This window comes from Lycorma delicatula, chromosome 4, assembly GCF_047948215.1.
Source record: "Lycorma delicatula isolate Av1 chromosome 4, ASM4794821v1, whole genome shotgun sequence".
Lineage (NCBI taxonomy): Eukaryota > Metazoa > Arthropoda > Insecta > Hemiptera > Fulgoridae > Lycorma > Lycorma delicatula.
This window is the reverse complement of record NC_134458.1, coordinates 41,300,109-41,372,197: the sequence shown is the minus strand read 5'-3', so window position 1 is coordinate 41,372,197 and position 72,089 is coordinate 41,300,109.

Below are 72,089 nucleotides of genomic sequence, written 5' to 3'. Positions count from 1 at the left end.
TAGTCACAACGAACATCTCTTTGAAATATGATGAATTTAATTCTAAGGAAACATTTTTATATGTAACAGGTGTACCTGAAAACAAAAAAAAGATTATTTGTCAGAAAAAGGATCTTGTTGATATTATTGAAACAGTAGTTATATTATCTAATAATTATCATAAAAAAATTATTATTACTTTTAGAAAATATGGTAATGATGGTGAATAATTATCACAATAATTTTCTTGAATTTTAGGACCTGCAGTAGAATCAGGCTGTACATTTGAAGGGCTGATCGTATATTTGTATCCTAGCAACATTCTTTTTAACAACGTTCCCTTTACTAGGCCCTTCAACTAAACAAGCACACAATAGAACAAATGAATTATGTTAAAAAAATATTTGTTGTAATTTTTTTAATCGTTTAATAAAAACAACACATCTGCAGCACCATTCAAAACCTAATGGTATACTTAATCACTACAAATTATAAACATGATAAAAAATACAAAACCCTATTTATTAATCAAATAAAAAGAAAATTACTATTTGTCAAAAATAAATATTTCATATCTATTAAATATAAAAGCAACAATTACACAGTATTGTTCAAAATCTACAAATGCAGAATTCAATTAAAAATATACTATCTAATAGAACTGCAGATTTAAACCATGCACTGATAAAATGAGCTACTTATGACAGTATTTATACCGCCATAAGAGTAGTATTTACTTTTAGTGTTTTTTTGTTATTTAATAGGTTTTCCGCTATTGTACATTCCTTTGTGTGTTTTTAAGTTTTTTCAAATTAATTTAACATTGGGCTATTATGTAATAAAATCTATCTAGGAATCATACAACTATAAACTGTTAGAATACCAGACGATGCTAAAAAACCTGTACGTTACGACTCTGTAATTACTAATATACATGATACATTACCGAGAGTCCAGACGTTTTGAAAGTGAGATAATTATACAAAAGTAGATGGTATAAATGATAACTAATCCATCTGAAAAAAAAAATTTAATTGACTAAAACAAAAATTAATAAATTACATTAATTAAATTATATGGGTATCATCCAATAAAATGTAATAATCATACAATAAGTATAATGTGATAGAATATATGATGATGCTGAAAAAACTGTACGTTACCTCATTGTAATACCTACTGTAAATGATTCAACAAGTCCGTCAAAAATTGAGTTACACCTTACCGTCTTTTATACTGAAAGAAATAAATTAATGTGTTCTGATTCAGCAGTAGCTTTGTTGTTGTTTTCACCGTCCCCCAGCAGCAGTTCTGTACATCATTCAGTATATATGCATTATCGTGTTTAACACGCCGTGTCCTCTAGAGGTTTTGTCGATTACAGAACTGCGTTCGGTAGTCCGATTTTTGTAAGCAAATAATTACACTTGTGAAATTCCTCAGCAAATTGTTGAGATATACGATGAGAATAAATATCATATACCCCGCGATAATAAAAACCTGCCGAATGTTCGGAAACGGAAGAACAAATGTGAGTGACGAGCTGGTTGATAGGCGTACATAAATTTTTTTTTTAATGATGGCCTCCTCTCACCCCTTATAGCCATTCCCAAACCTCCAAGAATATGTTTAGCAGCTACAAGGAGAGTGTTCTTGGTGTTTTAGGATAACACTATCACCTTGAAGTCCTATGAATATAGTGCTTGCCCACCTTTTCTTCCTTCTATCTACGGAGCTTATTCGTCCGGATCCCTCCCGCTACATTGAAACACGCCTACCTACTTTTCCACAATTCCGCCGTGTTAATCTGTTGAAGCGTTATCATTCCCGGGGATAGCCTATCAGATCCAGACTCGCTTAGCACATGTCCTTCCCGCACTCCTCACAGGTTCATTATATGTCGGGGGTCACCATTGCTACCATCAGCAAGCCTGAATTCGCTACAGATGCGGGTGGGTGGAGAGATCAAAGTAGCCATAGTGTGAACCCCCCAAGACTTACACGGTGCCAACTTTCATCCCAAGCTCACTTTTTTTGGGATCACTTAACTGATACACGATGGGTAATCGGAAACCGTGAATGAAATGATAATGAGTAATCGGCGCATTAAAATTGGAGAAATTGCCAGTGAAGATAACGTCTGTGAAAGTATTGTGTATGCGATTTCATTCACGATCAGCTTGGTTACCTTAACGTGTGTGCACAAATTGTGCCACATCTGTTGACAGACAATTACTGACATCAACTTTTTGCATCAGCTTTTTTATTTTCATCAACATTATTCCAAGATTAGTCCACATGTATTGAAAGAAATCCGCATAAGGGATGAGAGCTGGGTGCTACATTACACTATCTAAACTGAATGAGCAACACATAAATTAAGACACAAAAATACAGGCAGTCAAAAAATATATATACATATGTAGGTTTGTCTTATAAATATATAATTGTTTCATAGATCGGGTGCAACTTACTTTATGATCGTCCCTCGTATTTTACTCACTGTCAAGCAGTCTTTACCGCATCTATTTTTTCAAAAGGAGTTGTTAAATGAGTGTTAAATGATAACAAATACATCTGCAAAAAAAAAAATAATTTTAAAAGTATTTTAATTGTCTTAAACAAAAATTTACGATTGTATTATTAATCTCTGTGGCAATTATCCAATAAAATCTAATAATCGTATAATAAGTAAAAACTGTTAGTTAATATGACGATGCTACCAAAACTCTACATTACCGCTATTTAAATTATATTGAACATGATATATTAATCAGCTCGGAAGTCCTGAAAGTTGCATCATTTTAAAATAAGTACAGTACTTAAATGAACACTCATCCACCTGAAAAACAAATAAACATATTTAATAAATCTCAAACAATAATCAATTAGAATATTAATTAACTACGTGGATGTTTTCCAATAAAATCTTATAATTGTAAATAAACATGTATAAACCAAACAAAGAATATAGAACTGACTTACTGAGAAAAGTGTTTACTACCGTTATGGAATTAAAACGTAACGTCATTTATTAGTCACAACGAACATCTCTTTGAAATATGATGAATTTAATTCTAAGGAAACATTTTTATATGTAACAGGTGTACCTGAAAACAAAAAAAAGATTATTTGTCAGAAAAAGGATCTTGTTGATATTATTGAAACAGTAGTTATATTATCTAATAATTATCATAAAAAAATTATTATTACTTTTAGAAAATATGGTAATGATGGTGAATAATTATCACAATAATTTTCTTGAATTTTAGGACCTGCAGTAGAATCAGGCTGTACATTTGAAGGGCTGATCGTATATTTGTATCCTAGCAACATTCTTTTTAACAACGTTCCCTTTACTAGGCCCTTCAACTAAACAAGCACACAATAGAACAAATGAATTATGTTAAAAAAATATTTGTTGTAATTTTTTTAATCGTTTAATAAAAACAACACATCTGCAGCACCATTCAAAACCTAATGGTATACTTAATCACTACAAATTATAAACATGATAAAAAATACAAAACCCTATTTATTAATCAAATAAAAAGAAAATTACTATTTGTCAAAAATAAATATTTCATATCTATTAAATATAAAAGCAACAATTACACAGTATTGTTCAAAATCTACAAATGCAGAATTCAATTAAAAATATACTATCTAATAGAACTGCAGATTTAAACCATGCACTGATAAAATGAGCTACTTATGACAGTATTTATACCGCCATAAGAGTAGTATTTACTTTTAGTGTTTTTTTGTTATTTAATAGGTTTTCCGCTATTGTACATTCCTTTGTGTGTTTTTAAGTTTTTTCAAATTAATTTAACATTGGGCTATTATGTAATAAAATCTATCTAGGAATCATACAACTATAAACTGTTAGAATACCAGACGATGCTAAAAACCTGTACGTTACGACTATGTAATTACTAATATACATGATACATTACCGAGAGTCCAGACGTTTTGAAAGTGAGATAATTATACAAAAGTAGATGGTATAAATGATAACTAATCCATCTGAAAAAAAAAATTTAATTGACTAAAACAAAAATTAATAAATTACATTAATTAAATTATATGGGTATCATCCAATAAAATGTAATAATCATACAATAAGTATAATGTGATAGAATATATGATGATGCTGAAAAAACTGTACGTTACCTCATTGTAATACCTACTGTAAATGATTCAACAAGTCCGTCAAAAATTGAGTTACACCTTACCGTCTTTTATACTGAAAGAAATAAATTAATGTGTTCTGATTCAGCAGTAGCTTTGTTGTTGTTTTCACCGTCCCCCAGCAGCAGTTCTGTACATCATTCAGTATATATGCATTATCGTGTTTAACACGCCGTGTCCTCTAGAGGTTTTGTCGATTACAGAACTGCGTTCGGTAGTCCGATTTTTGTAAGCAAATAATTACACTTGTGAAATTCCTCAGCAAATTGTTGAGATATACGATGAGAATAAATATCATATACCCCGCGATAATAAAAACCTGCCGAATGTTCGGAAACGGAAGAACAAATGTGAGTGACGAGCTGGTTGATAGGCGTACATAAATTTTTTTTTTAATGATGGCCTCCTCTCACCCCTTATAGCCATTCCCAAACCTCCAAGAATATGTTTAGCAGCTACAAGGAGAGTGTTCTTGGTGTTTTAGGATAACACTATCACCTTGAAGTCCTATGAATATAGTGCTTGCCCACCTTTTCTTCCTTCTATCTACGGAGCTTATTCGTCCGGATCCCTCCCGCTACATTGAAACACGCCTACCTACTTTTCCACAATTCCGCCGTGTTAATCTGTTGAAGCGTTATCATTCCCGGGGATAGCCTATCAGATCCAGACTCGCTTAGCACATGTCCTTCCCGCACTCCTCACAGGTTCATTATATGTCGGGGGTCACCATTGCTACCATCAGCAAGCCTGAATTCGCTACAGATGCGGGTGGGTGGAGAGATCAAAGTAGCCATAGTGTGAACCCCCCAAGACTTACACGGTGCCAACTTTCATCCCAAGCTCACTTTTTTTGGGATCACTTAACTGATACACGATGGGTAATCGGAAACCGTGAATGAAATGATAATGAGTAATCGGCGCATTAAAATTGGAGAAATTGCCAGTGAAGATAACGTCTGTGAAAGTATTGTGTATGCGATTTCATTCACGATCAGCTTGGTTACCTTAACGTGTGTGCACAAATTGTGCCACATCTGTTGACAGACAATTACTGACATCAACTTTTTGCATCAGCTTTTTTATTTTCATCAACATTATTCCAAGATTAGTCCACATGTATTGAAAGAAATCCGCATAAGGGATGAGAGCTGGGTGCTACATTACACTATCTAAACTGAATGAGCAACACATAAATTAAGACACAAAAATACAGGCAGTCAAAAAATATATATACATATGTAAGTTTGTCTTATAAATATATAATTGTTTCATAGATCGGGTGCAACTTACTTTATGATCGTCCCTCGTATTTTACTCACTGTCAAGCAGTCTTTACCGCATCTATTTTTTCAAAAGGAGTTGTTAAATGAGTGTTAAATGATAACAAATACATCTGAAACAAAAAAAAATAATATTAAAAGTATTTTAATTGTCTTAAACAAAAATTTACGATTGTATTATTAATCTCTGTGGCAATTATCCAATAAAATCTAATAATCGTATAAGTAAAAACTGTTAGTTAATATGACGATGCTACCAAAACTCTACATTACCGCTATTTAAATTATATTGAACATGATATATTAATCAGCTCGGAAGTCCTGAAAGTTGCATCATTTTAAAATAAGTACAGTACTTAAATGAACACTCATCCACCTGAAAAACAAATAAACATATTTAATAAATCTCAAACAATAATCAATTAGAATATTAATTAACTACGTGGATGTTTTCCAATAAAATCTTATAATTGTAAATAAACATGTATAAACCAAACAAAGAATATAGAACTGACTTACTGAGAAAAGTGTTTACTACCGTTATGGAATTAAAACGTAACGTCATTTATTAGTCACAACGAACATCTCTTTGAAATATGATGAATTTAATTCTAAGGAAACATTTTTATATATAACAGGTGTACCTGAAAACAAAAAAAAGATTATTTGTCAGAAAAAGGATCTTGTTGATATTATTGAAACAGTAGTTATATTATCTAATAATTATCATAAAAAAATTATTATTACCTTTTAGAAAATATGGTAATGATGGTGAATAATTATCACAATAATTTTCTTGAATTTTAGGACCTGCAGTAGAATCAGGCTGTACATTTGAAGGGCTGATCGTATATTTGTATCCTAGCAACATTCTTTTTAACAACGTTCCCTTTACTAGGCCCTTCAACTAAACAAGCACACAATAGAACAAATGAATTATGTTAAAAAAATATTTGTTGTAATTTTTTTAATCGTTTAATAAAAACAACACATCTGCAGCACCATTCAAAACCTAATGGTATACTTAATCACTACAAATTATAAACATGATAAAAAATACAAAACCCTATTTATTAATCAAATAAAAAGAAAATTACTATTTGTCAAAAATAAATATTTCATATCTATTAAATATAAAAGCAACAATTACACAGTATTGTTCAAAATCTACAAATGCAGAATTGAATTAAAAATATACTATCTAATAGAACTGCAGATTTAAATCATGCACTGATAAAATGAGCTACTTATGACAGTATTTATACCGCCATAAGAGTAGTATTTACTTTTAGTGTTTTTTTGTTATTTAATAGGTTTTCCGCTATTGTACATTCCTTTGTGTGTTTTTAAGTTTTTTCAAATTAATTTAACATTGGGCTATTATGTAATAAAATCTATCTAGGAATCATACAACTATAAACTGTTAGAATACCAGACGATGCTAAAAACCTGTACGTTACGACTATGTAATTACTAATATACATGATACATTACCGAGAGTCCAGTCGTTTTGAAAGTGAGATAATTATACAAAAGTAGATGGTATAAATGATAACTAATCCATCTGAAAAAAAAATTTAATTGACTAAAACAAAAGTTAATAAATTACATTAATTAAATTATATGGGTATCATCCAATAAAATGTAATAATCATACAATAAGTATAATGTGATAGAATATATGATGATGCTGAAAAAACTGTACGCTACCTCATTGTAATACCTACTGTAAATGATTCAACAAGTCCGTCAAAAATTGAGTTACACCTTACCGTCTTTTATACTGAAAGAAATAAATTAATGTGTTCTGATTCAGCAGTAGCTTTGTTGTTGTTTTCACCGTCCCCCAGCAGCAGTTCTGTACATCATTCAGTATATATGCATTATCGTGTTTAACACGCCGTGTCCTCTAGAGGTTTTGTCGATTACAGAACTGCGTTCGGTAGTCCGATTTTTGTAAGCAAATAATTACACTTGTGAAATTCCTCAGCAAATTGTTGAGATATACGATGAGAATAAATATCATATACCCCGCGATAATAAAAACCTGCCGAATGTTCGGAAACGGAAGAACAAATGTGAGTGACGAGCTGGTTGATAGGCGTACATAAATTTTTTTTTTAATGATGGCCTCCTCTCACCCCTTATAGCCATTCCCAAACCTCCAAGAATATGTTTAGCAGCTACAAGGAGAGTGTTCTTGGTGTTTTAGGATAACACTATCACCTTGAAGTGCTATGAATATAGTGCTTGCCCACCTTTTCTTGCTTCTATCTACGGAGCTTATTCGTCCGGATCCCTCCCGCTACATTGAAACACGCCGACCTACTTTTCCACAATTCCGCCGTGTTAATCTGTTGAAGCGTTATCATTCCCGGGGATAGCCTATCAGATCCAGACTCGCTTAGCACATGTCCTTCCCGCACTCCTCACAGGTTCATCATATGTCGGGGGTCACCATTGCTACCATCAGCAAGCCTGAATTCGCTACAGATGCGGGTGGGTGGAGAGATCAAAGTAGCCATAGTGTGAACCCCCCAAGACTTACACGGTGCCAACTTTCATCCCAAGCTCACTTTTTTTGGGATCACTTAACTGATACACGATGGGTAATCGGAAACCGTGAATGAAATGATAATGAGTAATCGGCGCATTAAAATTGGAGAAATTGCCAGTGAAGATAACGTCTGTGAAAGTATTGTGTATGCGATTTCATTCACGATCAGCTTGGTTACCTTAACGTGTGTGCACAAATTGTGCCACATCTGTTGACAGACAATTACTGACATCAACTTTTTGCATCAGCTTTTTTATTTTCATCAACATTATTCCAAGATTAGTCCACATGTATTGAAAGAAATCCGCATAAGGGATGAGAGCTGGGTGCTACATTACACTATCTAAACTGAATGAGCAACACATAAATTAAGACACAAAAATACAGGCAGTCAAAAAATATATATACATATGTAGGTTTGTCTTATAAATATATAATTGTTTCATAGATCGGGTGCAACTTACTTTATGATCGTCCCTCGTATTTTACTCACTGTCAAGAAGTCTTTACCGCATCTATTTTTTCAAAAGGAGTTGTTAAATGAGTGTTAAATGATAACAAATACATCTGAAACAAAAAAAAATAATATTAAAAGTATTTTAATTGTCTTAAACAAAAATTTACGATTGTATTATTAATCTCTGTGGCAATTATCCAATAAAATCTAATAATCGTATAAGTAAAAACTGTTAGTTAATATGACGATGCTACCAAAACTCTACATTACCGCTATTTAAATTATATTGAACATGATATATTAATCAGCTCGGAAGTCCTGAAAGTTGCATCATTTTAAAATAAGTACAGTACTTAAATGAACACTCATCCACCTGAAAAACAAATAAACATATTTAATAAATCTCAAACAATAATCAATTAGAATATTAATTAACTACGTGGATGTTTTCCAATAAAATCTTATAATTGTAAATAAACATGTATAAACCAAACAAAGAATATAGAACTGACTTACTGAGAAAAGTGTTTACTACCGTTATGGAATTAAAACGTAACGTCATTTATTAGTCACAACGAACATCTCTTTGAAATATGATGAATTTAATTCTAAGGAAACATTTTTATATATAACAGGTGTACCTGAAAACAAAAAAAAGATTATTTGTCAGAAAAAGGATCTTGTTGATATTATTGAAACAGTAGTTATATTATCTAATAATTATCATAAAAAAATTATTATTACCTTTTAGAAAATATGGTAATGATGGTGAATAATTATCACAATAATTTTCTTGAATTTTAGGACCTGCAGTAGAATCAGGCTGTACATTTGAAGGGCTGATCGTATATTTGTATCCTAGCAACATTCTTTTTAACAACGTTCCCTTTACTAGGCCCTTCAACTAAACAAGCACACAATAGAACAAATGAATTATGTTAAAAAAATATTTGTTGTAATTTTTTTAATCGTTTAATAAAAACAACACATCTGCAGCACCATTCAAAACCTAATGGTATACTTAATCACTACAAATTATAAACATGATAAAAAATACAAAACCCTATTTATTAATCAAATAAAAAGAAAATTACTATTTGTCAAAAATAAATATTTCATATCTATTAAATATAAAAGCAACAATTACACAGTATTGTTCAAAATCTACAAATGCAGAATTCAATTAAAAATATACTATCTAATAGAACTGCAGATTTAAATCATGCACTGATAAAATGAGCTACTTATGACAGTATTTATACCGCCATAAGAGTAGTATTTACTTTTAGTGTTTTTTTGTTATTTAATAGGTTTTCCGCTATTGTACATTCCTTTGTGTGTTTTTAAGTTTTTTCAAATTAATTTAACATTGGGCTATTATGTAATAAAATCTATCTAGGAATCATACAACTATAAACTGTTAGAATACCAGACGATGCTAAAAACCTGTACGTTACGACTATGTAATTACTAATATACATGATACATTACCGAGAGTCCAGACGTTTTGAAAGTGAGATAATTATACAAAAGTAGATGGTATAAATGATAACTAATCCATCTGAAAAAAAAATTTAATTGACTAAAACAAAAATTAATAAATTACATTAATTAAATTATATGGGTATCATCCAATAAAATGTAATAATCATACAATAAGTATAATGTGATAGAATATATGATGATGCTGAAAAAACTGTACGCTACCTCATTGTAATACCTACTGTAAATGATTCAACAAGTCCGTCAAAAATTGAGTTACACCTTACCGTCTTTTATACTGAAAGAAATAAATTAATGTGTTCTGATTCAGCAGTAGCTTTGTTGTTGTTTTCACCGTCCCCCAGCAGCAGTTCTGTACATCATTCAGTATATATGCATTATCGTGTTTAACACGCCGTGTCCTCTAGAGGTTTTGTCGATTACAGAACTGCGTTCGGTAGTCCGATTTTGTAAGCAAATAATTACACTTGTGAAATTCCTCAGCAAATTGTTGAGATATACGATGAGAATAAATATCATATACCCCGCGATAATAAAAACCTGCCGAATGTTCGGAAACGGAAGAACAAATGTGAGTGACGAGCTGGTTGATAGGCGTACATAAATTTTTTTTTTAATGATGGCCTCCTCTCACCCCTTATAGCCATTCCCAAACCTCCAAGAATATGTTTAGCAGCTACAAGGAGAGTGTTCTTGGTGTTTTAGGATAACACTATCACCTTGAAGTCCTATGAATATAGTGCTTGCCCACCTTTTCTTGCTTCTATCTACGGAGCTTATTCGTCCGGATCCCTCCCGCTACATTGAAACACGCCTACCTACTTTTCCACAATTCCGCCGTGTTAATCTGTTGAAGCGTTATCATTCCCGGGGATAGCCTATCAGATCCAGACTCGCTTAGCACATGTCCTTCCCGCACTCCTCACAGGTTCATTATATGTCGGGGGTCACCATTGCTACCATCAGCAAGCCTGAATTCGCTACAGATGCGGGTGGGTGGAGAGATCAAAGTAGCCATAGTGTGAACCCCCCAAGACTTACACGGTGCCAACTTTCATCCCAAGCTCACTTTTTTTGGGATCACTTAACTGATACACGATGGGTAATCGGAAACCGTGAATGAAATGATAATGAGTAATCGGCGCATTAAAATTGGAGAAATTGCCAGTGAAGATAACGTCTGTGAAAGTATTGTGTATGCGATTTCATTCACGATCAGCTTGGTTACCTTAACGTGTGTGCACAAATTGTGCCACATCTGTTGACAGACAATTACTGACATCAACTTTTTGCATCAGCTTTTTTATTTTCATCAACATTATTCCAAGATTAGTCCACATGTATTGAAAGAAATCCGCATAAGGGATGAGAGCTGGGTGCTACATTACATTATCTAAACTGAATGAGCAACACATAAATTAAGACACAAAAATACAGGCAGTCAAAAAATATATATACATATGTAGGTTTGTCTTATAAATATATAATTGTTTCATAGATCGGGTGCAACTTACTTTATGATCGTCCCTCGTATTTTACTCACTGTCAAGCAGTCTTTACCGCATCTATTTTTTCAAAAGGAGTTGTTAAATCAGTGTTAAATGATAACAAATACATCTGAAACAAAAAAAAATAATTTTAAAAGTATTTTAATTGTCTTAAACAAAAATTTACGATTGTATTATTAATCTCTGTGGCAATTATCCAATAAAATCTAATAATCGTATAATAAGTAAAAACTATTAGTTAATATGACGATGCTACCAAAACTCTACATTACCGCTATTTAAATTATATTGAACATGATATATTAATCAGCTCGGAAGTCCTGAAAGTTGCATCATTTTAAAATAAGTACAGTACTTAAATGAACACTCATCCACCTGAAAAACAAATAAACATATTTTATAAATCTCAAACAATAATCAATTAGAATATTAATTAACTACGTGGATGTTTTCCAATAAAATCTTATAATTGTAAATAAACATGTATAAACCAAACGAAGAATATAGAACTGACTTACTGAGAAAAGTGTTTACTACCGTTATGGAATTAAAACGTAACGTCATTTATTAGTCACAACGAACATCTCTTTGAAATATGATGAATTTAATTCTAAGGAAACATTTTTATATGTAACAGGTGTACCTGAAAACAAAAAAAAGATTATTTGTCAGAAAAAGGATCTTGTTGATATTATTGAAACAGTAGTTATATTATCTAATAATTATTATAAAAAAATTATTATTACATTTTAGAAAATATGGTAATGATGGTGAATAATTATCACAATAATTTTCTTGAATTTTAGGACCTGCAGTAGAATCAGGCTGTACGTTTGAAGGGCTGATCGTATATTTGTATCCTAGCAACATTCTTTTTAACAACGTTCCCTTTACTAGGCCCTTCAACTAAACAAGCACACAATAGAACAAATGAATTATGTTAAAAAAATATTTGTTGTAATTTATTTAATCGTTTAATAAAAACAACACATCTGCAGCACCATTCAAAACCTAATGGTATACTTAATCACTACAAATTATAAACATGATAAAAAATACAAAACCCTATTTATTAATCAAATAAAAAGAAAATTACTATTTGTCAAAAATAAATATTTCATATCTATTAAATATAAAAGCAACAATTACACAGTATTGTTCAAAATCTACAAATGCAGAATTCAATTAAAAATATACTATCTAATAGAACTGCAGATTTAAATCATGCACTGATAAAATGAGCTACTTATGACAGTATTTATACCGCCATAAGAGTAGTATTTACTTTTAGTGTTTATTTGTTATTTAATAGGTTTTCCGCTATTGTACATTCCTTTGTGTGTTTTTAAGTTTTTTCAAATTAATTTAACATTGGGCTATTATGTAATAAAATCTATCTAGGAATCATACAACTATAAACTGTTAGAATACCAGACGATGCTAAAAACCTGTACGTTACGACTATGTAATTACTAATATACATGATACATTACCGAGAGTCCAGACGTTTTGAAAGTGAGATAATTATACAAAAGTAGATGGTATAAATGATAACTAATCCATCTGAAAAAAAAATTTAATTGACTAAAACAAAAATTAATAAATTACATTAATTAAATTATATGGGTATCATCCAATAAAATGTAATAATCATACAATAAGTATAATGTGATAGAATATATGATGATGCTGAAAAAACTGTACGTTACCTCATTGTAATACCTACTGTAAATGATTCAACAAGTCCGTCAAAAATTGAGTTACACCTTACCGTCTTTTATACTGAAAGAAATAAATTAATGTGTTCTGATTCAGCAGTAGTTTTGTTGTTGTTTTCACCGTCCCCCAGCAGCAGTTCTGTACATCATTCAGTATATATGCATTATCGTGTTTAACACGCCGTGTCCTCTAGAGGTTTTGCCGATTACAGAACTGCGTTCGGTAGTCCGATTTTTGTAAGCAAATAATTACACTTGTGAAATTCCTCAGCAAATTGTTGAGATATACGATGAGAATAAATATCATATACCCCGCGATAATAAAAACCTGCCGAATGTTCGGAAACGGAAGAACAAATGTGAGTGACGAGCTGGTTGATAGGCGTACATAAATTTTTTTTTTAATGATGGCCTCCTCTCACCCCTTATAACCTTCCCAAACCTCCAAGAATATGTTTAGCAGCTACAAGGAGAGTGTTCTTGGTGTTTTAGGATAACACTATCACCTTGAAGTGCTATGAATATAGTGTTTGCCCACCTTTTCTTGCTTCTATCTACGGAGCTTATTCGTCCGGATCCCTCCCGCTACATTGAAACACGCCGACCTACTTTTCCACAATTCCGCCGTGTTAATCTGTTCAAGCGTTATCATTCCCGGGGATAGCCTATCAGATCCAGACTCGCTTAGCACATGTCCTTCCCGCACTCCTCACAGGTTCATCATATGTCGGGGGTCACCATTGCTACCATCAGCAAGCCTGAATTCGCTACAGATAAGGGTGGGTGGAGAGATCAAAGTAGCCATAGTGTGAACCCCCCAAGACTTACACGGTGCCAACTTTCATCCCAAGCTCACTTTTTTTGGGATCACTTAACTGATACACGATGGGTTAATCGGAAACCGTGAATGAAATGATAATGAGTAATCGGCGCATTAAAATTGGAGAAATTGCCAGTGAAGATAACGTCTGTGAAAGTATTGTGTATGCGATTTCATTCACGATCAGCTTGGTTACCTTAACGTGTGTGCACAAATTGTGCCACATCTGTTGACCGACAATTACTAACGTCAACTTTTTGCATCAGCTTTTTTATTTTCATCAACATTATTCCAAGATTAGTCCACATGTATTGAAAGAAATCCGCATAGGGGATGAGAGCTGGGAGCTACATTACACTATCTAAACTGAATGAGCAACACATACATTGAGACACAAAAATACAGGCAGTCAAAAAATATATATACATATGTAGGTTTGTCTTATAAATATATAATTGTTTCATAGATCGGGTGCAACTTACTTTATGATCGTCCCTCGTATTTTACTCACTGTCAAGCAGTCTTTACCGCATCTATTTTTTCAAAAGGAGTTGTTAAATGAGTGTTAAATGATAACAAATACATCTGAAACAAAAAAAAATAATATTAAAAGTATTTTAATTGTCTTAAACAAAAATTTACGATTGTATTATTAATCTCTGTGGCAATTATCCAATAAAATCTAATAATCGTATAAGTAAAAACTGTTAGTTAATATGACGATGCTACCAAAACTCTACATTACCGCTATTTAAATTATATTGAACATGATATATTAATCGGCTCGGAAGTCCTGAAAGTTGCATCATTTTAAAATAAGTACAGTACTTAAATGAACACTCATCCACCTGAAAAACAAATAAACATATTTAATAAATCTCAAACAATAATCAATTAGAATATTAATTAACTACGTGGATGTTTTCCAATAAAATCTTATAATTGTAAATAAACATGTATAAACCAAACAAAGAATATAGAACTGACTTACTGAGAAAAGTGTTTACTACCGTTATGGAATTAAAACGTAACGTCATTTATTAGTGACAACGAACATCTCTTTGAAATATGATGAATTTAATTCGAAGGAAACATTTTTATATGTAACAGGTGTACCTGAAAACAAAAAAAAGATTACTTGTCAGAAAAAGGATCTTGTTGATATTATTGAAACAGTAGTTATATTATCTAATAATTATCATAAAAAAATTATTATTACCTTTTAGAAAATATGGTAATGATGGTGAATAATTATCACAATAATTTTCTTGAATTTTAGGACCTGCAGTAGAATCAGGCTGTACATTTGAAGGGCTGATCGTATATTTGTATCCTAGCAACATTCTTTTTAACAACGTTCCCTTTACTAGGCCCTTCAACTAAACAAGCACACAATAGAACAAATGAATTATGTTAAAAAAATATTTGTTGTAATTTTTTTAATCGTTTAATAAAAACAACACATCTGCAGCACCATTCAAAACCTAATAGTATACTTAATCACTACAAATTATAAACATGATAAAAAATACAAAACCCTATTTATTAATCAAATAAAAAGAAAATTACTATTTGTCAAAAATAAATATTTCATATCTATTAAATATAAAAGCAACAATTACACAGTATTGTTCAAAATCTACAAATGCAGAATTCAATTAAAAATATACTATCTAATAGAACTGCAGATTTAAATCATGCACTGATAAAATGAGCTACTTATGACAGTATTTATACCGCCATAAGAGTAGTATTTACTTTTAGTGTTTTTTTGTTATTTAATAGGTTTTCCGCTATTGTACATTCCTTTGTGTGTTTTTAAGTTTTTTCAAATTAATTTAACATTATGCTATTATGTAATAAAATCTATCTAGGAATCATACAACTATAAACTGTTAGAATACCAGACGATGCTAAAAACCTGTACGTTACGACTATGTAATTACTAATATACATGATACATTACCGAGAGTCCAGACGTTTTGAAAGTGAGATAATTATACAAAAGTAGATGGTATAAATGATAACTAATCCATCTGAAAAAAAAATTTAATTGACTAAAACAAAAATTAATAAATTACATTAATTAAATTATATGGGTATCATCCAATAAAATGTAATAATCATACAATAAGTATAATGTGATAGAATATATGATGATGCTGAAAAAACTGTACGTTACCTCATTGTAATACCTACTGTAAATGATTCAACAAGTCCGTCAAAAATTGAGTTACACCTTACCGTCTTTTATACTGAAAGAAATAAATTAATGTGTTCTGATTCAGCAGTAGCTTTGTTGTTGTTTTCACCGTCCCCCAGCAGCAGTTCTGTACATCATTCAGTATATATGCATTATCGCGTTTAACACGCCGTGTCCTCTAGAGGTTTTGTCGATTACAGAACTGCGTTCGGTAGTCCGATTTTTGTAAGCAAATAATTACACTTGTGAAATTCCTCAGCAAATTGTTGAGATATACGATGAGAATAAATATCATATACCCCGCGATAATAAAAACCTGCCGAATGTTCGGAAACGGGAGAACAAATGTGAGTGACGAGCTGGTTGATAGGCGTACATAAATTTTTTTTTTAATGATGGCCTCCTCTCACCCCTTATAGCCATTCCCAAACCTCCAAGAATATGTTTAGCAGCTACAAGGAGAGTGTTCTTGGTGTTTTAGGATAACACTATCACCTTGAAGTGCTATGAATATAGTGCTTGCCCACCTTTTCTTGCTTCTATCTACGGAGCTTATTCGTCCGGATCCCTCCCGCTACATTGAAACACGCCGACCTACTTTTCCACAATTCCGCCGTGTTAATCTGTTGAAGCGTTATCATTCCCGGGGATAGCCTATCAGATCCAGACTCGCTTAGCACATGTCCTTCCCGCACTCCTCACAGGTTCATCATATGTCGGGGGTCACCATTGCTACCATCAGCAAGCCTGAATTCGCTACAGATGCGGGTGGGTGGAGAGATCAAAGTAGCCATAGTGTGAACCCCCCAAGACTTACACGGTGCCAACTTTCATCCCAAGCTCACTTTTTTTGGGATCACTTAACTGATACACGATGGGTTAATCGGAAACCGTGAATGAAATGATAATGAGTAATCGGCGCATTAAAATTGGAGAAATTGCCAGTGAAGATAACGTCTGTGAAAGTATTGTGTATGCGATTTCATTCACGATCAGCTTGGTTACCTTAACGTGTGTGCACAAATTGTGCCACATCTGTTGACCGACAATTACTAACGTCAACTTTTTGCATCAGCTTTTTTATTTTCATCAACATTATTCCAAGATTAGTCCACATGTATTGAAAGAAATCCGCATAGGGAAAGAGAGCTGGGAGCTACATTACACTATCTAAACTGAATGAGCAACACATACATTGAGACACAAAAATACAGGCAGTCAAAAAATATATATACATATGTAGGTTTGTCTTATAAATATATAATTGTTTCATAGAACGGGTGCAACTTACTTTATGATCGTCCCTCGTATTTTACTCACTGTCAAGCAGTCTTTACCGCATCTATTTTTTCAAAAGGAGTTGTTAAATGAGTGTTAAATGATAACAAATACATCTGAAACAAAAAAAAATAATTTTAAAAGTATTTTAATTGTCTTAAACAAAAATTTACGATTGTATTATTAATCTCTGTGGCAATTATCCAATAAAATCTAATAATCGTATAATAAGTAAAAACTGTTAGTTAATATGACGATGCTACCAAAACTCTACATTACCGCTATTTAAATTATATTGAACATGATATAATAATCAGCTCGGAAGTCCTGAAAGTTGCATCATTTTAAAATAAGTACAGTACTTAAATGAACACTCATCCACCTGAAAAACAAATAAACATATTTTATAAATCTCAAACAATAATCAATTAGAATATTAATTAACTACGTGGATGTTTTCCAATAAAATCTTATAATTGTAAATAAACATGTATAAACCAAACAAAGAATATAGAACTGACTTACTGAGAAAAGTGTTTACTACCGTTATGGAATTAAAACGTAACGTCATTTATTAGTCACAACGAACATCTCTTTGAAATATGATGAATTTAATTCTAAGGAAACATTTTTATATGTAACAGGTGTACCTGAAAACAAAAAAAAGATTATTTGTCAGAAAAAGGATCTTGTTGATATTATTGAAACAGTAGTTATATTATCTAATAATTATTATAAAAAAATTATTATTACCTTTTAGAAAATATGGTAATGATGGTGAATAATTATCACAATAATTTTCTTGAATTTTAGGACCTGCAGTAGAATCAGGCTGTACATTTGAAGGGCTGATCGTATATTTGTATCCTAGCAACATTCTTTTTAACAACGTTCCCTTTACTAGGCCCTTCAACTAAACAAGCACACAATAGAACAAATGAATTATGTTAAAAAAATATTTGTTGTAATTTTTTTAATCGTTTAATAAAAACAACACATCTGCAGCACCATTCAAAACCTAATGGTATACTTAATCACTACAAATTATAAACATGATAAAAAATACAAAACCCTATTTATTAATCAAATAAAAAGAAAATTACTATTTGTCAAAAATAAATATTTCATATCTATTAAATATAAAAGCAACAATTACACAGTATTGTTCAAAATCTACAAATGCAGAATTCAATTAAAAATATACTATCTAATAGAACTGCAGATTTAAATCATGCACTGATAAAATGAGCTACTTATGACAGTATTTATACCGCCATAAGAGTAGTATTTACTTTTAGTGTTTTTTTGTTATTTAATAGGTTTTCCGCTATTGTACATTCCTTTGTGTGTTTTTAAGTTTTTTCAAATTAATTTAACATTGGGCTATTATGTAATAAAATCTATCTAGGAATCATACAACTATAAACTGTTAGAATACCAGACGATGCTAAAAACCTGTACGTTACGACTATGTAATTACTAATATACATGATACATTACCGAGAGTCCAGACGTTTTGAAAGTGAGATAATTATACAAAAGTAGATGGTATAAATGATAACTAATCCATCTGAAAAAAAAATTTAATTGACTAAAACAAAAATTAATAAATTACATTAATTAAATTATATGGGTATCATCCAATAAAATGTAATAATCATACAATAAGTATAATGTGATAGAATATATGATGATGCTGAAAAAACTGTACGTTACCTCATTGTAATACCTACTGTAAATGATTCAACAAGTCCGTCAAAAATTGAGTTACACCTTACCGTCTTTTATACTGAAAGAAATAAATTAATGTGTTCTGATTCAGCAGTAGCTTTGTTGTTGTTTTCACCGTCCCCCAGCAGCAGTTCTGTACATCATTCAGTATATATGCATTATCGCGTTTAACACGCCGTGTCCTCTAGAGGTTTTGTCGATTACAGAACTGCGTTCGGTAGTCCGATTTTTGTAAGCAAATAATTACACTTGTGAAATTCCTCAGCAAATTGTTGAGATATACGATGAGAATAAATATCATATACCCCGCGATAATAAAAACCTGCCGAATGTTCGGAAACGGGAGAACAAATGTGAGTGACGAGCTGGTAGATAGGCGTACATAAATTTTTTTTTAATGATGGCCTCCTCTCACCCCTTATAGCCATTCCCAAACCTCCAAGAATATGTTTAGCAGCTACAAGGAGAGTGTTCTTGGTGTTTTAGGATAACACTATCACCTTGAAGTGCTATGAATATAGTGCTTGCCCACCTTTTCTTGCTTCTATCTACGGAGCTTATTCGTCCGGATCCCTCCCGCTACATTGAAACACGCCGACCTACTTTTCCACAATTCCGCCGTGTTAATCTGTTGAAGCGTTATCATTCCCGGGGATAGCCTATCAGATCCAGACTCGCTTAGCACATGTCCTTCCCGCACTCCTCACAGGTTCATCATATGTCGGGGGTCACCATTGCTACCATCAGCAAGCCTGAATTCGCTACAGATGCGGGTGGGTGGAGAGATCAAAGTAGCCATAGTGTGAACCCCCCAAGACTTACACGGTGCCAACTTTCATCCCAAGCTCACTTTTTTTGGGATCACTTAACTGATACACGATGGGTTAATCGGAAACCGTGAATGAAATGATAATGAGTAATCGGCGCATTAAAATTGGAGAAATTGCCAGTGAAGATAACGTCTGTGAAAGTATTGTGTATGCGATTTCATTCACGATCAGCTTGGTTACCTTAACGTGTGTGCACAAATTGTGCCACATCTGTTGACCGACAATTACTAACGTCAACTTTTTGCATCAGCTTTTTTATTTTCATCAACATTATTCCAAGATTAGTCCACATGTATTGAAAGAAATCCGCATAGGGAAAGAGAGCTGGGAGCTACATTACACTATCTAAACTGAATGAGCAACACATACATTGAGACACAAAAATACAGGCAGTCAAAAAATATATATACATATGTAGGTTTGTCTTATAAATATATAATTGTTTCATAGATCGGGTGCAACTTACTTTATGATCGTCCCTCGTATTTTACTCACTGTCAAGCAGTCTTTACCGCATCTATTTTTTCAAAAGGAGTTGTTAAATGAGTGTTAAATGATAACAAATACATCTGAAACAAAAAAAAATAATTTTAAAAGTATTTTAATTGTCTTAAACAAAAATTTACGATTGTATTATTAATCTCTGTGGCAATTATCCAATAAAATCTAATAATCGTATAATAAGTAAAAACTGTTAGTTAATATGACGATGCTACCAAAACTCTACATTACCGCTATTTAAATTATATTGAACATGATATATTAATCAGCTCGGAAGTCCTGAAAGTTGCATCATTTTAAAATAAGTACAGTACTTAAATGAACACTCATCCACCTGAAAAACAAATAAACATATTTTATAAATCTCAAACAATAATCAATTAGAATATTAATTAACTACGTGGATGTTTTCCAATAAAATCTTATAATTGTAAATAAACATGTATAAACCAAACAAAGAATATAGAACTGACTTACTGAGAAAAGTGTTTACTACCGTTATGGAATTAAAACGTAACGTCATTTATTAGTCACAACGAACATCTCTTTGAAATATGATGAATTTAATTCTAAGGAAACATTTTTATATGTAACAGGTGTACCTGAAAACAAAAAAAAGATTATTTGTCAGAAAAAGGATCTTGTTGATATTATTGAAACAGTAGTTATATTATCTAATAATTATTATAAAAAAATTATTATTACCTTTTAGAAAATATGGTAATGATGGTGAATAATTATCACAATAATTTTCTTGAATTTTAGGACCTGCAGTAGAATCAGGCTGTACATTTGAAGGGCTGATCATATATTTGTATCCTAGCAACATTCTTTTTAACAACGTTCCCTTTACTAGGCCCTTCAACTAAACAAGCACACAATAGAACAAATGAATTATGTTAAAAAAATATTTGTTGTAATTTTTTTAATCGTTTAATAAAAACAACACATCTGCAGCACCATTCAAAACCTAATGGTATACTTAATCACTACAAATTATAAACATGATAAAAAATACAAAACCCTATTTATTAATCAAATAAAAAGAAAATTACTATTTGTCAAAAATAAATATTTCATATCTATTAAATATAAAAGCAACAATTACACAGTATTGTTCAAAATCTACAAATGCAGAATTCAATTAAAAATATACTATCTAATAGAACTGCAGATTTAAATCATGCACTGATAAAATGAGCTACTTATGACAGTATTTATACCGCCATAAGAGTAGTATTTACTTTTAGTGTTTTTTTGTTATTTAATAGGTTTTCCGCTATTGTACATTCCTTTGTGTGTTTTTAAGTTTTTTCAAATTAATTTAACATTGGGCTATTATGTAATAAAATCTATCTAGGAATCATACAACTATAAACTGTTAGAATACCAGACGATGCTAAAAACCTGTACGTTACGACTATGTAATTACTAATATACATGATACATTACCGAGAGTCCAGACGTTTTGAAAGTGAGATAATTATACAAAAGTAGATGGTATAAATGATAACTAATCCATCTGAAAAAAAAAATTTAATTGACTAAAACAAAAATTAATAAATTACATTAATTAAATTATATGGGTATCATCCAATAAAATGTAATAATCATACAATAAGTATAATGTGATAGAATATATGATGATGCTGAAAAAACTGTACGTTACCTCATTGTAATACCTACTGTAAATGATTCAACAAGTCCGTCAAAAATTGAGTTACACCTTACCGTCTTTTATACTGAAAGAAATAAATTAATGTGTTCTGATTCAGCAGTAGCTTTGTTGTTGTTTTCACCGTCCCCCAGCAGCAGTTCTGTACATCATTCAGTATATATGCATTATCGTGTTTAACACGCCGTGTCCTCTAGAGGTTTTGTCGATTACAGAACTGCGTTCGGTAGTCCGATTTTTGTAAGCAAATAATTACACTTGTGAAATTCCTCAGCAAATTGTTGAGATATACGATGAGAATAAATATCATATACCCCGCGATAATAAAAACCTGCCGAATGTTCGGAAACGGGAGAACAAATGGGAGTGACGAGCTGGTTGATAGGCGTACATAAATTTTTTTTTAATGATGGCCTCCTCACACCCCTTATAGCCATTCCCAAACCTCCAAGAATATGTTTAGCAGCTACAAGGAGAGTGTTCTTGGTGTTTTAGGATAACACTATCACCTTGAAGTGCTATGAATATAGTGCTTGCCCACCTTTTCTTGCTTCTATCTACGGAGCTTATTCGTCCGGATCCCTCCCGCTACATTGAAACACGCCGACCTACTTTTCCACAATTCCGCCGTGTTAATCTGTTGAAGCGTTATCATTCCCGGGGATAGCCTATCAGATCCAGACTCGCTTAGCACATGTCCTTCCCGCACTCCTCACAGGTTCATCATATGTCGGGGGTCACCATTGCTACCATCAGCAAGCCTGAATTCGCTACAGATGCGGGTGGGTGGAGAGATCAAACTAGCCATAGTGTGAACCCCCCAAGACTTACACGGTGCCAACTTTCATCCCAAGCTCACTTTTTTTGGGATCACTTAACTGATACACGATGGGTTAATCGGAAACCGTGAATGAAATGATAATGAGTAATCGGCGCATTAAAATTGGAGAAATTGCCAGTGAAGATAACGTCTGTGAAAGTATTGTGTATGCGATTTCATTCACGATCAGTTTTGTTACCTTAACGTGTGTGCACACATTGTGCCACATCTGTTGACCGACAATTACTAACGTCAACTTTTTGCATCAGCTTTTTTATTTTCATCAACATTATTCCAAGATTAGTCCACAGGTATTGAAAGAAATCCGCATAGGGGATGAGAGCTGGGTGCTACATTACACTATCTAAACTGAATGAGCAACACATAAATTGAGAGACAAAAATACAGGCAGTCAAAAAATATATATACATATGTAGGTTTGTCTTATAAATATATAATTGTTTCATAGATCGGGTGCAACTTACTTTATGATCGTCCCTCGTATTTTACTCACTGTCAAGCAGTCTTGAACGCATCTATTTTTTCAAAAGGAGTTGTTAAATGAGTGTTAAATGATAACAAATACATCTGCAACAAAAAAAAATAATTTTAAAAGTATTTTAATTGTCTTAAACAAAAATTTACGATTGTATTATTAATCTCTGTGGCAATTATCCAATAAAATCTAATAATCGTATAATAAGTAAAAACTGTTAGTTAATATGACGATGCTACCAAAACTCTACATTACCGCTATTTAAATTATATTGAACATGATATATTAATCAGCTCGGAAGTCCTGAAAGTTGCATCATTTTAAAATAAGTACAGTACTTAAATGAACACTCATCCACCTGAAAAACAAATAAACATATTTTATAAATCTCAAACAATAATCAATTAGAATATTAATTAACTACGTGGATGTTTTCCAATAAAATCTTATAATTGTAAATAAACATGTATAAACCAAACAAAGAATATAGAACTGACTTACTGAGAAAAGTGTTTACTACCGTTATGGAATTAAAACGTAACGTCATTTATTAGTCACAACGAACATCTCTTTGAAATATGATGAATTTAATTCTAAGGAAAAATTTTTATATGTAACAGGTGTACCTGAAAACAAAAAAAAGATTATTTGTCAGAAAAAGGATCTTGTTGATATTACTGAAACAGTAGTTATATTATCTAATAATTATCATAAAAAAATTATTATTTCCTTTTAGAAAATATGGTAATGATGGTGAATAATTATCACAATAATTTTCTTGAATTTTAGGACCTGCAGTAGAATCAGGCTGTACATTTGAAGGTCTGATCGTATATTTGTATCCTAGCAACATTCTTTTTAACAACGTTCCGTTTACTAGGCCCTTCAACTAAACAAGCACACAATAGAACAAATGAATTATGTTAAAAAAATATTTGTTGTAATTTTTTTAATCGTTTAATAAAAACAACACATCTGCAGCACCATTCAAAACCTAATGGTATACTTAATCACTACAAATTATAAACATGATAAAAAATACAAAACCCTATTTATTAATCAAATAAAAAGAAAATTACTATTTGTCAAAAATAAATATTTCATATCTATTAAATATAAAAGCAACAATTACACAGTATTGTTCAAAATCTACAAATGCAGAATTCAATTAAAAATATACTATCTAATAGAACTGCAGATTTAAATCATGCACTGATAAAATGAGCTACTTATGACAGTATTTATACCGCCATAAGAGTAGTATTTACTTTTAGTGTTTTTTTGTTATTTAATAGGTTTTCCGCTATTGTACATTCCTTTGTGTGTTTTAAAGTTTTTTCAAATTAATTTAACATTGGGCTATTATGTAATAAAATCTATCTAGGAATCATACAACTATAAACTGTTAGAATACCAGACGATGCTAAAAACCTGTAGGTTACGACTATGTAATTACTAATATACATGATACATTACCGAGAGTCCAGACGTTTTGAAAGTGAGATAATTATACAAAAGTAGATGGTATAAATGATAACTAATCCATCTGAAAAAAAAAATTTAATTGACTAAAACAAAAATTAATAAATAACATTAATTAAATTATATGGGTATCATCTAATAAAATGTAATAATCATACAATAAGTATAATGTGATAGAATATATGATGATGCTGAAAAAACTGTACGTTACCTCATTGTAATACCTACTGTAAATGATTCAACAAGTCCGTCAAAAATTGAGTTACACCTTACCGTCTTTTATACTGAAAGAAATAAATTAATGTGTTCTGATTCAGCACTAGCTTTGTTGTTGTTTTCACCGTCCCCCAGCAGCAGTTCTGTACATCTTTCAGTATATATGCATTATCGTGTTTAACACGCCGTGTCCTCTAGAGGTTTTGTCGATTACAGAACTGCGTTCGGTAGTCCGATTTTTGTAAGCAAATAATTACACTTGTGAAATTCCTCAGCAAATTGTTGAGATATACGATGAGAATAAATATCATATACCCCGCGATAATAAAAACCTGCCGAATGGTCGGAAACGGAAGAACAAATGTGAGTGACGAGCTGGTTGATAGGCGTACATAAATTTTTTTTTTAATGATGGCCTCCTCTCACCCCTTATAGCCATTCCCAAACCTCCAAGAATATGTTTAGCAGCTACAAGGAGAGTGTTCTTGGTGTTTTAGGATAACACTATCGCCTTGAAGTGCTATGAATATAGTGTTTGCCCACCTTTTCTTGCTTCTATCTACGGAGCTTATTCGTCCGGATCCCTCCCGCTACATTGAAACACGCCGACCTACTTTTCCACAATTCCGCCGTGTTAATCTGTTGAAGCGTTAACATTCCCGGGGATAGCCTATCAGATCCAGACTCGCTTAGCACATGTCCTTCCCGCACTCCTCACAGGTTCATCATATGTCGGGGGTAACCATTGCTACCATCAGCAAGCCTGAATTCGCTACAGATGCGTGTGGGTGGAGAGATCAAAGTAGCCATACTGTGAACCCCCCAAGACTTACACGGTGCCAACTTTCATCCCAAGCTCACTTTTTTTGGGATCACTTAACTGATACAAGATGGGTTAATCGGAAACCGTGAATGAAATGATAATGAGTAATCGGCGCATTAAAATTGGAGAAATTGCCAGTGAAGATATCGTCTGTGAAAGTATTGTGTATGCGATTTCATTCACGATCAGTTTTGTTACCTTAACGTGTGCGCACAAATTGTGCCACATCTGTTGACCGACAATTACTAACGTCAACTTTTTGCATCAGCTTCTTTATTTTCATCAACATTATTCCAAGATTAGTCCACATGTATTGAAAGAAATCCGCATAGGGGATGAGAGCTGGGTGCTACATTACACTATCTAAACTGAATGAGCAACACATAAATTGAGACACAAAAATACAGGCAGTCAAAAAATATATATACATATGTAGGTTTGTCTTATAAATATATAATTGTTTCATAGATCACGTGCAACTTACTTTATGATCGTACCTCGTATTTTACTCACTGTCAAGCAGTCTTGAACGCATCCATTTTTTCTAAAGGAGTTGTTAAATGAGTGTTAAATGATAACAAATACATCTGAAACAAAAAAAAATAATTTTAAAAGTATTTTAATTGTCTTAAACAAAAATTTACGATTGTATTGTTAATCTCTGTGGCAATTATCCAATAGAATCTAATAATCGTATAATAAGTAAAAACTGTTAGTTAATATGACGATGCTAACAAAACTGTACATTACCGCTATTTAAATTATATTGAACATGATATATTAATTAGCTCGGAAGTCCTGAAAGTTGCATCATATTAAAATAAGTACAGTACTAAAATGAACACTCATCCACCTGAAAAACAAATAAACATATTTTATAAATCTCAAGCAATAATCAATTAGTATATTAATTAACTACGTGGATGTTTTCCAATAAAATTTTATAATTGTAAATAAACATGTATAAACCAACAAAGAATATAGAACTGACTTACTGAGAAAAGTGTTTACTACCGTTATGGAATTAAAACGTAACGACATTTATTAGTCACAACGAACAGCTCTTTGAAATATGATGAATTTAATTCTAAGGAAACATTTTTATATGTAACAGGTGTACCTGAAAACAAAAAAAAAGATTATTTGTCAGAAAAATGATCTTGTTGATATTATTGAAACAGTAGTTATATTATTTAATAATTATCATAACAAAATTATTATTACCTTTTAGAAAATATGGTAATGATGGTGAATAATTATCACAATCATTTTCTTGAATTTTAGGACCTGCAGTAGAATCAGGCTGTACATTTGAAAGGCTGATCGTATATTTGTATCCTAGCATCATTCTTTTTAACAACGTTCCCTTTACTAGGCCCTTCAACTAAACAAGCACACAATAGAACAAAAGAATTATGTTAAAAAAATATTTGTTGTAATTTTTTTAATCGTTTAATAAAAACAACACATCTGCAGCACCATTCAAAACCTAATGGTATACTTAATCACTACAAATTATAAACATGATAAAAAATACAAACCCTATTTATTATTCAAATAAAAAGAAAATTACTATTTGTCAAAAATAAATATTTCATATCTATTAAATATAAAAGCAACAATTACACAGTATTGTTCAAAATCTACAAATGCAGAATTCAATTAAAAATATACTATCTAATAGAACTGCAGATTTAAATCATGCACTGATAAAATGAGCTACTTATGACAGTATTTATACCGCCATAAGAGTAGTATTTACTTTTAGTGTTTTTTTGTTATTTAATAGGTTTTCCGCTATTGTACATTCCTTTGTGTGTTTTTAAGTTTTTTCAAATTAATTTAACATTGGGCTATTATGTAATAAAATCTATCTAGCAATCATACAACTATAAACTGTTAGAATACCAGACGATGCTAAAAACCTGTACGTTACGACTATGTAATTACTAATATACATGATACATTACCGAGAGTCCAGACGTTTTGAAAGTGAGATAATTATACAAAAGTAGATGGTATAAATGATAACTCATCCATCTGAAAAAAAAAAAAATTTAGTTGACAAAAACAAAAATTAATAAATTACATTAATTAAATTATATGGGTATCATCCAATAAAATGTAATAATCATACAATAAGTATAATGTGATAGAATATATGATGATGCTGAAAAAACTGTACGTTACCTCATTGTAATACCTACTGTAATTGATTCAACAAGTCCGTCAAAAATTGAGTTACACCTTACCGTCTTTTATACTGAAAGAAATAAATTAATGTGTTCTGATTCAGCACTAGCATTGTTGTTGTTTTCACCGTCCCCCAGCAGCAGTTCTGTACATCTTTCAGTATATATGCATTATCGTGTTTAACACGCCGTGTCCTCTAGAGGTTTTGTCGATTACAGAACTGCGTTCGGTAGTCCGATTTTTGTAAGCAAATAATTACACTTGTGAAATTCCTCAGCAAATTGTTGAGATATACGATGAGAATAAATATCATATACCCCGCGATAATAAAAACCTGCCGAATGTTCGGAAACGGAAGAACAAATGTGAGTGACGAGCTGGTTGATAGGCGTACATAAATTTTTTTTATAATGATGGCCTCCTCTCACCCCTTATAGCCATTCCCAAACCTCCAAGAATATGTTTAGCAGCTACAAGGAGAGTGTTCTTGGTGTTTTAGGATAACACTATCACCTTGAAGTGCTATGAATATAGTGTTTGCCCACCTTTTCTTGCTTCTATCTACGGAGCTTATTCGTCCGGATCCCTCCCGCTACATTGAAACACGCCGACCTACTTTTCCACAATTCCGCCGTGTTAATCTGTTGAAGCATTATCATTCCCGGGGATAGCCTATCAGATCCAGACTCGCTTAGCACATGTCCTTCCCGCACTCCTCACAGGTTCATCATATGTCGGGGGTCACCATTGCTACCATCAGCAAGCCTGAATTCGCTACAGATGCGGGTGGGTGGAGAGATCAAAGTAGCCATAGTGTGAACCCCCCAAGACTTACACGGTGCCAACTTTCATCCCAAGCTCACTTTTTTTGGGATCACTTAACTGATACACGATGGGTTAATCGGAAACCGTGAATGAAATGATAATGAGTAATCGGCGCATTAAAATTGGAGAAATTGCCAGTGAAGATAACGTCTGTGAAAGTATTGTGTATGCGATTTCATTCACGATCAGCTTGGTTACCTTAACGTGTGTGCACAAATTGTGCCACATCTATTGACCGACAATTACTGACGTCAACTTTTTACATCAGCTTTTTTATTTTCATCAACATTATTCCAAGATTAGTCCACATGTATTGAAAGAAATCCGCATAAGGGATGAGAGCTGGGTGCTACATTACACTATCTAAACTGAATGAGCAACACATAAATTAAGACACAAAAATACAGGCAGTCAAAAAATATATATACATATGTAGGTTTGTCTTATAAATATATAATTGTTTCATAGATCGGGTGCAACTTACTTTATGATCGTCCCTCGTATTTTACTCACTGTCAAGCAGTCTTGAACGCATCCATTTTTTCAAAAGGAGTTGTTAAATGAGTGTTAAATGATAACAAATACATCTGCAACAAAAAAAAATAATTTTAAAAGTATTTTAATTGTCTTAAACAAAAATTTACGATTGTATTATTAATCTCTGTGGCAATTATCCAATAAAATCTAATAATCGTATAATAAGTAAAAACTGTTAGTTAATATGACGATGCTACCAAAACTCTACATTACCGCTATTTAAATTATATTGAACATGATATATTAATCAGCTCGGAAGTCCTGAAAGTTGCATCATTTTAAAATAAGTACAGTACTTAAATGAACACTCATCCACCTGAAAAACAAATAAACATATTTTATAAATCTCAAACAATAATCAATTAGAATATTAATTAACTACGTGGATGTTTTCCAATAAAATCTTATAATTGTAAATAAACATGTATAAACCAAACAAAGAATATAGAACTGACTTACTGAGAAAAGTGTTTACTACCGTTATGGAATTAAAACGTAACGTCATTTATTAGTCACAACGAACATCTCTTTGAAATATGATGAATTTAATTCTAAGGAAAAATTTTTATATGTAACAGGTGTACCTGAAAACAAAAAAAAGATTATTTGTCAGAAAAAGGATCTTGTTGATATTACTGAAACAGTAGTTATATTATCTAATAATTATCATAAAAAAATTATTATTTCCTTTTAGAAAATATGGTAATGATGGTGAATAATTATCACAATAATTTTCTTGAATTTTAGGACCTGCAGTAGAATCAGGCTGTACATTTGAAGGTCTGATCGTATATTTGTATCCTAGCAACATTCTTTTTAACAACGTTCCGTTTACTAGGCCCTTCAACTAAACAAGCACACAATAGAACAAATGAATTATGTTAAAAAAATATTTGTTGTAATTTTTTTAATCGTTTAATAAAAACAACACATCTGCAGCACCATTCAAAACCTAATGGTATACTTAATCACTACAAATTATAAACATGATAAAAAATACAAAACCCTATTTATTAATCAAATAAAAAGAAAATTACTATTTGTCAAAAATAAATATTTCATATCTATTAAATATAAAAGCAACAATTACACAGTATTGTTCAAAATCTACAAATGCAGAATTCAATTAAAAATATACTATCTAATAGAACTGCAGATTTAAATCATGCACTGATAAAATGAGCTACTTATGACAGTATTTATACCGCCATAAGAGTAGTATTTACTTTTAGTGTTTTTTTGTTATTTAATAGGTTTTCCGCTATTGTACATTCCTTTGTGTGTTTTTAAGTTTTTTCAAATTAATTTAACATTGGGCTATTATGTAATAAAATCTATCTAGGAATCATACAACTATAAACTGTTAGAATACCAGACGATGCTAAAAACCTGTACGTTACGACTATGTAATTACTAATATACATGATACATTACCGAGAGTCCAGACGTTTTGAAAGTGAGATAATTATACAAAAGTAGATGGTATAAATGATAACTAATCCATCTGAAAAAAAAAATTTAATTGACTAAAACAAAAATTAATAAATAACATTAATTAAATTATATGGGTATCATCTAATAAAATGTAATAATCATACAATAAGTATAATGTGATAGAATATATGATGATGCTGAAAAAACTGTACGTTACCTCATTGTAATACCTACTGTAAATGATTCAACAAGTCCGTCAAAAATTGAGTTACACCTTACCGTCTTTTATACTGAAAGAAATAAATTAATGTGTTCTGATTCAGCACTAGCTTTGTTGTTGTTTTCACCGTCCCCCAGCAGCAGTTCTGTACATCTTTCAGTATATATGCATTATCGTGTTTAACACGCCGTGTCCTCTAGAGGTTTTGTCGATTACAGAACTGCGTTCGGTAGTCCGATTTTTGTAAGCAAATAATTACACTTGTGAAATTCCTCAGCAAATTGTTGAGATATACGATGAGAATAAATATCATATACCCCGCGATAATAAAAACCTGCCGAATGTTCGGAAACGGAAGAACAAATGTGAGTGACGAGCTGGTTGATAGGCGTACATAAATTTTTTTTTTAATGATGGCCTCCTCTCACCCCTTATAGCCATTCCCAAACCTCCAAGAATATGTTTAGCAGCTACAAGGAGAGTGTTCTTGGTGTTTTAGGATAACACTATCGCCTTGAAGTGCTATGAATATAGTGTTTGCCCACCTTTTCTTGCTTCTATCTACGGAGCTTATTCGTCCGGATCCCTCCCGCTACATTGAAACACGCCGACCTACTTTTCCACAATTCCGCCGTGTTAATCTGTTGAAGCGTTAACATTCCCGGGGATAGCCTATCAGATCCAGACTCGCTTAGCACATGTCCTTCCCGCACTCCTCACAGGTTCATCATATGTCGGGGGTAACCATTGCTACCATCAGCAAGCCTGAATTCGCTACAGATGCGTGTGGGTGGAGAGATCAAAGTAGCCATACTGTGAACCCCCCAAGACTTACACGGTGCCAACTTTCATCCCAAGCTCACTTTTTTTGGGATCACTTAACTGATACAAGATGGGTTAATCGGAAACCGTGAATGAAATGATAATGAGTAATCGGCGCATTAAAATTGGAGAAATTGCCAGTGAAGATATCGTCTGTGAAAGTATTGTGTATGCGATTTCATTCACGATCAGTTTTGTTACCTTAACGTGTGCGCACAAATTGTGCCACATCTGTTGACCGACAATTACTAACGTCAACTTTTTGCATCAGCTTCTTTATTTTCATCAACATTATTCCAAGATTAGTCCACATGTATTGAAAGAAATCCGCATAGGGGATGAGAGCTGGGTGCTACATTACACTATCTAAACTGAATGAGCAACACATAAATTGAGACACAAAAATACAGGCAGTCTAAAAATATATATACATATGTAGGTTTGTCTTATAAATATATAATTGTTTCATAGATCACGTGCAACTTACTTTATGATCGTACCTCGTATTTTACTCACTGTCAAGCAGTCTTGAACGCATCCATTTTTTCTAAAGGAGTTGTTAAATGAGTGTTAAATGATAACAAATACATCTGAAACAAAAAAAAATAATTTTAAAAGTATTTTAATTGTCTTAAACAAAAATTTACGATTGTATTGTTAATCTCTGTGGCAATTATCCAATAGAATCTAATAATCGTATAATAAGTAAAAACTGTTAGTTAATATGACGATGCTAACAAAACTGTACATTACCGCTATTTAAATTATATTGAACATGATATATTAATCAGCTCGGAAGTCCTGAAAGTTGCATCATATTAAAATAAGTACAGTACTAAAATGAACACTCATCCACCTGAAAAACAAATAAACATATTTTATAAATCTCAAGCAATAATCAATTAGTATATTAATTAACTACGTGGATGTTTTCCAATAAAATTTTATAATTGTAAATAAACATGTATAAACCAACAAAGAATATAGAACTGACTTACTGAGAAAAGTGTTTACTACCGTTATGGAATTAAAACGTAACGACATTTATTAGTCACAACGAACAGCTCTTTGAAATATGATGAATTTAATTCTAAGGAAACATTTTTATATGTAACAGGTGTACCTGAAAACAAAAAAAAAGATTATTTGTCAGAAAAATGATCTTGTTGATATTATTGAAACAGTAGTTATATTATTTAATAATTATCATAACAAAATTATTATTACCTTTTAGAAAATATGGTAATGATGGTGAATAATTATCACAATAATTTTCTTGAATTTTAGGACCTGCAGTAGAATCAGGCTGTACATTTGAAGGGCTGATCGTATATTTGTATCCTAGCAACATTCTTTTTAACAACGTTCCCTTTACTAGGCCCTTCAACTAAACAAGCACACAATAGAACAAATGAATTATGTTAAAAAAATATTTGTTGTAATTTTTTTAATCGTTTAATAAAAACAATACATCTGCAGCACCATTCAAAACCTAATGGTATACTTAATCACTACAAATTATAAACATGATAAAAAATACAAAACCCTATTTTTTAATCAAATAAAAAGAAAATTACTATTTGTCAAAAATAAATATTTCATATCTATTAAATATAAAAGCAACAATTACACAGTATTGTTCAAAATCTACAAATGCAGAATTCAATTAAAAATATACTATCTAATAGAACTGCAGATTTAAATCATGCACTGATAAAATGAGCTACTTATGACAGTATTTATACCGCCATAAGAGTAGTATTTACTTTTAGTGTTTTTTTGTTATTTAATAGGTTTTCCGCTATTGTACATTCCTTTGTGTGTTTTTAAGTTTTTTCAAATTAATTTAACATTGGGCTATTATGTAATAAAATCTATCTAGGAATCATACAACTACAAACTGTTAGAATACCAGACGATGCTAAAAACCTGTACGTTACGACTATGTAATTACTAATATACATGATACATTACCGAGAGTCCAGACGTTTTGAAAGTGAGATAATTATACAAAAGTAGATGGTATAAATGATAACTAATCCATCTGAAAAAAAAAATTTAATTGACTAAAACAAAAATTAATAAATTACATTAATTAAATTATATGGGTATCATCCAATAAAATGTAATAATCATACAATAAGTATAATGTGATAGAATATATGATGATGCTGAAAAAACTGTACGTTACCTCATTGTAATACCTACTGTAAATGATTCAACAAGTCCGTCAAAAATTGAGTTACACCTTACCGTCTTTTATACTGAAAGAAATAAATTAATGTGTTCTGATTCAGCAGTAGCTTTGTTGTTGTTTTCACCGTCCCCCAGCAGCAGTTCTGTACATCATTCAGTATATATGCATTATCGTGTTTAACACGCCGTGTCCTCTAGAGGTTTTGTCGATTACAGAATTGCGTTCGGTAGTCCGATTTTTGTAAGCAAATAATTACACTTGTGAAATTCCTCAGCAAATTGATGAGATATACGATGAGAATAAATATCATATACCCCGCGATAATAAAAACCTGCCGAATGTTCGGAAACGGGAGAACAAATGTGAGTGACGAGCTGGTTGATAGGCGTACATAAATTTTTTTTTTAATGATGGCCTCCTCTCACCCCTTATAGCCATTCCCAAACCTCCAAGAATATGTTTAGCAGCTACAAGGAGAGTGGTCTTGGTGTTTTAGGATAACACTATCACCTTGAAGTGCTATGAATATAGTGCTTGCCCACCTTTTCTTGCTTCTATCTACGGAGCTTATTCGTCCGGATCCCTCCCGCTACATTGAAACACGCCGACCTACTTTTCCACAATTCCGCCGTGTTAATCTGTTGAAGCGTTATCATTCCCGGGGATAGCCTATCAGATCCAGACTCGCTTAGCACATGTCCTTCCCGCACTCCTCACAGGTTCATCATATGTCGGGGGTCACCATTGCTACCATCAGCAAGCCTGAATTCGCTACAGATGCGGGTGGGTGGAGAGATCAAAGTAGCCATAGTGTGAACCCCCCAAGACTTACACGGTGCCAACTTTCATCCCAAGCTCACTTTTTTTGGGATCACTTAACTGATACACGATGGGTTAATCGGAAACCGTGAATGAAATGATAATGAGTAATCGGCGCATTAAAATTGGAGAAATTGCCAGTGAAGATAACGTCTGTGAAAGTATTGTGTATGCGATTTCATTCACGATCAGCTTGGTTACCTTAACGTGTGTGCACAAATTGTGCCACATCTGTTGACCGACAATTACTAACGTCAACTTTTTGCATCAGCTTTTTTATTTTCATCAACATTATTCCAAGATTAGTCCACATGTATTGAAAGAAATCCGCATAGGGAAAGAGAGCTGGGAGCTACATTACACTATCTAAACTGAATGAGCAACACATACATTGAGACACAAAAATACAGGCAGTCAAAAAATATATATACATATGTAGGTTTGTCTTATAAATATATAATTGTTTCATAGATCAGGTGCAACTTACTTTATGATCGTCCCTCGTATTTTACTCACTGTCAAGCAGTCTTTACCGCATCTATTTTTGCAAAAGGAGTTGTTAAATGAGTGTTAAATGATAACAAATACATCTGAAACAAAAAAAAATAATTTTAAAAGTATTTTAATTGTCTTAAACAAAAATTTACGATTGTATTATTAATCTCTGTGGCAATTATCCAATAAAATCTAATAATCGTATAAGTAAAAACTGTTAGTTAATATGACGATGCTACCAAAACTCTACATTACCGCTATTTAAATTATATTGAACATGATATATTAATCAGCTCAGAAGCCCTGAAAGTTGCATCATTTTAAAATAAGTACAGTACTTAAATGAACACTCATCCACCTGAAAAACAAATAAACATATTTAATAAATCTCAAACAATAATCAATTAGAATATTAATTAACTACGTGGATGTTTTCCAATAAAATTTTATAATTGTAAATAAACATGTATAAACCAACAAAGAATATAGAACTGACTTACTGAGAAAAGTGTTTACTACCGTTATGGAATTAAAACGTAACGTCATTTATTAGTCACAACGAACAGCTCTTTGAAATATGATGAATTTAATTCTAAGGAAACATTTTTATATGTAACAGGTGTACCTGAAAAAAAAAAAGATTATTTGTCAGAAAAAGGATCTTGTTGATATTATTGAAACAGTAGATATATTATCTAATAATTATCATAACAAAATTATTATTACCTTTTAGAAAATATGGTAATGATGGTGAATAATTATCACAAACATTTTCTTGAATTGTAGGACCTGCAGTAGAATCAGGCTGTACATTTGAAGGGCTGATCGTATATTTGTATCCTAGCAACATTCTTTTTAACAACGTTCCCTTTACTAGGCCCTTCAACTAAACAAGCACACAATAGAACAAATGAATTATGTTAAAAAAATATTTGTTGTAATTTTTTTAATCGTTTAATAAAAACAACACATCTGCAGCACCATTCAAAACCTAATGGTATACTTAATCACTACAAATTATAAACATGATAAAAAATACAAAACCCTATTTATTAATCAAATAAAAAGAAAATTACTATTTGTCAAAAATAAATATTTCATATCTATTAAATATAAAAGCAACAATTACACAGTATTGTTCAAAATCTACAAATGCAGAATTCAATTAAAAATATACTATCTAATAGAACTGCAGATTTAAATCAAATAAAATGAGCTACTTATGACAGTATTTATACCGCCATAAGAGTAGTATTTACTTTTAGTGTTTTTTTGTTATTCAATAGGTTTTCCGCTATTGTACATTCCTTTGTGTGTTTTTAAAATTTTTCAAATTAATTTAACATTGGGCTATTATGTAATAAAATCTATCTAGCAATCATACAACTATAAACTGTTAGAATACCAGACGATGCTAAAAACCTGTACGTTACGACTATGTAATTACTAATATACATGATACATTACCGAGAGTCCAGACGTTTTGAAAGTGAGATAATTATACAAAAGTAGATGGTATAAATGATAACTCATCCATCTGAAAAAAAAAAAAAATTTAGTTGACAAAAACAAAAATTAATAAATTACATTAATTAAATTATATGGGTATCATCCAATAAAATGTAATAATCATACAATAAGTATAATGTGATAGAATATATGATGATGCTGAAAAAACTGTACGTTACCTCATTGTAATACCTACTGTAATTGATTCAACAAGTCCGTCAAAAATTGAGTTACACCTTACCGTCTTTTATACTGAAAGAAATAAATTAATGTGTTCTGATTCAGCACTAGCTTTGTTGTTGTTTTCACCGTCCCCCAGCAGCAGTTCTGTACATCTTTCAGTATATATGCATTATCGTGTTTAACACGCCGTGTCCTCTAGAGGTTTTGTCGATTACAGAACTGCGTTCGGTAGTCCGATTTTTGTAAGCAAATAATTACACTTGTGAAATTCCTCAGCAAATTGTTGAGATATACGATGAGAATAAATATCATATACCCCGCGATAATAAAAACCTGCCGAATGTTCGGAAACGGAAGAACAAATGTGAGTGACGAGCTGGTTGATAGGCGTACATAAATTTTTTTTTTAATGATGGCCTCCTCTCACCCCTTATAGCCATTCCCAAACCTCCAAGAATATGTTTAGCAGCTACAAGGAGAGTGTTCTTGGTGTTTTAGGATAACACTATCACCTTGAAGTGCTATGAATATAGTGTTTGCCCACCTTTTCTTGCTTCTATCTACGGAGCTTATTCGTCCGGATCCCTCCCGCTACATTGAAACACGCCGACCTACTTTTCCACAATTCCGCCTTGTTAATCTGTTGAAGCGTTAACATTCCCGGGGATAGCCTATCAGATCCAGACTCGCTTAGCACATGTCCTTCCCGCACTCCTCACAGGTTCATCATATGTCGGGGGTAACCATTGCTACCATCAGCAAGCCTGAATTCGCTACAGATGCGTGTGGGTGGAGAGATCAAAGTAGCCATACTGTGAACCCCCCAAGACTTACACGGTGCCAACTTTCATCCCAAGCTCACTTTTTTTGGGATCACTTAACTGATACAAGATGGGTTAATCGGAAACCGTGAATGAAATGATAATGAGTAATCGGCGCATTAAAATTGGAGAAATTGCCAGTGAAGATATCGTCTGTGAAAGTATTGTGTATGCGATTTCATTCACGATCAGTTTTGTTACCTTAACGTGTGCGCACAAATTGTGCCACATCTGTTGACCGACAATTACTAACGTCAACTTTTTGCATCAGCTTCTTTATTTTCATCAACATTATTCCAAGATTAGTCCACATGTATTGAAAGAAATCCGCATAGGGGATGAGAGCTGGGTGCTACATTACACTATCTAAACTGAATGAGCAACACATAAATTGAGACACAAAAATACAGGCAGTCAAAAAATATATATACATATGTAGGTTTGTCTTATAAATATATAATTGTTTCATAGATCACGTGCAACTTACTTTATGATCGTACCTCGTATTTTACTCACTGTCAAGCAGTCTTGAACGCATCCCTTTTTTCTAAAGGAGTTGTTAAATGAGTGTTAAATGATAACAAATACATCTGAAACAAAAAAAAATAATTTTAAAAGTATTTTAATTGTCTTAAACAAAAATTTACGATTGTATTGTTAATCTCTGTGGCAATTATCCAATTGAATCTAATAATCGTATAATAAGTAAAAACTGTTAGTTAATATGACGATGCTAACAAAACTGTACATTACCGCTATTTAAATTATATTGAACATGATATATTAATCAGCTCGGAAGTCCTGAAAGTTGCATCATATTAAAATAAGTACAGTACTAAAATGAACACTCATCCACCTGAAAAACAAATAAACATATTTTATAAATCTCAAGCAATAATCAATTAGTATATTAATTAACTACGTGGATGTTTTCCAATAAAATTTTATAATTGTAAATAAACATGTATAAACCAACAAAGAATATAGAACTGACTTACTGAGAAAAGTGTTTACTACCGTTATGGAATTAAAACGTAACGACATTTATTAGTCACAACGAACAGCTCTTTGAAATATGATGAATTTAATTCTAAGGAAACATTTTTATATGTAACAGGTGTACCTGAAAACAAAAAAAAAGATTATTTGTCAGAAAAATGATCTTGTTGATATTATTGAAACAGTAGTTATATTATTTAATAATTATCATAACAAAATTATTATTACCTTTTAGAAAATATGGTAATGATGGTGAATAATTATCACAATAATTTTCTTGAATTTTAGGACCTGCAGTAGAATCAGGCTGTACATTTGAAAGGCTGATCGTATATTTGTATCCTAGCAACATTCTTTTTAACAACGTTCCCTTTACTAGGCCCTTCAACTAAACAAGCACACAATAGAACAAAAGAATTATGTTAAAAAAATATTTGTTGTAATTTTTTTAATCGTTTAATAAAAACAACACATCTGCAGCACCATTCAAAACCTAATGGTATACTTAATCACTACAAATTATAAACATGATAAAAAATACAAAACCCTATTTATTAATCAAATAAAAAGAAAATTACTATTTGTCAAAAATAAATATTTCATATCTATGAAATATAAAAGCAACAATTACACAGTATTGTTCAAATCTACAAATGCAGAATTCAATTAAAAATATACTATCTAATAGAACTGCAGATTTAAATCATGCACTGATAAAATGAGCTACTTATGACAGTATTTATACCGCCATAAGAGTAGTATTTACTATTAGTGTTTTTTTGTTATTTAATAGGTTTTCCGCTATTGTACATTCCTTTGTGTGTTTTTAAAATTTTTCAAATTAATTTAACATTGGGCTATTATGTAATAAAATCTATCTAGCAATCATACAACTATAAACTGTTAGAATACCAGACGATGCTAAAAACCTGTACGTTACGACTATGTAATTACTAATATACATGATACATTACCGAGAGTCCAGACGTTTTGAAAGTGAGATAATTATACAAAAGTAGATGGTATAAATGATAACTCATCCATCTGAAAAAAAAAAAAATTTAGTTGACAAAAACAAAAATTAATAAATTACATTAATTAAATTATATGGGTATCATCCAATAAAATGTAATAATCATACAATAAGTATAATGTGATAGAATATATGATGATGCTGAAAAAACTGTACGTTACCTCATTGTAATACCTACTGTAATTGATTCAACAAGTCCGTCAAAAATTGAGTTACACCTTACCGTCTTTTATACTGAAAGAAATAAATTAATGTGTTCTGATTCAGCACTAGCATTGTTGTTGTTTTCACCGTCCCCCAGCAGCAGTTCTGTACATCTTTCAGTATATATGCATTATCGTGTTTAACACGCCGTGTCCTCTAGAGGTTTTGTCGATTACAGAACTGCGTTCGGTAGTCCGGTTTTTGTAAGCAAATAATTACACTTGTGAAATTCCTCAGCAAATTGTTGAGATATACGATGAGAATAAATATCATATACCCCGCGATAATAAAAACCTGCCGAATGTTCGGAAACGGAAGAACAAATGTGAGTGACGAGCTGGTTGATAGGCGTACATAAATTTTTTTTATAATGATGGCCTCCTCTCACCCCTTATAGCCATTCCCAAACCTCCAAGAATATGTTTAGCAGCTACAAGGAGAGTGTTCTTGGTGTTTTAGGATAACACTATCACCTTGAAGTGCTATGAATATAGTGTTTGCCCACCTTTTCTTGCTTCTATCTACGGAGCTTATTCGTCCGGATCCCTCCCGCTACATTGAAACACGCCGACCTACTTTTCCACAATTCCGCCGTGTTAATCTGTTGAAGCATTATCATTCCCGGGGATAGCCTATCAGATCCAGACTCGCTTAGCACATGTCCTTCCCGCACTCCTCACAGGTTCATCATATGTCGGGGGTCACCATTGCTACCATCAGCAAGCCTGAATTCGCTACAGATGCGGGTGGGTGGAGAGATCAAAGTAGCCATAGTGTGAACCCCCCAAGACTTACACGGTGCCAACTTTCATCCCAAGCTCACTTTTTTTGGGATCACTTAACTGATACACGATGGGTTAATCGGAAACCGTGAATGAAATGATAATGAGTAATCGGCGCATTAAAATTGGAGAAATTGCCAGTGAAGATAACGTCTGTGAAAGTATTGTGTATGCGATTTCATTCACGATCAGCTTGGTTACCTTAACGTGTGTGCACAAATTGTGCCACATCTGTTGACCGACAATTACTAACGTCAACTTTTTGCATCAGCTTTTTTATTTTCATCAACATTATTCCAAGATTAGTCCACATGTATTGAAAGAAATCCGCATAGGGGATGAGAGCTGGGAGCTACATTACACTATCTAAACTGAATGAGCAACACATACATTGAGACACAAAAATACAGGCAGTCAAAAAATATATATACATATGTAGGTTTGTCTTATAAATATATAATTGTTTCATAGATCAGGTGCAACTTACTTTATGATCGTCCCTCGTATTTTACTCACTGTCAAGCAGTCTTTACCGCATCTATTTTTTCAAAAGGAGTTGTTAAATGAGTGTTAAATGATAACAAATACATCTGAAACAAAAAAAAATAATTTTAAAAGTATTTTAATTGTCTTAAACAAAAATTTACGATTGTATTATTAATCTCTGTGGCAATTATCCAATAAAATCTAATAATCGTATAAGTAAAAACTGTTAGTTAATATGACGATGCTACCAAAACTCTACATTACCGCTATTTAAATTATATTGAACATGATATATTAATCAGCTCGGAAGTCCTGAAAGTTGCATCATTTTAAAATAAGTACAGTACTTAAATGAACACTCATCCACCTGAAAAACAAATAAACATATTTAATAAATCTCAAACAATAATCAATTAGAATATTAATTAACTACGTGGATGTTTTCCAATAAAATCTTATAATTGTAAATAAACATGTATAAACCAAACAAAGAATATAGAACTGACTTACTGAGAAAAGTGTTTACTACCGTTATGGAATTAAAACGTAACGTCATTTATTAGTCACAACGAACATCTCTTTGAAATATGATGAATTTAATTCTAAGGAAACATTTTTATATGTAACAGGTGTACCTGAAAACAAAAAAAAGATTATTTGTCAGAAAAAGGATCTTGTTGATATTATTGAAACAGTAGTTATATTATCTAATAATTATCATAAAAAAATTATTATTACCTTTTAGAAAATATGGTAATGATGGTGAATAATTATCACAATAATTTTCTTGAATTTTAGGACCTGCAGTAGAATCAGGCTGTACATTTGAAGGGCTGATCGTATATTTGTATCCTAGCAACATTCTTTTTAACAACGTTACCTTTACTAGGCCCTTCAACTAAACAAGCACACAATAGAACAAATGAATTATGTTAAAAAAATATTTGTTGTAATTTTTTTAATCGTTTAATAAAAACAACACATCTGCAGCACCATTCAAAACCTAATGGTATACTTAATCACTACAAATTATAAACATGATAAAAAATACAAAACCCTATTTATTAATCAAATAAAAAGAAAATTACTATTTGTCAAAAATAAATATTTCATATCTATTAAATATAAAAGCAACAATTACACAGTATTGTTCAAAATCTACAAATGCAGAATTCAATTAAAAATATACTATCTAATAGAACTGCAGATTTAAATCATGCACTGATAAAATGAGCTACTTATGACAGTATTTATACCGCCATAAGAGTAGTATTTACTTTTAGTGTTTTTTTGTTATTTAATAGGTTTTCCGCTATTGTACATTCCTTTGTGTGTTTTTAAGTTTTTTCAAATTAATTTAACATTGGGCTATTATGTAATAAAATCTATCTAGGAATCATACAACTACAAACTGTTAGAATACCAGACGATGCTAAAAACCTGTACGTTACGACTATGTAATTACTAATATACATGATACAATACCGAGAGTCCAGACGTTTTGAAAGTGAGATAATTATACAAAAGTAGATGGTATAAATGATAACTAATCCATCTGAAAAAAAAATTTAATTGACTAAAACAAAAATTAATAAATTACATTAATTAAATTATATGGGTATCATCCAATAAAATGTAATAATCATACAATAAGTATAATGTGATAGAATATATGATGATGCTGAAAAAACTGTACGTTACCTCATTGTAATACCTACTGTAAATGATTCAACAAGTCCGTCAAAAATTGAGTTACACCTTACCGTCTTTTATACTGAAAGAAATAAATTAATGTGTTCTGATTCAGCAGTAGCTTTGTTGTTGTTTTCACCGTCCCCCATCAGCAGTTCTGTACATCATTCAGTATATATGCATTATCGTGTTTAACACGCCGTGTCCTCTAGAGGTTTTGTCGATTACAGAACTGCGTTCGGTAGTCCGATTTTTGTAAGCAAATAATTACACTTGTGAAATTCCTCAGCAAATTGTTGAGATATACGATGAGAATAAATATCATATACCCCGCGATAATAAAAACCTGCCGAATGTTCGGAAACGGGAGAACAAATGTGAGTGACGAGCTGGTTGATAGGCGTACATAAATTTTTTTTTTAATGATGGCCTCCTCTCACCCCTTATAGCCATTCCCAAACCTCCAAGAATATGTTTAGCAGCTACAAGGAGAGTGTTCTTGGTGTTTTAGGATAACACTATCACCTTGAAGTGCTATGAATATAGTGCTTGCCCACCTTTTCTTGCTTCTATCTACGGAGCTTATTCGTCCGGATCCCTCCCGCTACATTGAAACACGCCGACCTACTTTTCCACAATTCCGCCGTGTTAATCTGTTGAAGCGTTATCATTCCCGGGGATAGCCTATCAGATCCAGACTCGCTTAGCACATGTCCTTCCCGCACTCCTCACAGGTTCATCATATGTCGGGGGTCACCATTGCTACCATCAGCAAGCCTGAATTCGCTACAGATGCGGGTGGGTGGAGAGATCGAAGTAGCCATAGTGTGAACCCCCCAAGACTTACACGGTGCCAACTTTCATCCCAAGCTCACTTTTTTTGGGATCACTTAACTGATACACGATGGGTTAATCGGAAACCGTGAATGAAATGATAATGAGTAATCGGCGCATTAAAATTGGAGAAATTGCCAGTGAAGATAACGTCTGTGAAAGTATTGTGTATGCGATTTCATTCACGATCAGCTTGGTTACCTTAACGTGTGTGCACAAATTGTGCCACATCTGTTGACCGACAATTACTAACGTCAACTTTTTGCATCAGCTTTTTTATTTTCATCAACATTATTCCAAGATTAGTCCACATGTATTGAAAGAAATCCGCATAGGGGATGAGAGCTGGGAGCTACATTACACTATCTAAACTGAATGAGCAACACATACATTGAGACACAAAAATACAGGCAGTCAAAAAATATATATACATATGTAGGTTTGTCTTATAAATATATAATTGTTTCATAGATCAGGTGCAACTTACTTTATGATCGTCCCTCGTATTTTACTCACTGTCAAGCAGTCTTTACCGCATCTATTTTTTCAAAAGGAGTTGTTAAATGAGTCTTAAATGATAACAAATACATCTGAAACAAAAAAAAATAATTTTAAAAGTATTTTAATTGTCTTAAACAAAAATTTACGATTGTATTATTAATCTCTGTGGCAATTATCCAATAACATCTAATAATCGTATAAGTAAAAACTGTTAGTTAATATGACGATGCTACCAAAACTCTACATTACCGCTATTTAAATTATATTGAACATGATATATTAATCAGCTCGGAAGTCCTGAAAGTTGCATCATTTTAAAATAAGTACAGTACTTAAATGAACACTCATCCACCTGAAAAACAAATAAACATATTTTATAAATCTCAAACAATAATCAATTAGAATATTAATTAACTACGTGGATGTTTTCCAATAAAATCTTATAATTGTAAATAAACATGTATAAACCAAACAAAGAATATAGAACTGACTTACTGAGAAAAGTGTTTACTACCGTTATGGAATTAAAACGTAACGTCATTTATTAGTCACAACGAACATCTCTTTGAAATATGATGAATTTAATTCTAAGGAAACATTTTTATATGTAACAGGTGTACCTGAAAACAAAAAAAAGATTATTTGTCAGAAAAAGGATCTTGTTGATATTATTGAAACAGTAGTTATATTATCTAATAATTATCATAAAAAAATTATTATTACCTTTTAGAAAATATGGTAATGATGGTGAATAATTATCACAATAATTTTCTTGAATTTTAGGACCTGCAGTAGAATCAGGCTGTACATTTGAAGGGCTGATCGTATATTTGTATCCTAGCAACATTCTTTTTAACAACGTTCCCTTTACTAGGCCCTTCAACTAAACAAGCACACAATAGAACAAATGAATTATGTTAAAAAAATATTTGTTGTAATTTTTTTAATCGTTTAATAAAAACAACACATCTGCAGCACCATTCAAAACCTAATGGTATACTTAATCACTACAAATTATAAACATGATAAAAAATACAAAACCCTATTTATTAATCAAATAAAAAGAAAATTACTATTTGTCAAAAATAAATATTTCATATCTATTAAATATAAAAGCAACAATTACACAGTATTGTTCAAAATCTACAAATGCAGAATTCAATTAAAAATATACTATCTAATAGAACTGCAGATTTAAATCATGCACTGATAAAATGAGCTACTTATGACAGTATTTATACCGCCATAAGAGTAGTATTTACTTTTAGTGTTTTTTTGTTATTTAATAGGTTTTCCGCTATTGTACATTCCTTTGTGTGTTTTTAAGTTTTTTCAAATTAATTTAACATTGGGCTATTATGTAATAAAATCTATCTAGGAATCATACAACTATAAACTGTTAGAATCCCAGACGATGCTAAAAACCTGTACGTTACGACTATGTAATTACTAATATACATGATACATTACCGAGAGTCCAGACGTTTTGAAAGTGAGATAATTATACAAAAGTAGATGGTATAAATGATAACTAATCCATCTGAAAAAAAAAATTAATTGACTAAAACAAAAATTAATAAATTACATTAATTAAATTATATGGGTATCATCCAATAAAATGTAATAATCATACAATAAGTATAATGTGATAGAATATATGATGATGCTGAAAAAACTGTACGTTACCTCATTGTAATACCTACTGTAAATGATTCAACAAGTCCGTCAAAAATTGAGTTACACCTTACCGTCTTTTATACTGAAAGAAATAAATTAATGTGTTCTGATTCAGCACTAGCTTTGTTGTTGTTTTCACCGTCCCCCAGCAGCAGTTCTGTACATCTTTCAGTATATATGCATTATCGTGTTTAACACGCCGTGTCCTCTAGAGGTTTTGTCGATTACAGAACTGCGTTCGGTAGTCCGATTTTTGTAAGCAAATAATTACACTTGTGAAATTCCTCAGCAAATTGTTGAGATATACGATGAGAATAAATATCATATACCCCGCGATAATAAAAACCTGCCGAATGTTCGGAAACGGAAGAACAAATGTGAGTGACGAGCTGGTTGATAGGCGTACATAAATTTTTTTTTAATGATGGCCTCCTCTCACCCCTTATAGCCATTCCCAAACCTCCAAGAATATGTTTAGCAGCTACAAGGAGAGTGTTCTTGGTGTTTTAGGATAACACTATCACCTTGAAGTGCTATGAATATAGTGTTTGCCCACCTTTTCTTGCTTCTATCTACGGAGCTTATTCGTCCGGATCCCTCCCGCTACATTGAAACACGCCGACCTACTTTTCCACAATTCCGCCTTGTTAATCTGTTGAAGCGTTAACATTCCCGGGGATAGCCTATCAGATCCAGACTCGCTTAGCACATGTCCTTCCCGCACTCCTCACAGGTTCATCATATGTCGGGGGTAACCATTGCTACCATCAGCAAGCCTGAATTCGCTACAGATGCGTGTGGGTGGAGAGATCAAAGTAGCCATACTGTGAACCCCCCAAGACTTACACGGTGCCAACTTTCATCCCAAGCTCACTTTTTTTGGGATCACTTAACTGATACAAGATGGGTTAATCGGAAACCGTGAATGAAATGATAATGAGTAATCGGCGCATTAAAATTGGAGAAATTGCCAGTGAAGATATCGTCTGTGAAAGTATTGTGTATGCGATTTCATTCACGATCAGTTTTGTTACCTTAACGTGTGCGCACAAATTGTGCCACATCTGTTGACCGACAATTACTAACGTCAACTTTTTGCATCAGCTTCTTTATTTTCATCAACATTATTCCAAGATTAGTCCACATGTATTGAAAGAAATCCGCATAGGGGATGAGAGCTGGGTGCTACATTACACTATCTAAACTGAATGAGCAACACATAAATTGAGACACAAAAATACAGGCAGTCAAAAAATATATATACATATGTAGGTTTGTCTTATAAATATATAATTGTTTCATAGATCAAGTGCAACTTACTTTATGATCGTACCTCGTATTTTACTCACTGTCAAGCAGTCTTGAACGCATCCCTTTTTTCTAAAGGAGTTGTTAAATGAGTGTTAAATGATAACAAATACATCTGAAACAAAAAAAAATAATTTTAAAAGTATTTTAATTGTCTTAAACAAAAATTTACGATTGTATTGTTAATCTCTGTGGCAATTATCCAATAGAATCTAATAATCGTATAATAAGTAAAAACTGTTAGTTAATATGACGATGCTAACAAAACTGTACATTACCGCTATTTAAATTATATTGAACATGATATATTAATCAGCTCGGAAGTCCTGAAAGTTGCATCATATTAAAATAAGTACAGTACTAAAATGAACACTCATCCACCTGAAAAACAAATAAACATATTTTATAAATCTCAAGCAATAATCAATTAGTATATTAATTAACTACGTGGATGTTTTCCAATAAAATTTTATAATTGTAAATAAACATGTATAAACCAACAAAGAATATAGAACTGACTTACTGAGAAAAGTGTTTACTACCGTTATGGAATTAAAACGTAACGACATTTATTAGTCACAACGAACAGCTCTTTGAAATATGATGAATTTAATTCTAAGGAAACATTTTTATATGTAACAGGTGTACCTGAAAACAAAAAAAAAGATTATTTGTCAGAAAAATGATCTTGTTGATATTATTGAAACAGTAGTTATATTATTTAATAATTATCATAACAAAATTATTATTACCTTTTAGAAAATATGGTAATGATGGTGAATAATTATCACAATAATTTTCTTGAATTTTAGGACCTGCAGTAGAATCAGGCTGTACATTTGAAAGGCTGATCGTATATTTGTATCCTAGCAACATTCTTTTTAACAACGTTCCCTTTACTAGGCCCTTCAACTAAACAAGCACACAATAGAACAAAAGAATTATGTTAAAAAAATATTTGTTGTAATTTTTTTAATCGTTTAATAAAAACAACACATCTGCAGCACCATTCAAAACCTAATGGTATACTTAATCACTACAAATTATAAACATGATAAAAAATACAAAACCCTATTTATTAATCAAATAAAAAGAAAATTACTATTTGTCAAAAATAAATATTTCATATCTATGAAATATAAAAGCAACAATTACACAGTATTGTTCAAATCTACAAATGCAGAATTCAATTAAAAATATACTATCTAATAGAACTGCAGATTTAAATCATGCACTGATAAAATGAGCTACTTATGACAGTATTTATACCGCCATAAGAGTAGTATTTACTATTAGTGTTTTTTTGTTATTTAATAGGTTTTCCGCTATTGTACATTCCTTTGTGTGTTTTTAAAATTTTTCAAATTAATTTAACATTGGGCTATTATGTAATAAAATCTATCTAGCAATCATACAACTATAAACTGTTAGAATACCAGACGATGCTAAAAACCTGTACGTTACGACTATGTAATTACTAATATACATGATACATTACCGAGAGTCCAGACGTTTTGAAAGTGAGATAATTATACAAAAGTAGATGGTATAAATGATAACTCATCCATCTGAAAAAAAAAAAAATTTAGTTGACAAAAACAAAAATTAATAAATTACATTAATTAAATTATATGGGTATCATCCAATAAAATGTAATAATCATACAATAAGTATAATGTGATAGAATATATGATGATGCTGAAAAAACTGTACGTTACCTCATTGTAATACCTACTGTAATTGATTCAACAAGTCCGTCAAAAATTGAGTTACACCTTACCGTCTTTTATACTGAAAGAAATAAATTAATGTGTTCTGATTCAGCACTAGCATTGTTGTTGTTTTCACCGTCCCCCAGCAGCAGTTCTGTACATCTTTCAGTATATATGCATTATCGTGTTTAACACGCCGTGTCCTCTAGAGGTTTTGTCGATTACAGAACTGCGTTCGGTAGTCCGGTTTTTGTAAGCAAATAATTACACTTGTGAAATTCCTCAGCAAATTGTTGAGATATACGATGAGAATAAATATCATATACCCCGCGATAATAAAAACCTGCCGAATGTTCGGAAACGGAAGAACAAATGTGAGTGACGAGCTGGTTGATAGGCGTACATAAATTTTTTTTATAATGATGGCCTCCTCTCACCCCTTATAGCCATTCCCAAACCTCCAAGAATATGTTTAGCAGCTACAAGGAGAGTGTTCTTGGTGTTTTAGGATAACACTATCACCTTGAAGTGCTATGAATATAGTGTTTGCCCACCTTTTCTTGCTTCTATCTACGGAGCTTATTCGTCCGGATCCCTCCCGCTACATTGAAACACGCCGACCTACTTTTCCACAATTCCGCCGTGTTAATCTGTTGAAGCATTATCATTCCCGGGGATAGCCTATCAGATCCAGACTCGCTTAGCACATGTCCTTCCCGCACTCCTCACAGGTTCATCATATGTCGGGGGTCACCATTGCTACCATCAGCAAGCCTGAATTCGCTACAGATGCGGGTGGGTGGAGAGATCAAAGTAGCCATAGTGTGAACCCCCCAAGACTTACATGGTGCCAACTTTCATCCCAAGCTCACTTTTTTTGGGATCACTTAACTGATACACGATGGGTTAATCGGAAACCGTGAATGAAATGATAATGAGTAATCGGCGCATTAAAATTGGAGAAATTGCCAGTGAAGATAACGTCTGTGAAAGTATTGTGTATGCGATTTCATTCACGATCAGCTTGGTTACCTTAACGTGTGTGCACAAATTGTGCCACATCTGTTGACCGACAATTACTAACGTCAACTTTTTGCATCAGCTTTTTTATTTTCATCAACATTATTCCAAGATTAGTCCACATGTATTGAAAGAAATCCGCATAGGGGATGAGAGCTGGGAGCTACATTACACTATCTAAACTGAATGAGCAACACATACATTGAGACACAAAAATACAGGCAGTCAAAAAATATATATACATATGTAGGTTTGTCTTATAAATATATAATTGTTTCATAGATCAGGTGCAACTTACTTTATGATCGTCCCTCGTATTTTACTCACTGTCAAGCAGTCTTTACCGCATCTATTTTTTCAAAAGGAGTTGTTAAATGAGTGTTAAATGATAACAAATACATCTGAAACAAAAAAAAATAATTTTAAAAGTATTTTAATTGTCTTAAACAAAAATTTACGATTGTATTATTAATCTCTGTGGCAATTATCCAATAAAATCTAATAATCGTATAAGTAAAAACTGTTAGTTAATATGACGATGCTACCAAAACTCTACATTACCGCTATTTAAATTATATTGAACATGATATATTAATCAGCTCGGAAGTCCTGAAAGTTGCATCATTTTAAAATAAGTACAGTACTTAAATGAACACTCATCCACCTGAAAAACAAATAAACATATTTAATAAATCTCAAACAATAATCAATTAGAATATTAATTAACTACGTGGATGTTTTCCAATAAAATCTTATAATTGTAAATAAACATGTATAAACCAAACAAAGAATATAGAACTGACTTACTGAGAAAAGTGTTTACTACCGTTATGGAATTAAAACGTAACGTCATTTATTAGTCACAACGAACATCTCTTTGAAATATGATGAATTTAATTCTAAGGAAACATTTTTATATGTAACAGGTGTACCTGAAAACAAAAAAAAGATTATTTGTCAGAAAAAGGATCTTGTTGATATTATTGAAACAGTAGTTATATTATCTAATAATTATCATAAAAAAATTATTATTACCTTTTAGAAAATATGGTAATGATGGTGAATAATTATCACAATAATTTTCTTGAATTTTAGGACCTGCAGTAGAATCAGGCTGTACATTTGAAGGGCTGATCGTATATTTGTATCCTAGCAACATTCTTTTTAACAACGTTACCTTTACTAGGCCCTTCAACTAAACAAGCACACAATAGAACAAATGAATTATGTTAAAAAAATATTTGTTGTAATTTTTTTAATCGTTTAATAAAAACAACACATCTGCAGCACCATTCAAAACCTAATGGTATACTTAATCACTACAAATTATAAACATGATAAAAAATACAAAACCCTATTTATTAATCAAATAAAAAGAAAATTACTATTTGTCAAAAATAAATATTTCATATCTATTAAATATAAAAGCAACAATTACACAGTATTGTTCAAAATCTACAAATGCAGAATTCAATTAAAAATATACTATCTAATAGAACTGCAGATTTAAATCATGCACTGATAAAATGAGCTACTTATGACAGTATTTATACCGCCATAAGAGTAGTATTTACTTTTAGTGTTTTTTTGTTATTTAATAGGTTTTCCGCTATTGTACATTCCTTTGTGTGTTTTTAAGTTTTTTCAAATTAATTTAACATTGGGCTATTATGTAATAAAATCTATCTAGGAATCATACAACTACAAACTGTTAGAATACCAGACGATGCTAAAAACCTGTACGTTACGACTATGTAATTACTAATATACATGATACATTACCGAGAGTCCAGACGTTTTGAAAGTGAGATAATTATACAAAAGTAGATGGTATAAATGATAACTAATCCATCTGAAAAAAAAAATTAATTGACTAAAACAAAAATTAATAAATTACATTAATTAAATTATATGGGTATCATCCAATAAAATGTAATAATCATACAATAAGTATAATGTGATAGAATATATGATGATGCTGAAAAAACTGTACGTTACCTCATTGTAATACCTACTGTAAATGATTCAACAAGTCCGTCAAAAATTGAGTTACACCTTACCGTCTTTTATACTGAAAGAAATAAATTAATGTGTTCTGATTCAGCAGTAGCTTTGTTGTTGTTTTCACCGTCCCCCATCAGCAGTTCTGTACATCATTCAGTATATATGCATTATCGTGTTTAACACGCCGTGTCCTCTAGAGGTTTTGTCGATTACAGAACTGCGTTCGGTAGTCCGATTTTTGTAAGCAAATAATTACACTTGTGAAATTCCTCAGCAAATTGTTGAGATATACGATGAGAATAAATATCATATACCCCGCGATAATAAAAACCTGCCGAATGTTCGGAAACGGGAGAACAAATGTGAGTGACGAGCTGGTTGATAGGCGTACATAAATTTTTTTTTAATGATGGCCTCCTCTCACCCCTTATAGCCATTCCCAAACCTCCAAGAATATGTTTAGCAGCTACAAGGAGAGTGTTCTTGGTGTTTTAGGATAACACTATCACCTTGAAGTGCTATGAATATAGTGCTTGCCCACCTTTTCTTGCTTCTATCTACGGAGCTTATTCGTCCGGATCCCTCCCGCTACATTGAAACACGCCGACCTACTTTTCCACAATTCCGCCGTGTTAATCTGTTGAAGCGTTATCATTCCCGGGGATAGCCTATCAGATCCAGACTCGCTTAGCACATGTCCTTCCCGCACTCCTCACAGGTTCATCATATGTCGGGGGTCACCATTGCTACCATCAGCAAGCCTGAATTCGCTACAGATGCGGGTGGGTGGAGAGATCAAAGTAGCCATAGTGTGAACCCCCCAAGACTTACACGGTGCCAACTTTCATCCCAAGCTCACTTTTTTTGGGATCACTTAACTGATACACGATGGGTTAATCGGAAACCGTGAATGAAATGATAATGAGTAATCGGCGCATTAAAATTGGAGAAATTGCCAGTGAAGATAACGTCTGTGAAAGTATTGTGTATGCGATTTCATTCACGTTCAGCTTGGTTACCTTAACGTGTGTGCACAAATTGTGCCACATCTGTTGACCGACAATTACTAACGTCAACTTTTTGCATCAGCTTTTTTATTTTCATCAACATTATTCCAAGATTAGTCCACATGTATTGAAAGAAATCCGCATAGGGGATGAGAGCTGGGAGCTACATTACACTATCTAAACTGAATGAGCAACACATACATTGAGACACAAAAATACAGGCAGTCAAAAAATATATATACATATGTAGGTTTGTCTTATAAATATATAATTGTTTCATAGATCAGGTGCAACTTACTTTATGATCGTCCCTCGTATTTTACTCACTGTCAAGCAGTCTTTACCGCATCTATTTTTTCAAAAGGAGTTGTTAAATGAGTGTTAAATGATAACAAATACATCTGAAACAAAAAAAAATAATTTTAAAAGTATTTTAATTGTCTTAAACAAAAATTTACGATTGTATTATTAATCTCTGTGGCAATTATCCAATAAAAGCTAATAATCGTATAAGTAAAAACTGTTAGTTAATATGACGATGCTACCAAAACTCTACATTACCGCTATTTAAATTATATTGAACATGATATATTAATCAGCTCGGAAGTCCTGAAAGTTGCATCATTTTAAAATAAGTACAGTACTTAAATGAACACTCATCCACCTGAAAAACAAATAAACATATTTAATAAATCTCAAACAATAATCAATTAGAATATTAATTAACTACGTGGATGTTTTCCAATAAAATCTTATAATTGTAAATAAACATGTATAAACCAAACAAAGAATATAGAACTGACTTACTGAGAAAAGTGTTTACTACCGTTATGGAATTAAAACGTAACGTCATTTATTAGTCACAACGAACATCTCTTTGAAATATGATGAATTTAATTCTAAGGAAACATTTTTATATGTAACAGGTGTACCTGAAAACAAAAAAAAGATTATTTGTCAGAAAAAGGATCTTGTTGATATTATTGAAACAGTAGTTATATTATCTAATAATTATCATAAAAAAATTATTATTACCTTTTAGAAAATATGGTAATGATGGTGAATAATTATCACAATAATTTTCTTGAATTTTAGGACCTGCAGTAGAATCAGGCTGTACATTTGAAGGGCTGATCGTATATTTGTATCCTAGCAACATTCTTTTTAACAACGTTCCCTTTACTAGGCCCTTCAACTAAACAAGCACACAATAGAACAAATGAATTATGTTAAAAAAATATTTGTTGTAATTTTTTTAATCGTTTAATAAAAACAACACATCTGCAGCACCATTCAAAACCTAATGGTATACTTAATCACTACAAATTATAAACATGATAAAAAATACAAAACCCTATTTATTAATCAAATAAAAAGAAAATTACTATTTGTCAAAAATAAATATTTCATATCTATTAAATATAAAAGCAACAATTACACAGTATTGTTCAAAATCTACAAATGCAGAATTCAATTAAAAATATACTATCTAATAGAACTGCAGATTTAAATCATGCACTGATAAAATGAGCTACTTATGACAGTATTTATACCGCCATAAGAGTAGTATTTACTTTTAGTGTTTTTTTGTTATTTAATAGGTTTTCCGCTATTGTACATTCCTTTGTGTGTTTTTAAGTTTTTTCAAATTAATTTAACATTGGGCTATTATGTAATAAAATCTATCTAGGAATCATACAACTACAAACTGTTAGAATACCAGACGATGCTAAAAACCTGTACGTTACGACTATGTAATTACTAATATACATGATACATTACCGAGAGTCCAGACGTTTTGAAAGTGAGATAATTATACAAAAGTAGATGGTATAAATGATAACTAATCCATCTGAAAAAAAAATTTAATTGACTAAAACAAAAATTAATAAATTACATTAATTAAATTATATGGGTATCATCCAATAAAATGTAATAATCATACAATAAGTATAATGTGATAGAATATATGATGATGCTGAAAAAACTGTACGTTACCTCATTGTAATACCTACTGTAAATGATTCAACAAGTCCGTCAAAAATTGAGTTACACCTTACCGTCTTTTATACTGAAAGAAATAAATTAATGTGTTCTGATTCAGCAGTAGCTTTGTTGTTGTTTTCACCGTCCCCCAGCAGCAGTTCTGTACATCATTCAGTATATATGCATTATCGTGTTTAACACGCCGTGTCCTCTAGAGGTTTTGTCGATTACAGAACTGCGTTCGGTAGTCCGATTTTTGTAAGCAAATAATTACACTTGTGAAATTCCTCAGCAAATTGTTGAGATATACGATGAGAATAAATATCATATACCCCGCGATAATAAAAACCTGCCGAATGTTCGGAAACGGAAGAACAAATGTGAGTGACGAGCTGGTTGATAGGCGTACATAAATTTTTTTTATAATGATGGCCTCCTCTCACCCCTTATAGCCATTCCCAAACCTCCAAGAATATGTTTAGCAGCTACAAGGAGAGTGTTCTTGGTGTTTTAGGATAACACTATCACCTTGAAGTGCTATGAATATAGTGCTTGCCCACCTTTTCTTGCTTCTATCTACGGAGCTTATTCGTCCGGATCCCTCCCGCTACATTGAAACACGCCGACCTACTTTTCCACAATTCCGCCGTGTTAATCTGTTGAAGCGTTATCATTCCCGGGGATAGCCTATCAGATTCAGACTCGCTTAGCACATGTCCTTCCCGCACTCCTCACAGGTTCATCATATGTCGGGGGTCACCATTGCTACCATCAGCAAGTCTGAAATCGCTACAGATGCGGGTGGGTGGAGAGATCAAAGTAGCCATAGTGTGAACCCCCCAAGACTTACACGGTGCCAACTTTCATCCCAAGCTCACTTTTTTTGGGATCACTTAACTGATACAAGATGGGTTAATCGGAAACCGTGAATGAAATGATAATGAGTAATTGGCGCATTAAAATTGGAGAAATTGCCAGTGAAGATATCGTCTGTGAAAGTATTGTGTATGCGATTTCATTCACGATCAGTTTTGTTACCTTAACGTGTGCGCACAAATTGTGCCACATCTGTTGACCGACAATTACTAACGTCAACTTTTTGCATCAGCTTCTTTATTTTCATCAACATTATTCCAAGATTAGTCCACATGTATTGAAAGAAATCCGCATAGGGGATGAGAGCTGGGTGCTACATTACACTATCTAAACTGAATGAGCAACACATAAATTGAGACACAAAAATACAGGCAGTCAAAAAATATATATACATATGTAGGTTTGTCTTATAAATATATAATTGTTTCATAGATCAGGTGCAACTTACTTTATGATCGTCCCTCGTATTTTACTCACTGTCAAGCAGTCTTTACCGCATCTATTTTTTCAAAAGGAGTTGTTAAATGAGTGTTAAATGATAACAAATACATCTGAAACAAAAAAAAATAATTTTAAAAGTATTTTAATTGTCTTAAACAAAAATTTACGATTGTATTATTAATCTCTGTGGCAATTATCCAATAAAATCTAATAATCGTATAAGTAAAAACTGTTAGTTAATATGACGATGCTACCAAAACTCTACATTACCGCTATTTAAATTATATTGAACATGATATATTAATCAGCTCGGAAGTCCTGAAAGTTGCATCATATTAAAATAAGTACAGTACTAAAATGAACACTCATCCACCTGAAAAACAAATAAACATATTTTATAAATCTCAAGCAATAATCAATTAGTATATTAATTAACTACGTGGATGTTTTCCAATAAAATTTTATAATTGTAAATAAACATGTATAAACCAACAAAGAATATAGAACTGACTTACTGAGAAAAGTGTTTACTACCGTTATGGAATTAAAACGTAACGACATTTATTAGTCACAACGAACAGCTCTTTGAAATATGATGAATTTAATTCTAAGGAAACATTTTTATATGTAACAGGTGTACCTGAAAACAAAAAAAAAGATTATTTGTCAGAAAAATGATCTTGTTGATATTATTGAAACAGTAGTTATATTATTTAATAATTATCATAACAAAATTATTATTACCTTTTAGAAAATATGGTAATGATGGTGAATAATTATCACAATAATTTTCTTGAATTTTAGGACCTGCAGTAGAATCAGGCTGTACATTTGAAAGGCTGATCGTATATTTGTATCCTAGCAACATTCTTTTTAACAACGTTCCCTTTACTAGGCCCTTCAACTAAACAAGCACACAATAGAACAAAAGAATTATGTTAAAAAAATATTTGTTGTAATTTTTTTAATCGTTTAATAAAAACAACACATCTGCAGCACCATTCAAAACCTAATGGTATACTTAATCACTACAAATTATAAACATGATAAAAAATACAAAACCCTATTTATTAATCAAATAAAAAGAAAATTACTATTTGTCAAAAATAAATATTTCATATCTATGAAATATAAAAGCAACAATTACACAGTATTTTTCAAATCTACAAATGCAGAATTCAATTAAAAATATACTATCTAATAGAACTGCAGATTTAAATCATGCACTGATAAAATGAGCTACTTATGACAGTATTTATACCGCCATAAGAGTAGTATTTACTATTAGTGTTTTTTTGTTATTTAATAGGTTTTCCGCTATTGTACATTCCTTTGTGTGTTTTTAAAATTTTTCAAATTAATTTAACATTGGGCTATTATGTAATAAAATCTATCTAGCAATCATACAACTATAAACTGTTAGAATACCAGACGATGCTAAAAACCTGTACGTTACGACTATGTAATTACTAATATACATGATACATTACCGAGAGTCCAGACGTTTTGAAAGTGAGATAATTATACAAAAGTAGATGGTATAAATGATAACTCATCCATCTGAAAAAAAAAAAAATTTAGTTGACAAAAACAAAAATTAATAAATTACATTAATTAAATTATATGGGTATCATCCAATAAAATGTAATAATCATACAATAAGTATAATGTGATAGAATATATGATGATGCTGAAAAAACTGTACGTTACCTCATTGTAATACCTACTGTAATTGATTCAACAAGTCCGTCAAAAATTGAGTTACACCTTACCGTCTTTTATACTGAAAGAAATAAATTAATGTGTTCTGATTCAGCACTAGCATTGTTGTTGTTTTCACCGTCCCCCAGCAGCAGTTCTGTACATCTTTCAGTATATATGCATTATCGTGTTTAACACGCCGTGTCCTCTAGAGGTTTTGTCGATTACAGAACTGCGTTCGGTAGTCCGGTTTTTGTAAGCAAATAATTACACTTGTGAAATTCCTCAGCAAATTGTTGAGATATACGATGAGAATAAATATCATATACCCCGCGATAATAAAAACCTGCCGAATGTTCGGAAACGGAAGAACAAATGTGAGTGACGAGCTGGTTGATAGGCGTACATAAATTTTTTTTATAATGATGGCCTCCTCTCACCCCTTATAGCCATTCCCAAACCTCCAAGAATATGTTTAGCAGCTACAAGGAGAGTGTTCTTGGTGTTTTAGGATAACACTATCACCTTGAAGTGCTATGAATATAGTGTTTGCCCACCTTTTCTTGCTTCTATCTACGGAGCTTATTCGTCCGGATCCCTCCCGCTAGATTGAAACACGCCGACCTACTTTTCCACAATTCCGCCGTGTTAATCTGTTGAAGCATTATCATTCCCGGGGATAGCCTATCAGATCCAGACTCGCTTAGCACATGTCCTTCCCGCACTCCTCACAGGTTCATCATATGTCGGGGGTCACCATTGCTACCATCAGCAAGCCTGAATTCGCTACAGATGCGGGTGGGTGGAAAGATCAAAGTAGCCATAGTGTGAACCCCCCAAGACTTACACGGTGCCAACTTTCATCCCAAGCTCACTTTTTTTGGGATCACTTAACTGATACACGATGGGTTAATCGGAAACCGTGAATGAAATGATAATGAGTAATCGGCGCATTAAAATTGGAGAAATTGCCAGTGAAGATAACGTCTGTGAAAGTATTGTGTATGCGATTTCATTCACGATCAGCTTGGTTACCTTAACGTGTGTGCACAAATTGTGCCACATCTGTTGACCGACAATTACTAACGTCAACTTTTTGCATCAGCTTTTTTATTTTCATCAACATTATTCCAAGATTAGTCCACATGTATTGAAAGAAATCCGCATAGGGGATGAGAGCTGGGAGCTACATTACACTATCTAAACTGAATGAGCAACACATACATTGAGACACAAAAATACAGGCAGTCAAAAAATATATATACATATGTAGGTTTGTCTTATAAATATATAATTGTTTCATAGATCAGGTGCAACTTACTTTATGATCGTCCCTCGTATTTTACTCACTGTCAAGCAGTCTTTACCGCATCTATTTTTTCAAAAGGAGTTGTTAAATGATAACAAATACATCTGAAACAAAAAAAAATAATTTTAAAAGTATTTTAATTGTCTTAAACAAAAATTTACGATTGTATTGTTAATCTCTGTGGCAATTATCCAATAGAATCTAATAATCGTATAATAAGTAAAAACTGTTAGTTAATATGACGATGCTAACAAAACTGTACATTACCGCTATTTAAATTATATTGAACATGATATATTAATCAGCTCGGAAGTCCTGAAAGTTGCATCATATTAAAATAAGTACAGTACTAAAATGAACACTCATCCACCTGAAAAACAAATAAACATATTTTATAAATCTCAAGCAATAATCAATTAGTATATTAATTAACTACGTGGATGTTTTCCAATAAAATTTTATAATTGTAAATAAACATGTATAAACCAACAAAGAATATAGAACTGACTTACTGAGAAAAGTGTTTACTACCGTTATGGAATTAAAACGTAACGACATTTATTAGTCACAACGAACAGCTCTTTGAAATATGATGAATTTAATTCTAAGGAAACATTTTTATATGTAACAGGTGTACCTGAAAACAAAAAAAAGATTATTTGTCAGAAAAATGATCTTGTTGATATTATTGAAACAGTAGTTATATTATTTAATAATTATCATAACAAAATTATTATTACCTTTTAGAAAATATGGTAATGATGGTGAATAATTATCACAATAATTTTCTTGAATTTTAGGACCTGCAGTAGAATCAGGCTGTACATTTGAAAGGCTGATCGTATATTTGTATCCTAGCAACATTCTTTTTAACAACGTTCCCTTTACTAGGCCCTTCAACTAAACAAGCACACAATAGAACAAAAGAATTATGTTAAAAAAATATTTGTTGTAATTTTTTTAATCGTTTAATAAAAACAACACATCTGCAGCACCATTCAAAACCTAATGGTATACTTAATCACTACAAATTATAAACATGATAAAAAATACAAAACCCTATTTATTAATCAAATAAAAAGAAAATTACTATTTGTCAAAAATAAATATTTCATATCTATGAAATATAAAAGCAACAATTACACAGTATTGTTCAAATCTACAAATGCAGAATTCAATTAAAAATATACTATCTAATAGAACTGCAGATTTAAATCATGCACTGATAAAATGAGCTACTTATGACAGTATTTATACCGCCATAAGAGTAGTATTTACTATTAGTGTTTTTTTGTTATTTAATAGGTTTTCCGCTATTGTACATTCCTTTGTGTGTTTTTAAAATTTTTCAAATTAATTTAACATTGGGCTATTATGTAATAAAATCTATCTAGCAATCATACAACTATAAACTGTTAGAATACCAGACGATGCTAAAAACCTGTACGTTACGACTATGTAATTACTAATATACATGATACATTACCGAGAGTCCAGACGTTTTGAAAGTGAGATAATTATACAAAAGTAGATGGTATAAATGATAACTCATCCATCTGAAAAAAAAAAAAAAATTAGTTGACAAAAACAAAAATTAATAAATTACATTAATTAAATTATATGGGTATCATCCAATAAAATGTAATAATCATACAATAAGTATAATGTGATAGAATATATGATGATGCTGAAAAAACTGTACGTTACCTCATTGTAATACCTACTGTAATTGATTCAACAAGTCCGTCAAAAATTGAGTTACACCTTACCGTCTTTTATACTGAAAGAAATAAATTAATGTGTTCTGATTCAGCACTAGCATTGTTGTTGTTTTCACCGTCCCCCAGCAGCAGTTCTGTACATCTTTCAGTATATATGCATTATCGTGTTTAACACGCCGTGTCCTCTAGAGGTTTTGTCGATTACAGAACTGCGTTCGGTAGTCCGGTTTTTGTAAGCAAATAATTACACTTGTGAAATTCCTCAGCAAATTGTTGAGATATACGATGAGAATAAATATCATATACCCCGCGATAATAAAAACCTGCCGAATGTTCGGAAACGGAAGAACAAATGTGAGTGACGAGCTGGTTGATAGGCGTACATAAATTTTTTTTATAATGATGGCCTCCTCTCACCCCTTATAGCCATTCCCAAACCTCCAAGAATATGTTTAGCAGCTACAAGGAGAGTGTTCTTGGTGTTTTAGGATAACACTATCACCTTGAAGTGCTATGAATATAGTGTTTGCCCACCTTTTCTTGCTTCTATCTACGGAGCTTATTCGTCCGGATCCCTCCCGCTACATTGAAACACGCCGACCTACTTTTCCACAATTCCGCCGTGTTAATCTGTTGAAGCATTATCATTCCCGGGGATAGCCTATCAGATCCAGACTCGCTTAGCACATGTCCTTCCCGCACTCCTCACAGGTTCATCATATGTCGGGGGTCACCATTGCTACCATCAGCAAGCCTGAATTCGCTACAGATGCGGGTGGGTGGAGAGATCAAAGTAGCCATAGTGTGAACCCCCCAAGACTTACACGGTGCCAACTTTCATCCCAAGCTCACTTTTTTTGGGATCACTTAACTGATACACGATGGGTTAATCGGAAACCGTGAATGAAATGATAATGAGTAATCGGCGCATTAAAATTGGAGAAATTGCCAGTGAAGATAACGTCTGTGAAAGTATTGTGTATGCGATTTCATTCACGATCAGCTTGGTTACCTTAACGTGTGTGCACAAATTGTGCCACATCTGTTGACCGACAATTACTAACGTCAACTTTTTGCATCAGCTTTTTTATTTTCATCAACATTATTCCAAGATTAGTCCACATGTATTGAAAGAAATCCGCATAGGGGATGAGAGCTGGGAGCTACATTACACTATCTAAACTGAATGAGCAACACATACATTGAGACACAAAAATACAGGCAGTCAAAAAATATATATACATATGTAGGTTTGTCTTATAAATATATAATTGTTTCATAGATCAGGTGCAACTTACTTTATGATCGTCCCTCGTATTTTACTCACTGTCAAGCAGTCTTTACCGCATCTATTTTTTCAAAAGGAGTTGTTAAATGAGTGTTAAATGATAACAAATACATCTGAAACAAAAAAAAATAATTTTAAAAGTATTTTAATTGTCTTAAACAAAAATTTACGATTGTATTATTAATCTCTGTGGCAATTATCCAATAAAATCTAATAATCGTATAAGTAAAAACTGTTAGTTAATATGACGATGCTACCAAAACTCTACATTACCGCTATTTAAATTATATTGAACATGATATATTAATCAGCTCGGAAGTCCTGAAAGTTGCATCATTTTAAAATAAGTACAGTACTTAAATGAACACTCATCCACCTGAAAAACAAATAAACATATTTAATAAATCTCAAACAATAATCAATTAGAATATTAATTAACTACGTGGATGTTTTCCAATAAAATCTTATAATTGTAAATAAACATGTATAAACCAAACAAAGAATATAGAACTGACTTACTGAGAAAAGTGTTTACTACCGTTATGGAATTAAAACGTAACGTCATTTATTAGTCACAACGAACATCTCTTTGAAATATGATGAATTTAATTCTGAGGAAACATTTTTATATGTAACAGGTGTACCTGAAAACAAAAAAAAGATTATTTGTCAGAAAAAGGATCTTGTTGATATTATTGAAACAGTAGTTATATTATCTAATAATTATCATAAAAAAATTATTATTACCTTTTAGAAAATATGGTAATGATGGTGAATAATTATCACAATAATTTTCTTGAATTTTAGGACCTGCAGTAGAATCAGGCTGTACATTTGAAGGGCTGATCGTATATTTGTATCCTAGCAACATTCTTTTTAACAACGTTACCTTTACTAGGCCCTTCAACTAAACAAGCACACAATAGAACAAATGAATTATGTTAAAAAAATATTTGTTGTAATTTTTTTAATCGTTTAATAAAAACAACACATCTGCAGCACCATTCAAAACCTAATGGTATACTTAATCACTACAAATTATAAACATGATAAAAAATACAAAACCCTATTTATTAATCAAATAAAAAGAAAATTACTATTTGTCAAAAATAAATATTTCATATCTATTAAATATAAAAGCAACAATTACACAGTATTGTTCAAAATCTACAAATGCAGAATTCAATTAAAAATATACTATCTAATAGAACTGCAGATTTAAATCATGCACTGATAAAATGAGCTACTTATGACAGTATTTATACCGCCATAAGAGTAGTATTTACTTTTAGTGTTTTTTTGTTATTTAATAGGTTTTCCGCTATTGTACATTCCTTTGTGTGTTTTTAAGTTTTTTCAAATTAATTTAACATTGGGCTATTATGTAATAAAATCTATCTAGGAATCATACAACTACAAACTGTTAGAATACCAGACGATGCTAAAAACCTGTACGTTACGACTATGTAATTACTAATATACATGATACATTACCGAGAGTCCAGACGTTTTGAAAGTGAGATAATTATACAAAAGTAGATGGTATAAATGATAACTAATCCATCTGAAAAAAAAATTTAATTGACTAAAACAAAAATTAATAAATTACATTAATTAAATTATATGGGTATCATCCAATAAAATGTAATAATCATACAATAAGTATAATGTGATAGAATATATGATGATGCTGAAAAAACTGTACGTTACCTCATTGTAATACCTACTGTAAATGATTCAACAAGTCCGTCAAAAATTGAGTTACACCTTACCGTCTTTTATACTGAAAGAAATAAATTAATGTGTTCTGATTCAGCAGTAGCTTTGTTGTTGTTTTCACCGTCCCCCAGCAGCAGTTCTGTACATCATTCAGTATATATGCATTATCGTGTTTAACACGCCGTGTCCTCTAGAGGTTTTGTCGATTACAGAACTGCGTTCGGTAGTCCGATTTTTGTAAGCAAATAATTACACTTGTGAAATTCCTCAGCAAATTGTTGAGATATACGATGAGAATAAATATCATATACCCCGCGATAATAAAAACCTGCCGAATGTTCGGAAACGGAAGAACAAATGTGAGTGACGAGCTGGTTGATAGGCGTACATAAATTTTTTTTATAATGATGGCCTCCTCTCACCCCTTATAGCCATTCCCAAACCTCCAAGAATATGTTTAGCAGCTACAAGGAGAGTGTTCTTGGTGTTTTAGGATAACACTATCACCTTGAAGTGCTATGAATATAGTGTTTGCCCACCTTTTCTTGCTTCTATCTACGGAGCTTATTCGTCCGGATCCCTCCCGCTACATTGAAACACGCCGACCTACTTTTCCACAATTCCGCCGTGTTAATCTGTTGAAGCATTATCATTCCCGGGGATAGCCTATCAGATCCAGACTCGCTTAGCACATGTCCTTCCCGCACTCCTCACAGGTTCATCATATGTCGGGGGTCACCATTGCTACCATCAGCAAGCCTGAATTCGCTACAGATGCGGGTGGGTGGAGAGATCAAAGTAGCCATAGTGTGAACCCCCCAAGACTTACACGGTGCCAACTTTCATCCCAAGCTCACTTTTTTTGGGATCACTTAACTGATACACGATGGGTTAATCGGAAACCGTGAATGAAATGATAATGAGTAATCGGCGCATTAAAATTGGAGAAATTGCCAGTGAAGATAACGTCTGTGAAAGTATTGTGTATGCGATTTCATTCACGATCAGCTTGGTTACCTTAACGTGTGTGCACAAATTGTGCCACATCTGTTGACCGACAATTACTAACGTCAACTTTTTGCATCAGCTTTTTTATTTTCATCAACATTATTCCAAGATTAGTCCACATGTATTGAAAGAAATCCGCATAGGGGATGAGAGCTGGGAGCTACATTACACTATCTAAACTGAATGAGCAACACATACATTGGGACACAAAAATACAGGCAGTCATAAAATATATATACATATGTAGGTTTGTCTTATAAATATATAATTGTTTCATAGATCGGGTGCAACTTACTTTATGATCGTCCCTCGTATTTTACTCACTGTCAAGCAGTCTTTACCGCATCTATTTTTTCAAAAGGAGTTGTTAAATGAGTGTTAAATGATAACAAATACATCTGAAACAAAAAAAAAATAATTTTAAAAGTATTTTAATTGTCTTAAACAAAAATTTACGATTGTATTATTAATCTCTGTGGCAATTATCCAGTAAAATCTAATAATCGTATAAGTAAAAACTGTTAGTTAATATGACGATGCTACCAAAACTCTACATTACCGCTATTTAAATTATATTGAACATGATATATTAATCAGCTCGGAAGTCCTGAAAGTTGCATCATTTTAAAATAAGTACAGTACTTAAATGAACACTCATCCACCTGAAAAACAAATAAACATATTTTATAAATCTCAAACAATAATCAATTAGAATATTAATTAACTACGTGGATGTTTTCCAATAAAATCTTATAATTGTAAATAAACATGTATAAACCAAACAAAGAATATAGAACTGACTTACTGAGAAAAGTGTTTACTACCGTTATGGAATTAAAACGTAACGTCATTTATTAGTCACAACGAACATCTCTTTGAAATATGATGAATTTAATTCTAAGGAAAAATTTTTATATGTAACAGGTGTACCTGAAAACAAAAAAAAGATTATTTGTCAGAAAAAGGATCTTGTTGATATTACTGAAACAGTAGTTATATTATCTAATAATTATCATAAAAAAATTATTATTTCCTTTTAGAAAATATGGTAATGATGGTGAATAATTATCACAATAATTTTCTTGAATTTTAGGACCTGCAGTAGAATCAGGCTGTACATTTGAAGGTCTGATCGTATATTTGTATCCTAGCAACATTCTTTTTAACAACGTTCCGTTTACTAGGCCCATCAACTAAACAAGCACACAATAGAACAAATGAATTATGTTAAAAAAATATTTGTTGTAATTTTTTTAATCGTTTAATAAAAACAACACATCTGCAGCACCATTCAAAACCTAATGGTATACTTAATCACTACAAATTATAAACATGATAAAAAATACAAAACCCTATTTATTAATCAAATAAAAAGAAAATTACTATTTGTCAAAAATAAATATTTCATATCTATTAAATATAAAAGCAACAATTACACAGTATTGTTCAAAATCTACAAATGCAGAATTCAATTAAAAATATACTATCTAATAGAACTGCAGATTTAAATCATGCACTGATAAAATGAGCTACTTATGACAGTATTTATACCGCCATAAGAGTAGTATTTACTTTTAGTGTTTTTTTGTTATTTAATAGGTTTTCCGCTATTGTACATTCCTTTGTGTGTTTTTAAGTTTTTTCAAATTAATTTAACATTGGGCTATTATGTAATAAAATCTATCTAGGAATCATACAACTATAAACTGTTAGAATACCAGACGATGCTAAAAACCTGTACGTTATGACTATGTAATTACTAATATACATGATACATTACCGAGAGTCCAGACGTTTTGAAAGTGAGATAATTATACAAAAGTAGATGGTATAAATGATAACTAATCCATCTGAAAAAAAAAATTTAATTGACTAAAACAAAAATTAATAAATAACATTAATTAAATTATATGGGTATCATCTAATAAAATGTAATAATCATACAATAAGTATAATGTGATAGAATATATGATGATGCTGAAAAAACTGTACGTTACCTCATTGTAATACCTACTGTAAATGATTCAACAAGTCCGTCAAAAATTGAGTTACACCTTACCGTCTTTTATACTGAAAGAAATAAATTAATGTGTTCTGATTCAGCACTAGCTTTGTTGTTGTTTTCACCGTCCCCCAGCAGCAGTTCTGTACATCTTTCAGTATATATGCATTATCGTGTTTAACACGCCGTGTCCTCTAGAGGTTTTGTCGATTACAGAACTGCGTTCGGTAGTCCGATTTTTGTAAGCAAATAATTACACTTGTGAAATTCCTCAGCAAATTGTTGAGATATACGATGAGAATAAATATCATATACCCCGCGATAATAAAAACCTGCCGAATGTTCGGAAACGGAAGAACAAATGTGAGTGACGAGCTGGTTGATAGGCGTACATAAATTTTTTTTTTAATGATGGCCTCCTCTCACCCCTTATAGCCATTCCCAAACCTCCAAGAATATGTTTAGCAGCTACAAGGAGAGTGTTCTTGGTGTTTTAGGATAACACTATCACCTTGAAGTGCTATGAATATAGTGTTTGCCCACCTTTTCTTGCTTCTATCTACGGAGCTTATTCGTCCGGATCCCTCCCGCTACATTGAAACACGCCGACCTACTTTTCCACAATTCCGCCTTGTTAATCTGTTGAAGCGTTAACATTCCCGGGGATAGCCTATCAGATCCAGACTCGCTTAGCACATGTCCTTCCCGCACTCCTCACAGGTTCATCATATGTCGGGGGTAACCATTGCTACCATCAGCAAGCCTGAATTCGCTACAGATGCGTGTGGGTGGAGAGATCAAAGTAGCCATACTGTGAACCCCCCAAGACTTACACGGTGCCAACTTTCATCCCAAGCTCACTTTTTTTGGGATCACTTAACTGATACAAGATGGGTTAATCGGAAACCGTGAATGAAATGATAATGAGTAATCGGCGCATTAAAATTGGAGAAATTGCCAGTGAAGATATCGTCTGTGAAAGTATTGTGTATGCGATTTCATTCACGATCAGTTTTGTTACCTTAACGTGTGCGCACAAATTGTGCCACATCTGTTGACCGACAATTACTAACGTCAACTTTTTGCATCAGCTTCTTTATTTTCATCAACATTATTCCAAGATTAGTCCACATGTATTGAAAGAAATCCGCATAGGGGATGAGAGCTGGGTGCTACATTACACTATCTAAACTGAATGAGCAACACATAAATTGAGACACAAAAATACAGGCAGTCAAAAAATATATATACATATGTAGGTTTGTCTTATAAATATATAATTGTTTCATAGATCACGTGCAACTTACTTTATGATCGTACCTCGTATTTTACTCACTGTCAAGCAGTCTTGAACGCATCCCTTTTTTCTAAAGGAGTTGTTAAATGAGTGTTAAATGATAACAAATACATCTGAAACAAAAAAAAATAATTTTAAAAGTATTTTAATTGTCTTAAACAAAAATTTACGATTGTATTGTTAATCTCTGTGGCAATTATCCAATAGAATCTAATAATCGTATAATAAGTAAAAACTGTTAGTTAATATGACGATGCTAACAAAACTGTACATTACCGCTATTTAAATTATATTGAACATGATATATTAATCAGCTCGGAAGTCCTGAAAGTTGCATCATATTAAAATAAGTACAGTACTAAAATGAACACTCATCCACCTGAAAAACAAATAAACATATTTTATAAATCTCAAGCAATAATCAATTAGTATATTAATTAACTACGTGGATGTTTTCCAATAAAATTTTATAATTGTAAATAAACATGTATAAACCAACAAAGAATATAGAACTGACTTACTGAGAAAAGTGTTTACTACCGTTATGGAATTAAAACGTAACGACATTTATTAGTCACAACGAACAGCTCTTTGAAATATGATGAATTTAATTCTAAGGAAACATTTTTATATGTAACAGGTGTACCTGAAAACAAAAAAAAAGATTATTTGTCAGAAAAATGATCTTGTTGATATTATTGAAACAGTAGTTATATTATTTAATAATTATCATAACAAAATTATTATTACCTTTTAGAAAATATGGTAATGATGGTGAATAATTATCACAATAATTTTCTTGAATTTTAGGACCTGCAGTAGAATCAGGCTGTACATTTGAAAGGCTGATCGTATATTTGTATCCTAGCAACATTCTTTTTAACAACGTTCCCTTTACTAGGCCCTTCAACTAAACAAGCACACAATAGAACAAAAGAATTATGTTAAAAAAATATTTGTTGTAATTTTTTTAATCGTTTAATAAAAACAACACATCTGCAGCACCATTCAAAACCTAATGGTATACTTAATCACTACAAATTATAAACATGATAAAAAATACAAAACCCTATTTATTAATCAAATAAAAAGAAAATTACTATTTGTCAAAAATAAATATTTCATATCTATGAAATATAAAAGCAACAATTACACAGTATTGTTCAAATCTACAAATGCAGAATTCAATTAAAAATATACTATCTAATAGAACTGCAGATTTAAATCATGCACTGATAAAATGAGCTACTTATGACAGTATTTATACCGCCATAAGAGTAGTATTTACTATTAGTGTTTTTTTGTTATTTAATAGGTTTTCCGCTATTGTACATTCCTTTGTGTGTTTTTAAAATTTTTCAAATTAATTTAACATTGGGCTATTATGTAATAAAATCTATCTAGCAATCATACAACTATAAACTGTTAGAATACCAGACGATGCTAAAAACCTGTACGTTACGACTATGTAATTACTAATATACATGATACATTACCGAGAGTCCAGACGTTTTGAAAGTGAGATAATTATACAAAAGTAGATGGTATAAATGATAACTCATCCATCTGAAAAAAAAAAAAATTTAGTTGACAAAAACAAAAATTAATAAATTACATTAATTAAATTATATGGGTATCATCCAATAAAATGTAATAATCATACAATAAGTATAATGTGATAGAATATATGATGATGCTGAAAAAACTGTACGTTACCTCATTGTAATACCTACTGTAATTGATTCAACAAGTCCGTCAAAAATTGAGTTACACCTTACCGTCTTTTATACTGAAAGAAATAAATTAATGTGTTCTGATTCAGCACTAGCATTGTTGTTGTTTTCACCGTCCCCCAGCAGCAGTTCTGTACATCTTTCAGTATATATGCATTATCGTGTTTAACACGCCGTGTCCTCTAGAGGTTTTGTCGATTACAGAACTGCGTTCGGTAGTCCGGTTTTTGTAAGCAAATAATTACACTTGTGAAATTCCTCAGCAAATTGTTGAGATATACGATGAGAATAAATATCATATACCCCGCGATAATAAAAACCTGCCGAATGTTCGGAAACGGAAGAACAAATGTGAGTGACGAGCAGGTTGATAGGCGTACATAAATTTTTTTTATAATGATGGCCTCCTCTCACCCCTTATAGCAATTCCCAAACCTCCAAGAATATGTTTAGCAGCTACAAGGAGAGTGTTCTTGGTGTTTTAGGATAACACTATCACCTTGAAGTGCTATGAATATAGTGTTTGCCCACCTTTTCTTGCTTCTATCTACGGAGCTTATTCGTCCGGATCCCTCCCGCTAGATTGAAACACGCCGACCTACTTTTCCACAATTCCGCCGTGTTAATCTGTTGAAGCATTATCATTCCCGGGGATAGCCTATCAGATCCAGACTCGCTTAGCACATGTCCTTCCCGCACTCCTCACAGGTTCATCATATGTCGGGGGTCACCATTGCTACCATCAGCAAGCCTGAATTCGCTACAGATGCGGGTGGGTGGAAAGATCAAAGTAGCCATAGTGTGAACCCCCCAAGACTTACACGGTGCCAACTTTCATCCCAAGCTCACTTTTTTTGGGATCACTTAACTGATACACGATGGGTTAATCGGAAACCGTGAATGAAATGATAATGAGTAATCGGCGCATTAAAATTGGAGAAATTGCCAGTGAAGATAACGTCTGTGAAAGTATTGTGTATGCGATTTCATTCACGATCAGCTTGGTTACCTTAACGTGTGTGCACAAATTGTGCCACATCTGTTGACCGACAATTACTAACGTCAACTTTTTGCATCAGCTTTTTTATTTTCATCAACATTATTCCAAGATTAGTCCACATGTATTGAAAGAAATCCGCATAGGGGATGAGAGCTGGGAGCTACATTACACTATCTAAACTGAATGAGCAACACATACATTGAGACACAAAAATACAGGCAGTCAAAAAATATATATACATATGTAGGTTTGTCTTATAAATATATAATTGTTTCATAGATCAGGTGCAACTTACTTTATGATCGTCCCTCGTATTTTACTCACTGTCAAGCAGTCTTTACCGCATCTATTTTTTCAAAAGGAGTTGTTAAATGAGTGTTAAATGATAACAAATACATCTGAAACAAAAAAAAATAATTTTAAAAGTATTTTAATTGTCTTAAACAAAAATTTACGATTGTATTATTAATCTCTGTGGCAATTATCCAATAAAATCTAATAATCGTATAAGTAAAAACTGTTAGTTAATATGACGATGCTACCAAAACTCTACATTACCGCTATTTAAATTATATTGAACATGATATATTAATCAGCTCGGAAGTCCTGAAAGTTGCATC